Source organism: Mytilus californianus, unplaced genomic scaffold (assembly GCF_021869535.1).
Source record: "Mytilus californianus isolate M0D057914Y unplaced genomic scaffold, xbMytCali1.0.p SCAF_5, whole genome shotgun sequence".
Classification (NCBI taxonomy): Eukaryota; Metazoa; Mollusca; class Bivalvia; order Mytilida; family Mytilidae; genus Mytilus; species Mytilus californianus.
In genome coordinates, this window is record NW_026262701.1 from 16607052 (window position 1) to 16679140 (window position 72089).

Sequence of the window (72089 nt, forward strand, 5' to 3'; positions counted from 1 at the left end):
CATATTATGAAACATGCAGATCTCCACAACATTCTATATCCATTACAGCACGGATTTCGTAGCAAAAGATCATGCGAAACCCAGTTGATTGAATTTGTGGATGACATCACTAACAACATGAGCGCAGGAAAGCAAACAGATGTACTCATTATGGACTTTTCGAAAGCCTTTGATAAGGTCAGTCACAGTCTCCTGATACATAAACTAGAACACTATGGTATACAAGGAAATGTCAACAAGTGGATCGCTAGCTTTCTGTCTAATCGAACCCAAGCAGTAGTCGTGGATGGAGAAAGCTCATCTCATATTGATGTAGAGTCAGGAGTACCCCAAGGCTAACGACATGCCCGATGGAATTAAATCTACAGTCCGACTATTTGCAGATGATACAATAGCTTACCTTACGATATCATCAGACAAAGATTCGCATGACTTACAACTAGATCTGGACAAACTTGGAATATGGGAATCAAAATGGAAAATGTCATTCCACCCTGACAAATGCAATGTACTCACCATCAGCAGGAAAAACAACACAATTGCAACTTCATACAGCCTACATGGTCATATTCTTGAGTCAGTCAGCAGTGCAAAATACCTAGGCTGCACATTTACATCCGAACTCAGATGGAATGATCACGTAAATAACATATGTAATAAGGCAAATCGAACAATTGGTTTCCTTAAAAGAAATTTAAATATAGGATCAACTACAGTGAAGGAGAATGCCTACAAAACATTGGTACGTCCAATTGTAGAATATGCCAGTCCAGTATGGGATCCATACCTTAAGATAGAGACTGACAGACTTGAGATGGTACAAAGAAGAGGAGCTCGCTACGTATCTAACAAACATCATAACCACTCCAGCGTTAACATGATGCTACAACATCTCAAATGGACATCCCTGGAACAAAGAAGGAAAGAAGCGAGACTCACAATGCTCTACAAAATAGAAAACAACAAAGTGGCCATGTCAAAGGAAGGTCGTCTAATACCACCAAAAAGACTGACACGAAACATGCATGATAAATCCTTCCAAGTACCATCAGCATCCTGTGATTACCGCAAACACTCATTCTTCCCAAGAACCATCCGGGATTGGAACGCTCTTCCTCCTGGGGTCGTATCACAGAGTTCGCGAAAATGGTCGGTCCTGTCGGTCCTGACCGCCAAAATGAGGCTCGGACCTGTATTTTGTACACTAACGGCGGTCCCGATGACCGATGCAAAAACGGCCGTTGCAGTGCATCGGTTATCAGATGTATTCGCGGTTAATTTTCGAGTTCGTTTTTTTTCATCGGTCATCAGATGTATCGGGGCTAATATCCGGTACTGGTTCCCTAATTTTATTATAAACAAACCAGTTACACATGTGGCCTATCAAATTTGTTAAAGGAGCTGTCCCTGGCAAACGATCGGCGCCAGATACTTCTGATGAAACAAAACAAAATAAAAGAAAGCAGTATGAGGGGGAACGTAGACCAGACCGCTCATTTTCTGCTAGTTGGCTGGAGAAAAGGGAATGGCTAAACTACGACGCTGAAAAAAAAATCATGACCTGTTTGATATGCATTAAGTACCCACGCGCAGGCGGTTCCAAGTGTATTGAACACTTAAAAAACCGGAACTTATTCATCACAGGGTGTTCCAATTTTAGATTAAGTTCTATCTTAGACCATGAAAAGTCTAAAAGCCATCAAGACTCTATGGCAAAACAACGTGCATCATTACAACCTAAAAAGACCCCAGCATACAATTCCTTACTGTCTTTAAATCAACATAGAAGAAAGCAACTAGAATTGAAATTTAGAAACACATGCAATAGTGAAACACAACCGCCCTTTCTCAGATTATATATGGCTAAATGAATTGGACAAAAGTAAAGGCCTAGATACGGGTGACACTTATAACAATGATAAAGCTGCTGTAGTTTTCCTTCAATCCATAGCTAATGTGACAAGAGAGAAGCTAGTTAAAATAGTGCAAAATATTAAGTTTTTTTCATTGACTATGGACGGAAGTACTGATGATTCATCTGTAGAACAAGAATCAATCTTTCTACGCTATTGTAACAAAGGGAAAGTTGAGCATAAATTTGTAACCATGGGTGAACCTGAAAGCACTTCGTCTAATGACCTATACAGTTTTGTTATTGAACAGTTGCATTCAAAAAACATTTTTAGTGAAATGAATAAATGTGTGGGCTTTGGCTCTGATGGGGCGTCAAACATGACAGGGGTAAGAAATGGCCTGATAACTCAGCTAAAGAATGATTACCCGAACATTATAGGGATTCACTGCCTTGCTCATAGGCTAGAACTGTCATTTAAGGATGCAATAAAAAAAAACCATGCCACATATGACAAACTGGTTACCCTGCTCTTAGGACTTTATTACTTCTATAAGAGGAGCCCGCTTCAGAGGAAAGGATTAAAGAAAACTTTCAAGGTATGACAACATATTTTACAGTTTGTTACACAAAGCAAATTATATTTCAATGTTGCAATTTTTTTTGACATATGACTTTATGATATTAAGCTTTATAAATGTACACTAGCTTTTTCTAGTTAAAATTGCCAAAAAGGTAAAGTACATTGTATATACTATAGTCTATATTAATTATAAAATAAAATTATGACAAAGTAAAAACATTCAAAAAAAGAAATGACTTAATGTACCAAACTATTTAAAACTAAACAAATAATTATAAATAAAATTTACTGTATTTCAAATTCTTTCCAGTTGTTAATGGTACAAGGTTGCCTACCAAAGTGTGTAGGGGGCTCGAGATGGATGCCACACATGAAGACAGCATTAGGGTCACTTTTTAAAAGTTACTCTGGGTATATAACTCATCTGCAGAACCAATCCCACAATAATCCAAAAGCAGAGGGACTGGCGAAAATCTTAGCAAGCCTGAATGTTGTGGTGTTTGCCTTGATGTTATATGTAAGCAGAATTTAATTTACCATGGCATTGTAATTTGTTATTTCAAGCTTGTAACTATTACTAACATGTCATGTCTGTCTCTGATTTTTAATGAACAGCAAGTAAATTTGGCAATAATCAATTCTAAGTAATTATACTATAGTATACATGTATTTAAGACGGAGAACATTACTGTTTTGATCAATGACGTTTAAAATGAAACAACTAACTGCTTCAATCAACATGAACAAGTGTATTGCAGTGACTGATAGTCATGATAATACTGAAAAGAAATATTGTTTTTCATATTTATTTGACTTATTTAATTTTTAGGAAGTGCTTGATCCTCTTTGTCGCCTCTCTCTGACGCTACAGGCAGATGAATTCACCTTAGGGGAAGCTATTCTGATGGTCTTGTCAACAAAGGATGCCTTAGCTCAACTACAGGGCCAGTATGTAATTTATGATTGTTTTCCCTTTTCTATATTTATTTTTGTCCAATTTCAGTTCAAAGCAAGACATTTTATTTTTTATGAAATCAGTTGAGTTCAACATTGTATTTAAAAGCAGCATGTTCATGTTTGAAAACAATAATTGTGGCATGTATCCCATAGAAAGAGTAAATATAGTATAATATCAATTCATCTTTTTAAAGGAAATCTGATAAAATGGTAGAGGTGATCGAGAGTAAAAGATTCATGGGGTATACATTGACATCTAGGGGTTTTATTTCCGTTGATAACACCAAACTCATAGACAACATATTGACTGCAATAAATACCAGATTTAGTGATGTCCTGCAAGAAGATCTGGAGCCAACAGTGATAAGCGCATTGAGACTCTGGCCTGCGGAGCTTACAGCAGGTATGCACATTCATATATGAAAAGCTCTTATTTGAAACCTTTTTGGGAAAATAAATGTTGTTTATTGTTACATATTAACTTCCAAGGATTTATTTTTAGATGATTAAATTAATAACAAAGCAAAAGCATTATGAAATACATCTGTCATCACTGATCAGTAGTAGTAGTACAGGAACTTTAAAGAATTAACAATTATAATTTATTTATATTGTGTGTTTTTTTTTATTTACAGAATATGACAGAAGGTAATAATATCATATATTATAGGTGATGGCTATACTATTAGTAGACTAATAATTTCTCTGTATTCACATATGATATATTTATAAACATATAAATCAATCATCCCATGCATTCTATCTTGACTTCACTGCTGAGTGCTCCATTAATAATACTACTAATACTATGCTTGCCACTGCAGTGCAGTGCTTACTGCTACTACCTAGCTTTTGTCTTTTAGTACTCTTTTTCCAACTGATGTCATTCATATTTTGTCTAATTGTATTTGACATTTCAATTTAAACCAGTATGTGATTTAAATCATGATTAAACATGTTAAATAAATGCATCATTTCCAAAGCTATATTTTTGAGGCCTCTACAAGTAAATGAATTAATCAATTTATTAATAACTGTTTTCAGATTTTGGTGTAACACACATTGAAAAATTAGTCAAAAGGTTTGGAACTGTTCTGAGGTCAACTGGTGTTGATATTGAGGAATTACCAGGAGAATGGAGACACCTTCAACGACTTGTATACCGCAAGTATGTAGTATGTGTTAATGTATATATTGTTACATATATACTAGTAGTTGCTCTTGTTATCACATTTATTTTTCCATTGCATGACATGTGATTATGTCAGTACTAGATTTTTTGTTTGCATATATGTACATCTTAATTTGGTTATGTATAATATATTAATATTATACATTTGAGTATGAATCGGAAAGGTTTTTTCTAGTCAATCTCAAATGAAAAAAAGAATTCAAAGCTCAATTGACAATAATGAATATTGAATTTATTAATATTTTGTTTTTCAGGTTTACACACTGTGCTTTGAGTGAAGTATCTTTGGTACAGTTGAATGAGAGTTTTTCATCTATGGGTGTTAACAATGTTCTTCTGCTGTTGGACATGTTAAACAGTTTGCCCCCTACATCAGTTTACAATGAAACTGCATTTAATCAGATGAAGCTTCTAAAGACTGATAGAAGGCATAGATTGGGTGGATCTCGTCTCGATGACTGCATGATGACTAAACTTGAGGCCCCTAGTGTACAGGAGTTTGACCCAAGTGATGCTATTGACAAATGGATGGTAATTTACTATTACAAAATATTTTGAATATTAAATGGTTTGAAATAATATTCCAATAAATTGACAATCCCGCTCAAATTTCTTTCAGTCTGTAAAAATTTGATTCTTCTGAAATGAGATAAAAGGTCCTTGAAAATTAGTATTAAAACAAAATTGACTCAGTCTTAAGCTTTAGGTATTTAAAATTGTTATGAACAGTTTACAGTAGTAAATCCACTATTCCCTATTCCCTAATGTGTTTTGAGCTTGGCATGAAATTGTGTGTTGAATTTGATTTTCTAGGGTTTTGAATACTGCTTTTGTTCTTATTTTCTAACACTGATAAAAATGTTTTTATTTCAGTCATGTGGACAAGGTTCAAGGAGAACACAGTACCAGAGGAAACTAAAATCAGCTGTGAAAGAGAATGCTAATAATAATTTAATTGCTGTGGACAGTGACAATGAATCTATTCAGGATGATAATGAAAATATTGCTTTTAATGAAAATGACAATGTTGAAAATGTTGACATGGACCAAGAGCTTGCAGATAAGGAACCTGAACCTGAAAATGAGAATCAGGTCCAGGATGAACTAAATGAGGATGTTACTGTAGATCAGGAAACTCTGCTTCTTGAACCTGTTACTAATGAGAACATTATTACTGTTCAAACAACTACTGATGAGAAAGATGATTCAGATGATGATGATGAAATGGAAACAGAAGATAACTTTGAATTTGAACAATCTGAAGACCAGAACTGGTCATTCATTGTGAAATTTTCTTGTGAAGAATAAAATTGATAATTTTGATTAAAAATGTTATTTATTTTATTTCAGGAAAAATTGATAGATTTTGTAGGACCAGCAAAAATTTTGTAGGACTGACAAATAATCTTGCTTAGTCAGTCCCATGACTGACAGGTCAAAAAAAGTTTTCGCGAACTCTGGTATCAGCACCGTCAGTCGAGGCCTTTAAAGCCTCGATGACAAAGCTGAATTAAATTTTAAAATTTTGGGGGGAGGGGGGTGGTCTTATATGCGCACCAAACCATGGCAGTATAATCAGTTTGTTGATTGTGGCCATTATCTGGCAGAAGCAGAAATCTTGCAATACACGCTGTTCGACCGGATATTTACTAACAGGCGCGTATAAATTTATAGTGGCGAGTAAGCAACATCTCACGATACACGAGAAGTGTTGATATACCGCGAGATTCCAATCCTTCTCACTATATACAAATCCTTGGTCATGTTTATGTTCAATCTGAACAGACTAAAGCATATAAACATGCTGAAGTAAACATTGTCATTTTATGCGTTTTTCTTCAGTATTCCATCTGAATGACATATCAATGTGTTAACATTTGATGTCTATCTTGGTGCATTACATTTGCACACAAAAATCATTACGTTTGCGTGCAGCTTTTTATTACAGTTCGCGCATTCTTTTACAGGTAAACTCATCTAAATACAGGTAGAATATATTTTTTTTACTATAATATATTTTTCTAACTATTTACAAGTCCGTCCCTTGTTTACCAACGAGGTGAAGGAAAAGGGATTTCAAGCAGGATAAGTTCGTTTTTTTATGCACAAGCACCAAGTTCTGGAAATATATACCGATCATATTATCGTATAGTCAGTCAAAATTGCTCCATCAGATACTCAGTGTTTCTTTCTTTCTCACTTCTACGAACAACTGCTGGTGTCTCAGGCCGCTCAATTTGATGTATGTGGTAGTTTTGAACTTTTAAAATAATGTCAAGATACACAAAATACATGGACAATCACTTAAGATATATTTTTTAAGAATTAATCTGATAAATATTTAAGTTGAAATTATAAATATGTTCAAAATTAATAACTATTGATGTATTTATTATAAATTATCTTTATAGTTACCTGTGTTACCTGTAAAATAAATGCGCTCAAATGTAAACAAAACCTGCGACACTGCGTGCAAACGTAAAAAATTTTAATCCCCCAAATGCACGCAAATGTAATGCGTCCGTCTATCTAGTTGATTGGGCCTTAATTTTTGCAGGAATTTAATGATTAACTCTGTTCAGGACTCTGGAACAGCATGAACAGGTTGGGCACAAGTCAGGAAGTTAATAATTAATTGAAAAGAAAACTAATCAAAACAACAGTCATAGATTGTTGAGAAAACTTCAAACAATTAACTTATGTATTCTTTCTGCTCATGTCTGCTTGATTATTTTTATCGATGTACAAAAAAAAAGTAATGAATGATAAAATCCAAACCAAATTTTTTTCAAATAATTAAACATAGAAAGATCATTTATACATTTTTAAAATTATTTATATATATACAGTTTGAAACTTACTAGTATTACTGTATAAATGAAGTTTGGAATTTACTGTTCATTATTAGACATTTTGTAGATAATTAAGTGTCCATTAATCATATATATTCTTACCTCTACCCCCTTCAATTTGATAATGTGCTTTTATCTTGTAAACGGTTGAGATCCCTACTCCTAAACCATATATATTCTTGTATGGGACAATAAAACAAATCAAATGAAATATTGGGATAGTCCTCGGGTTCACAGCTACCCTCCTTTTTTTGAAAACTTGTAAATGTGCAAGCTCCCCACCCTGAAACCATATATATACTTGTATGTTACAAATCAAATGAAATAAAAGGTGAGTCCCCTGGGGTCACCCCCAGCGTGTCTGTTTGAGAACTTGTAAACGGTCGAGATCCCCACCCCTAATATATATATAATTTTGTATGGGACAATAAAAGAAATCAAATGAAATTTAACGGAAGCCCACCCCATTCTTTTTGAGAAATTGTAAACAGTTGAGATCCCCACCCCTACACCATATTTATTCTTGTATTTGACAATAAAACAAATCAAATGAAATAAAAGTCGAGTCCCCTGGGGTCACCCAACCTTTTTCCTGTTTAAGAACTTGTAAACGGATCCCTCACCCCTAAACCATATATATTCTTGTATGGGACAATAAAACAAATCAAATGTAATATAGGGGAAGTTCATTGGGGTAACCCCCACCCCCTTATTTTTGATAGCTTGTAAACGGTCAAGATTCCCACCCAGAAACCACAGTCAGGGGACTTATTGAAATAAGTGCACTTATTTAAGTAGCAAATTCGAAGTTTTGTCACAAATTGTGATTTTGTAGTTTTACCAAAATTTTAAACACATAGGTTTAGATAATATCTTTTCATTAGTAAAATTGAAAAAAAAACTTTTTGCTTCTTTTAAGCAGCAAGGTTTATGCCTTTGATGCAATCATTTAGCTGCAAATTCTATTTTAGTTGAAAAAATGCTATAAAAATGGCTTGACATAATGAACTGATACTTTCTTAACAGATTTTTCCCAGCAGTGGGAGTATTTTTCCTGTAAAATTCAAGGTTTCATCTTATAGATTATGCTATAAAATTCTACTGTTCGCCATCAAAATTTCACTGTTCGGGGGGTGTTGAAATTAGTGGGGGTTATTAAAATAATGATACTTAAAGAAGTGATTTTTTGGAAGGAAATTGAGGTATGATACTTAAACAAGTGATTTTTATGTCATTATCCTAGATTTAGTACAAGGTCATCACCTGACATGACCCGGTCATCCTATCAACACAGATGTTGGTTCTGATAATTTTAGCAACATAATTAGTCCCTGGATCATTAGTATTCTATATTTAAAGCTACAATAAAATTAAATCACTTAGTCTAGTGATTATTTGTACTACTTAAATAGGTGATTATTTAAGAAAGACAACTCTTACTTCCAACCTTTATGGACATAATGCTACTTGAATCAGTGATTTAGAAAATCACTCATTTAAGTAAGTCCCCTGACTGAACCATATATATTCTTGTATGGGACAATTTATCAAATCAAATGAAATATAGATGAAGTCCACAGGGGGGGTAAATCCCAACACTTTCTTTTTGAAAACTTGTAAACGGTTGAGATCCCCACCCTTAAACCATGTATACTCTTGTATGGGACAATATAACAAATCAAATGAAATTTAACGGAAGTCCACAGTGGTAAACCCCACCCCCTTCTTTTTGAAAACTTGTAAACGGTTGAGATCCCCACCCCTAAACCATATATATTCTTGTATGGGACAATAAAACAAATCAAATGAAATTTAACGGAAGTCCACAGTGGTAAACCCCACCCCCTTCTTTTTGAAAACTTGTAAACGGTTGAGATCCCCACCCCTAAACCATATATATTCTTGTATGGGACAATAAAACAAATCAATTGAAATTTAGGGGAAGTACCCTGGGGTAACCTCCACCCCTTTTTTTTGAAAACTTGTAAACAGTCAAGATTTCTTGATTTTTTTTTTCCTTTTTTTTTTCTTTTAAAATTTTCCATTTTAAGTATGTTATTTCTGATTTATATTTTAAAGCAAATAATAATGATATGGTAGGAGATACACACCAAACAGGATGTGTAAATTATTATATAATAAGTATTGTGCAATAGCAAGAAATTTTCAATTGCACAGTATTGCACAATAGCAAGAAATCTTCAATTGCACAGTATTGCGCAATAGCAAGAAATCTTCAATTGCACAGTATTGCGCAATAGCAAGAAATATCCAATAGCACAATATTGCGCAATAGCAAGTAATTGTCAATTCTACAGTATTGCGCAATAGCAAGAAATATTTAATTGCACAGTATTGTGCAAAAGAAGATACTTCATATAAATTGCTTATTTCTTGACCAATTTCAATGGGGTTTTATTCTTGAATTCTTGGGGTTCTTTAATATGCTGAATCTAACCGTGTATTTAGTTTTTGGATTTTGGGCCCCGTTTTTAAATTGGTCCACATTGAGGTCCAAAGGGTCCAAAATTAAACTTTGTTTGATTTCATCAAAAATTGAATTATTGGGGTTCTTTGATATACCGAATCTAACCGTGTATTTAGATTCTTAATTTTTGGTTCCGTTTTCAAATTGGTCTACATTAAGGTCCAAAGGGTCCAAAATTAAACTAAGTTTGATTTTAACAAAAATTGAATTCTTAGGGTTCTTTGATATGCTGAATCTAAACATGTATTTAGATTTTTGATTATGGGCCCAGTTTTCAAGTTGGTCCAAATCGGGGTCCAAAATTAAACTTTGTTTGATTTCAACAAAAATTGAATATATGGGGTTCTTTGATATGCTGAATCTAACCATGTATTTAGATTTTTGATTTTTGGGCCCTGTTATCAACTTTGTCCACATTGAGGTCAATAGGGTCCAAAATTAAACTTTGTTTGATTTCATCAAAAATTGAATTCTTGGGGTTCTTTGATATGCTGAATCTAACCATGTATTTAGATTTTGGATATTGGACCAAAATAGGTGAATGTCCAATTTAAAATTTTTAAGTTCTTAGACCACATTCATTCTGTGTCAGAAACCTATGCTGTGTCAAATATTTAATCACAATCCAAATGCAAAGCTGTATCAAGCTTGAATGTTGTGTCCATACTTGCCCCAACTGTTCAGGGTTCGACCTCTGCGGTCGTATCAAGCTGCGCCCTGCGGAGCATTTTATTATAAATTGGTCCACATTGAGGTCCAAAGGGTCCAAAATTAAACTTTGTTCGATTCCATCAAAAATTGAATTATTGGGGTTCTTTGATATGCCAAATCTAACCGTGTATTTAGATTCTTAATTTTTGGTTCCGTTTTCAAATTGGTCTTCATTTAAAGGTCCAAAGGGTCCAAAATTAAACTAAGTTTGATTTTAACAAAAATTGAATTCTTAGGGTTCTTTGATATGCTGAATCTAAACATGTATTTAGATTTTTGATTATGGGCCCAGTTTTCAAGTTGGTCCAAATCGGGGTCCAAAATTAAACTTTGTTTGATTTCAACAAAAATTGAATATATGGGGTTCTTTGATATGCTGAATCTAACCATGTATTTAGATTTTTGATTTTTGGGCCCCGTTATCAACTTTGTCCACATTGAGGTCAAAAGGGTCCAAAATTAAACTTTGTTTGATTTCATCAAAAATTGAATTCTTGGGGTTCTTTGATATGCTGAATGTAACCATGTATTTAGATTTTGGATATTGGACCATAATAGGTGAATGTCCAATTTAAAATTTTTAAGTTCTTAGACCACATTCATTCTGTGTCAGTAACCTATGCTGTGTCAAATATTTAATCACAATCCAAATTCAGAGCTGTATCAAGCTTGAATGTTGTGTCCATACTTGCCCCAACTGTTCAGGGTTCGACCTCTGCGGTCGTATCAAGCTGCGCCCTGCGGAGCATTTTATTATTTTATTGAAAACACTCTTACATTGTCTTATGAATTTTAAATATTTACATTTTTCTGATGAAAATACTAGACTCATCATGCTTATGAAAACATTCTAGTCAAGAAGCATATATATACATCATGTACATGATATATATCGGTGAATATATTTCTTTATAACAATTCTAGTCATTCCTTGTTTATAAGTGTTCCAGTTTTTAATATTACCATATTTTTATACGACCACAAAAAAATTTTGCGGTTCTATATTGGTATGACGTTGTCGTCGTCGTCCGAAGACAAATTGGTTTACGCACTCTAACTTTAGTTTAAGTGAATGGATCTCTATGAAATTTTACCATAAGGTTCAATGCCACAAAAGGAAGGTTGGGATTGATTTTGGGGGTTATGGTACCAACAGTTAAGGAATTAGGGGCCAGAAAGGGGTCAAAAATAAGCATTTTTGTAACTTCCAGACATAACTTGTGTGTTAGTGTATGGATCTCTCTGACATTGTACCACAAGGTTCCATATCACAAAGGGAATGCTGGGATTGATTTTGGGGGTAATTGCCTCAAAATTTTAGGAATTAGGGGCCAAAAAAGGATAAAAAAACAAGCATTTTTCTAGTTTCATGACAATAACTTGTGTGTAAGTGTATGGATCTTTCTGAAATTGTACTACAAGGTTCCATATCACAAAGGGAAAGCTGGAATTGAGTTTGGGGGTCATTGCCCAAAACGTTTAGGAATATAAGGGGCCAAAAATAAGCATTTTTCTAGTTTCCAGACAATAACTCATGTTCAAGTGTATGGATCTCTCTGAAATTGTACTGCAAGGTACCATACCACAAAGGGAAGGCTGGGATTGATTTTGGGGGTAATTGCCTCAAAATTTTAGGAATTAGGGGCAAAAAAGGGGCAAAAAACAAGCAGTTTTCTAGTTTCAGGACAATAACCAGTGATCTGGAAAGATTTTTATACGACCGCAAAAAAATTTTTGTGGTCGTATATTGGTATGACGTTGGCGTTGGTGTTGGCGTCGTCGTTGTCCGGCGTCGTCCTGCGTCGTCTGAAGACACATTGGTTTTCGCACTCTAACTTTAGTTTAAGTGAATGGATCTCTATGAAATTTTACCACAAGGTTCAATACCACAAAAGGAAGGTTGGGATTGATTTTGGGGGTTATGGTACCAACAGTAAAGGAATTAGGGGCCAAAAAGGGGCCAAAAATAAGCATTTTTGTAACTTCCAGACATAACTTGTGTTTAAGTGTATTGATCTCTCTGACATTGTACCACAAGGTTCCATATCACAATAGGAATGCTGGGATTGATTTTGGGGGTAATTGCCTCAAAATTTTAGGAATTAGGGGCCTAAAAAGGGGCAAAAAACAAGCATTTTTCTAGTTTCCAGACAATAACTTGTGTGTAAGTGTATGGATCTTTCTGAAATTGTACTACAAGGTTCCACATCACACAGGGAAGGCTGGGATTGATGATGGGGGTAACTGCCTCAACATTTTAGGAATTAGGGGCCAAAAAGGGGCAAAAAACAAGCATTTTTCTAGTTTCAGAACAATAACTTGTGTGTAAGTCTATGGATCTTTCTGAAATTGTTCTACAAGGTTCCATATCACAAAGGGAAAGCTGGGTTTGAGTTTGGGGGAAATTGCCCTAAATGTTTTGGAATTTGGGGCCAAAAAGGGGCCAAAAATAAGCATTTTTCTAGTTTCCAGACAATAACTTGTGTTCAAGTGTATGGATCTCTCTGAAATTGTACTGCAAGGTACCATACCACAAAGGGAAGGTTGGGATTGAGTTTGGGGGTGATGAATCATAAGTGGGTTCAAAAAATTTCGGGGGGGGTTCTTTTTTTTTTTTTTTTCCTTTTTTTTTTTTTTAAATTTTCCATTTTAAGTTGGTTATTTCTGATTTATATTTAAAAGCAAATAATAATGATATGGTAGGAGATACACACCAAACAGGATGTGTAAATTATTATATAATAAGTATTGTGCAATAGCAAGAAATTTTCAATTGCACAGTATTGCACAATAGCAAGAAATCTTCAATTGCACAGTATTGCGCAATAGCAAGAAATCTTCAATTGAACAGTATTGCGCAATAGCAAGAAATATCCAATAGCACGATATTGCGCAATAGCAAGAAATTGTCAATTGTACAGTATTGCGCAATAGCAAGAAATATTTAATTGCACAGTATTGTACTACAAGGTTCCATATCACAAAGGGAAAGCTGGGTTTGAGTTTGGGGGTAATTGCCCTAAACGTTTAGGAATTTGGGGCCAAAAAGGGGCCAAAAATAAGCATTTTTCTAGTTTCCAGACAATAACTTGTGTTCAAGGGTATGGATCTCTCTGAAATTGTACTCCAAAGTACCATACCACAAAGGGAAGGCTGGGATTGAGTTTGGGAGTGATGAATCATAAGGGGGATCAAAAAATTTGGGAGGGGGGTTTCCTTTTTTTTCTTTTTTTCCTTTTTTTTTCATTTAAAATTTTCCATTTTAAGTTGGTTATTTCTTATTTATATTTAAAAGCAAATAATAATGATATGGTAGGAGGTACACACCAAACAGGATGTGTAAATTATTATATAATAAGTACTAAGTGCAATAGCAAGATTTTTTCAATTGCACAGTATTGGGCAATAGCAAGAAATATCCAATAGCACAATATTGCGCAATAGCAAGAAATTGTCAATTGTACAGTATTGCGCAATAGCAAGAAATATAATTGCACAGTATTGTGCAAAAGAAGATACTTCGTATAAATTGCTTATTTCTTGACCAATTTCAATGGGGTTTTATTCTTGAATTCTTGGGGTTCTTTAATATGCTGAATCTAACCGTGTATTTAGTTTTTTGATTTTGGGCCCCGTTTTTAAATTGGTCCACATTGAGGTCCAAAGGGTCCAAAATTAAACTTTGTTTGATTTTTCATCAAAAATTGAATTATTGGGGTTCTTTATTATGCCGAATCTAACCGTGTATTTAGATTCTTAATTTTTGGTTCCGTTTTCAAATTGGTCTACATTAAGGTCCAAAGGGTCCAAAATTAAACTTAGTTTGATTTTAACAAAAATTGAATTCTTAGGGTTCTTTGATATGCTGAATCTAAACATGTATTTAGATTTTTGATTATGGGCCCAGTTTTCAAGTTGGTCCAAATCGGGGTCCAAAATTAAACTTTGTTTGATTTCAACAAAAATTGAATATATGGGGTTCTTTGATATGCTGAATCTAACCATGTATTTTGATTTTTGGGCCCTGTTATCAACTTTGTCCACATTGAGGTCAAAAGGGTCCAAAATTAAACTTTGTTTGATTTCATCAAAAATTGAATTCTTGGGGTTCTTTGATATGCTGAATGTAACCATGTATTTAGATTTTGGATATTGGACCATAATAGGTGAATGTCCAATTTAAAATTTTTAAGTTCTTAGACCACATTCATTCTGTGTCAGAAACCTATGCTGTGTCAAATAGTTAATCACAATCCAAATGCAAAGCTGTATCAAGCTTGAATGTTGTGTCCATACTTGCCCCAACTGTTCAGGGTTCGACCTCTGCGGTCGTATCAAGCTGCGCCCTGCGGAGCATTTTATTTCTCTATGGGCCCAGGGCCCCCAAAAATAAATTCAATGGGCCATTTTTAGAATTAATGGGCCATGCTGTCAAATGAGTGGGCCATTCGTTTACAATAAAAAAAAAGTGTATATTTCACTGTACTTACAAGTATGATTCTAATTAATATCATGGAAATTGTTCCTGTGATTTTGTAATTTCAATTTCAATGAATATACAATAACTTCTTCCAAACCGGGCAATATTTACGATAACCTTTATTTACAATGTTAAAACTGGTACTGTTCCCTTGTTCATGTTCATGTTTTTTTTTACATTAAATTTGGGTCTTCGTCAATACCATACTTATTCCAGACGTTCCGTATAAGAGGACGTTTCTGGCATTTCCTCTGCACTTGTATTATTATTACTTCATCACGATGACAAGAATAACAGTAGAGAGCAAAGTTGATTGATAAGACACAACAACAATTCGCTGAAGGCATGTTTAAATGTCAGAACGAGCCAAAGACCAAAAAAATTGACAAGGACAGTTAAGCCCCTTTTATGGAGACAAATACTATGCTATTCATAAAAAGGCTTTTGGATTTTTCAATCGAAAAAATAGCAAGCTTACTTAAAAGATTATAATTAGAGAAGAATTCTCGCCTGTACTAGCCAATTTTCACAAATTTAAAGTTGTTTATAAAAAAATATATCATGAATGATGGTTATTACGTTTTTTGGGTAATCAGTCATACCGCATGTTGCTATTATTACCATAGGAAAACACCCGAGACATCCCAAAAATATATAGGTGCTCCTATCATTGGAGTAAACACTACACAGTTGTGAACTCACACATGGCGGAACGAAATACGATCGGAAATCCATTTGACGATATCTCAACGTTTCAAAACGAAATGAAAAATATCATGCGCCCTGGGGGCGCTTACATTTGTCACTCTATGCGCCATTTCTGATCGATAAGCGCAATTGGCGCAAGGCGCACGTCCTTCCCGATCACTGAATAACTTGTGTGTAAGTGTATGGATCTTTATGAAATTGTACTACAAGGTTCCATATCACAAAGGGAAAGCTGGGTTTGAGTTTGGGGGTAATTGCCCTAAACATTTAGGAATTTGGGGCCAAAAAGGGGCCAAAAAACAAGCATTTTTCTAGTTTCCAGACAATAACTTGTGTTCAAGTGTATGGATCTCTCTGAAATTGTTCTGCAAGGTACCATACCACAAAGGGAAGGCTGGGATTGAGTTTGGGGGTGATGAATCATAAGGGGGTTCAAAAAATTTGGGGGGAGTGATTTTTTTCCCCTTTTTTTCCTTTTTTTCAGTAAAATTTTCCATTTAAAATTTGTTATTTCTGATTTATATATAAAAGCAAATAATAATGATATGGTTTGAATAGGTAAATTAAAAAAATTATAAGTTCTTAGACCACATTCATTCTGTGTCAGAAACCTATGCTGTGTCAAATATTTAATCACAATCCAAATTCAGTGTGTATCAAGCTTGAATGTTGTGTCAATACTTGCCCCAACTGTTCAGGGTTCGACCTCTGCGGTCGTATCAAGCTGCGCCCAGCGGAGCATTTTATTATGTCATGAATTGGATAATGACGCTATGCTATAGTTTCAGTTTTGGTTAAAAAGTTTTTTTGATCTAAAAATGTCTGTTCATTTCATGTTGGTTTTCAGTGTTTGTTGTTTTAAAATGTATTTTCTTCACAAGAAACTTGGTTTGTGAAACTGCTTGTTTAACTTTAAAACTTTTTTTTGGCCGACAAAAAATAAAATATTTTTCCTACCTACCGACCCTTCAGTCTGAAGGTACAGTCGAAAAACTGCAAACAAACAAATTTTTAAGGTTGGTGTGATTTATGCAGGTTCAAACTGACTATAATATACCACATTTTTTTTACATAATACTATATGTAGTAACAATAGTTTTACATTTCATTTGTATATTTCTTTTTTCCAGGTTTTTACTAGAACAACACTTGTAAGGGAATTCTGAATGCTGTAGAATTATATCAAAATGGTGTGGGAAATTCATGTTAATAGAGACAATATTTCTCCTGCTATGGTTCGGGAACTGCGAGAATACTATGGCAAAAGTTTTTTACAACCAAACTACAAACCAGCAGCATTACCTGTTTCTGATACAATTGGTCATGTTGATCCTGAACATGAGGAAATGTGGAACTTCAAATTAGGTGACTTTTTCATGGAAACAATAAATCTTTATATCATGTTGAATTCAATATATAAAAATTCAAAGACAACAATTTGAAAATAAATACCAGATCATTTGAGGGTGAATGAAATTCTTAATACTACATTTTGTAAATTGCAAGATAAAAAAACAAATATATTTATACTTTGCAGCAATTGATTTTGTGATGGTATAGGGAATTAAAATACATTTTGTAGAAACAGCCAGTATTATAAATGTAATGAATTTTCAAATCTGATGAGTTTGTAGTCATGAATGTGAAAAAAAGAGAATCTACAAGAGGTGTGGCCTGCACTTTACCTGTTTCAATGTTATATCAAGAATGTGTAGGCATGCACATTTCATAATCAAGAATTAATGGGAACACATACTGTATCATTACAACTCGTCCAATGAGACAGTAACTAAGAACTGATAGCACATACAAACAAAAACATCTGCTAATCTTTACAATTCCAAAACTTGCATTGCATTTCTAATGCCATTTTTTACAGGTGGTTCAACCCCATTGGAGAAGATTGTAGTCCCAGAAAAGACGGGCATTATTTGTGATAAAGTAGTGGAGAATTTATCAGGTAAGAATTTAAGATATTTAGTAAAATATATATGTCAATATTTCTGTTTCCTACCCAGAGGGAAAATTACTTCTACATATCTGCATATCAGTCACAATTTTTATTTTTGAAGGAAGTGAACAGAAAGCAAAAATTGTCCTAGTTAAGTCTCCCAAACGAAGTTTGGGAAGACTTATTGTTTTTGCTCAGTTCTTCTTCTTCTTCTTCTTCTTCTTCCTCTTCAGCCGCTTTTAAATTTGAACTTGTCCGCACCCGTTCTCCAAAACCACTTGTCAGATTAACTTAGGGTTTCACAATATGTTAGACTAACATGTCTAGTGGTGCAATCAGGGTTTTGTTTGTGCAATGGGGTTTATAAAGGGGTACTTTGAGGGGCAAAAAGAAAAGAGGGTTTTACTATAGAACCCTATGGGATTTTATTTTTTAAAATTTTCAAATAATTATAAATTGAAAACCGTTTGTGATAGACACAATCTGTTTAATTGAAAATGTTCTAAATGATGAAGCCCATTAAATGAAATACAGGGTTAGTCCCCAGGGGCCACCCCCAACCCCTGCCATTTAAGAAAGTTCTAATACCTTGTAAGTGGTCAAGATCCCCACCCCTAAACCATATATATTTTGGTTTGTTATGCTAAGATGGTTTGAATGATATACAGGGTTAGTCCCCAGGGGTCATCCCGACCCCCTGCCATTTGAGAAAGTTCTAATATCTTGTAAATGGTCGAGATCCCCACCCCTAAACCATATATATTCTGGTTTGTCATGATAAATCACATCAAATATAATACAGGGTTAGTCCCCAGGGGTCACCCCCACCCCCTGCCATTTAAGAACGTTCTAATATCTTGTAAGTGGTCAAGATCCCGTCCCCTAAACCATATATATTCTGGTTTGTCATGCTAAGATGGTTTAAATGATATACAGGGTTAGTCCCCAGGGGTCATCCCGACCCCCTGCCATTTGAGAAAGTTCTAATATCTTGTAAATGGTTGAGATCCCCACCCCTAAACCATATATATTCTGGTTTGTCGTGATAAAGCACATCAAATGAAATACAGGGTTAGTCCCCAGGGGTCACCCCCACCCCCTGCCATTTAAGAAAGTTCTAATATCTAAGTGGTCAAGATCCCCACCCCTAAACCATATATATTCTGGTTTGTCATGCGAAGATGGTTTGAATGATATACAGGGTTAGTCCCCAGGGGTCATCCCGACCCCCTGCCATTTGAGAAAGTTCTAATATCTTGTAAATGGTTGAGATCCCCACTCCTAAACCATATATATTCCTGTTCGTCATGTAATGAACATTTGAATGACGTATAGGGTCAGTCCCCAGGGGTTCCTCCCCACCCCCAATGTTCTTGTATCTTGTAAATGGTCGAGATCCCCACCCCTAAACCATATATATTCTGGTTTGTCATGCCAAGATGATTTGAATGATATACAAGGTTAGTCCCCAGGCATCACTAATGCATATTACTTTACTGGACCAAACCAATTTTCACTGGACGTTGCCCAATGTCAGGCGACCCTGGGAATTACGAATTATGGGAGCTTCGTTTGGGAGACTTCGTAACAGCATCCTGTTACAATCACTTCTTGTTTAAAATTGCCTGAAGAGAGATACAGCCTCAGATTTAGCATTATTGCATTGTTCTGAGCAATGGAAATCTACAAACAAAAATACAATTTAAATCAAGCTAATGAAGAAGCACTGTATGCCATTAGGTACCATAAGGGCTACAATATAACAGCTAAAATGAACTGAGGTCAACTTTGCATGAGGGCATTGCAGAAATACTGAAAAACTGACAATTATAAAGCCTCATTTAAAGATCTTGACATTAATATTGAAATTAAAACATGCTTTACCCAAAAAGTTATTTCTTATAATAAGAAATATGTTTATACTGTTGTCAGGTCATTAGGGATTGCATATTTATTTGGTATTAATATTGATTTACTCATAGGGTCTTTGCATCGGAAATAAACACATTTATTCTTAAACCAGTTGTTGGCATGATGCATGTTATGTTTTTATACGACCGCAAAAAAAATTTTGTGGTCGTATATTGGTATGACGTTGGCGTCGTCGTCGTCGTCGTCCGGCGTCGTCGTCGTCCTGCGTCGTCGTCCGAATACACATTGGTTTTCGCACTCTAAGTTTAGTTTAAGTGAATGGATCTTTTTGAAATTTTACCATAAGGTTAAATACCACAAAAGGAAGGTTGGGATTGATTTTGGGGGTTATGGTACCAACAGTTAAGGAATTAGGGGCCAAAAAGGGGCCAAAAATAAGCATTTTCTAGTTTCCAGACAATAACTGTGGAACAGTGTATGGATCTCTCTGAAATTATACTACAAGTTTCCATACCACAAAGGGATGGTTAGGATTTGCTTTGGAGGGTTATGGCTCAAACCGTTTAGGAATTAGGGGCAAAAAAGGGGGAAAAACAAGGTTGTCCTGGTTAATGGACAAATACTTTAGTACAAAACATAATTTAAAGCAGTGTAAGGGAGATAAATCAAATACATCATTGAAATTATCTCCCTTACACTGCTTTTAAATTATGTATAAAGTAATGGTTAATGAACAATAAAGATAATTTAAAACAGTGTAAGGGAGGTAATCCAAATACAACATTTTGGTTACTTCCCTTACACTGCTTTTAAATTATGTTTAAAGAAATGCATATTTATAAAGGAAGACCAGTAAAAATATCTGCAAATGTTGCATCATTTTATTTTACAAAAAAATCCATATGAAAGATTTGACACTATATTTTTAATTCTATTATAAAATAGATTAAGTTAGCACTATGGTAAAATTAAATGGGTAATTATGGTTGCCAACTCCATTGGAAATTTGAATTGAGATTATGACCATATCTTGAGGGAAAGAATTTTTTGGGGGAAAAAAGGGGGGGGGGGATAAAAAGAAATTGTGGGGGGTCAATTTTTTCTCATTTCAGATTTCAGAAATTAAAAAGAATTATTTTTCAAATATTATTTTTTTTTCAAATTTCAAATATTGAAAAATTTCAAGAAGTAATCTTTAATTGCACAGTATGGCGCATTAGATTTGTAAAATCTTTGATCACATTTATTTATTTGTTATGCCGAATCTAACAGTGTATTTAGATTTTTAATTTTGGGTCCAGTTTTCAAAATAGTCTACATTAAGGTCCAAATTGGGGTCCAAAATTAAACTTTGTTTGATTACAACAAAAATTGAATATATGGGGTTCTTTGATATGCTGGATCTAACCATGTGTTTAGATTTTTTATTTGTGGACCCCGTTATCAAATTGGTTCATATTAAGGTCAAAAGGGTCCAAAATTAAACTTTGTTTGATTTCATCTAAAATTGAATTATTGGGGCTCTTTGATATTCCAAATCTAACCGTGTATTTAGATTTTTAATTTTGGGTCCTGTTTTTTAAATTGGTCTACATTAAGGTCCAAAGGGTCCAAAATTAAACTTAGTTTGATTTTAACAAAAATTGAATTCTTGGGGTTCTTTGATATGCTGAATCTAAACATGTGTTTAGATTTTTAATTATGGGCCCAGTTTTCAAGTTGGTCCAAGATAGGGTCTAGTATTTAAACTTTGTTTGATTTCAACAAAAATTGAATATATGGGGTTCTTTGATATGCTGAGTCTAACCATGTATTTAGATTTTTTATTTGTAGGCCCCGCTATCAAATTGGTTCATATTGAGGTCAAAAGGGTCCAAAATTAAACTTTGTTTGATTTCATCAAAAATTGAATTATTGGGGTTCTTTGATATGCCAAATCTAACGGTGTTTTTAGATGTTTAATTTGGGTCCCGTTTTTTAAATTGGTCTTCATTGAGGTCCAAAGGGTCCAAAATTAAACTTAGTTTGATTTTAACAAAAATTGAATTCTTGGGGTTCTTTGATATGCTGAATCTAAACATTTGTTAAGATTTTTGATTATGGGCCCAGTTTTCAAGTTGGTCCAAGTTGGGGTCCAAAATTAAACTTTTTTTGATTTCAACAAAAATTGAATATATGGGGTTCTTTGATATGCTGAATCTAACCATGAATTTAGATTTTTTATTTGTGGGCCCCGCTTTCAAATTGGTTCATATTGAGGTCAAAAGGGTCCAAAATTAAACTTTGTTTGATTTCATCAAAAATTGAATTATTGGGGTTCTTTGATATTCCAAATCTAACCGTGTATTTAGATTTTTAATTTTAAGTCCCGTTTTTTAAATTGGTCTACATTAAGGTCCAAAGGGTCCAAAATTAAACTTAGTTTGATTTTAGCAAAAATTGATTTCTTGGGGTTCTTTGATATGCTGAATCTAAACATATGTTTAGATTTTTGATTATGGGCCCAGTTTTCAAGTTTGTCCAAGTTGGGGTCCAAAATTAAACTTTGTTTGATTTTAACAAAAATTGAATATATGGGGTTCTTTGATATGCTGAATCTAACCATGTTTTTTGATTTTGGACATTGGACCATAATAGGTAAATTAAAAAAATTCAAGTTCTTAGACCACATTCTTTCTGTGTCAGAAACCTATGCTGTGTCAAATATTTAATAACAATCCAAATTCAGAGCTGTATCAAGCTTGAATGTTGTGTCCATACTTGCCCCAACTGTTCAGGGTTCGACCTCTGCGGTCGTATCAAGCTGCGCCCCAGCGAAGCATTTTATTCTCATATATTTTATGATGGTATGATACTAAACCCCTAATGGGAGGGATTGTACTTGATTTTCATATGATGAAGACATAATCTTTCAATCAGTTTAATTGAGGTCTGGAGCTGGTATGTCAGTAACTGCTAGTAGTCCTTTGTTAATTTATGTATCATTATCATTTTGCCTAGTTTCTTTTGTTACCTATTCTAACATCGGACTAGGACTTCTTTTAAACTGAGTTTTACTGTGCATATTGCTATATGTTTCTTTATTCTACATTAGCTAGAGGTATAGGGGGAGGGTTGAGATCTCACAAAACATGATATACCCGCCGCATTTTTGCGCCTGTCCCAAGTCATGATCAGGAGCCTCTGGCCTTTGTTAGTCTTGTATGTTTTTTAATTTTAGTTCATTTATGTGTTTTGGAGTTTAGTGTGACGTCCATTTTCACTGAACTAGTACACACTTTTATTTAGGGGCCAGCTGAGGACCACCTCCGGGTGCAGGATTTTCTTGCTGCGTTGAAGACCCATTGGTGGCATTCGGCTGTTGTCTGCTCTTTGGTCGGGTTGTTGTCTCTTTGACATATTCCCCATTTCCATTCTCAATTTTATTATGATCATGAAATGATTTTTAAAGGTTAGACTGATCCTCAAATATTATTTTGCCAAACAGTTGTGTAATTATGACAATTTCAGACCATTTAGGCAATCACAATATGCTTATAACATCATACATCATGTGTACATACATCACAACTATAATATCCAGAATATATCATTCTATTCATTATTTATCAATTAAATTAACATAATTTTAAAAGGACTGAGGAATTTTACTATTTTTATGTCCTCGCTGTAGAGAAGGGAGCATTAATTTATACCCTTGTCTGTCTTTTATGTCTGTCAATATGTCGTCTGTATGTCCCAAAATTCGTTTCTGCTCTCTAACTTTAGTTTGCCTCATCCTTTGAAAGGAGGAAGTATGATCGATAAGGCCATCATTTGGCTCCTGAAATTGCAAGAAAAGTAAAATTATGCAAGACTTACAAAATTATGTTAATTTAATTGACAAATAAACAGGGTAATATAATCTGAAAGCCTAAGTGCAAAAGGGTAACCTATAATGTCATGATGGTGTGAAATTGACATATTTGCCTAAAATTGTCCATTTTACACATAGTTTTGAAACTAAATAGATATTAGCTTTTAATACCCAAAAATATATATTATACACACATAAAGAACTGTGTAAAATATATTTTAGCAAAATATCTTTTTGGATATTTTTTCCTCTTATGATTAATGAAAAGATTTCAAAATGAGACTATTTATGCTGTTTTTGCAGTTTTGCCTTAAATTCAAGAAGTTTGAAGCCTTAATGCAATTAATTAAGGCAAATTAAAATCTTTAAAATACTGATATATGTCAGACTAATGTTTTATGAACACCTGTTGGAGGTTATTTGGTAGATTTATAAATCTTTTTGATTTCCCAATTCATAGAGCCAAAACAGAGGTCTTATCATACCTTCTCTTTTGGTGTTAAAACATAAAAATACATGTCAATATACATGAAACAATGTTTGGATTGGTCAGGTTTTTACCTAGACTCAAAACATAGGCATTCTAGCTTTAAAGTTCTAAAAGGAATACCTTTAAGATGGAATTGATTAATAGTCATCGTAATTAAAAATACAAAAGGACTATTCAAACAACTTTAATTTCCTCCTTTACCCAGGGGTTCAAATAAGCGGTGGTCCGAGGTCCCTGACCTTTCATTTACTGGTTCTGACCTTCCCACTGGTAGTTAGTTACACCCGAAACTGACCCCAAGTTTGAAAACCAAATTGTTATCTGACACAAAGTTAGACCAGTGTGTTCTAAAGCGGCCATTGAAACCAAAACAATTTAAAAGGTACAAAGTGTTCTTTAACACTGAGTATAGTGTTGGGAATAAGGGGCAGCCTTTTTCTGACTGAATTTAATTATGAAATTCAGAAAATAATGAAGGTAATGTAGTAAGATATGATAAGTGCTTTGGAATGGTAGGCATTGTCGTTTTTTGTTTGTTTTTTTTTGGGGTAAATTGGACCTTCAAAGAATAAAGGAGGACCTTTAAGTAGTTTTGGTTGAAGATCCTTGACCTTCCATTGCCTCAAGTAAATTTGAACTCCTGTTTACCATTTATAGAGAAATGAATATCATAAGGCATACATTTTTTACAGCGAATGACCTTGAGAGGTAAAAAGTGAACATATACTTTGAATCTTTTTTTCAGATATAAGACCTCCACCTGTACCCAGGCCAAATACATCCTATGTGAAGATTGCACAAGTAAGTTATTTCTTTTATTGTCTTGTCAATGTCTTCTTCCAATTTCATTCTGTAAGTCCATGAAGTCACAGACTTGATGCTTAAGTCCAAATTGAACTTAAAATTGTATGCCATCAAATTTGATTTAGATCTTTAAATTACTGACTTTTTCAATACAGAACAGATTTTTCATTCGTGCAGTTTTTATTATCTTGAAAATGCTTTCGAAAGTATGCTACTCTTACAAGGAGAGCTCATTATACATCTGTTGAGTTTTATTGTATAAATTTAATTTATGTTCGTATAAGTCTGGTGAACTAGAACATAAATGAAAAAACATAGCTGATTGCACTAAAAGTAAAAAAAATGCATATCAAAATCACATATCTTTACCAGGTGACAATTCAGGCCCTTTTTTAAGGAGCTTCTTGTAAGTTTTAATTTTGTTCTAGTTTAAAGAAATATAACCCATGTTTTCATTAATTTGCTTTTCAAAAATGCTTTCAGCAGTTCTTATGAAACTTTGGTGAATTGTTTATATATCTATTGATGTAAGCTCCATTTATAATTTTATAAACTTTTCATTTATCATTTCTGAGTTATGGGGTTTTATTCATTAAAAAAGGGGGGGGGGGGGATTTTCCAGTTTTCGGACAATAACTCAAAAATGCTGTTGGCAATTCTCATGAAACTTTGGTGAATTATTTATATCTATTGATGTAAGCTCCCTTTACATTTTCATAAATTTCTAATATGACATTGAGAATTAATTGAACTTTATTTGTTTATAGTCTGACAACAGATTTACTAAGTATTGCGCAACGGCACAGTGTATTGCACAACAGCAAGAAATCTTTAATTGAATATAAATTCAATTCATATAACCAATTTCAAGTTCTTTGACTACATTTATTCAGAAACCTTTAATGTCAAATATTTAATTACAATCCAAATTCAGACCTGTATCAAGCTTGAATATTGTGTCCATTTTTGCCCCAACTGTTCAGGGTTGGACCTCTGCGGGCGTATCCAGCTGCGCTCAGCGAAGCAGTTTATTGCCTATTATCGTGAAAACTATGATAGATAGAGAGAAACATTTGATGACGATTTTTACCAATTGTTTGCATTTTTGCATTATTTATAAAAAATATAATAGATAGATAGATAGAAACTTAGATAAGCAAAAATGATCAGCAAGACAAGATCTACAATTAAGACAATTTGGAGGAAATTGTCCAACGACTCCTTATTGGAGTTATTACCATTTCTTTATGTTTTGTCTTATATAATAAAAATTGTAATAGATAAATAGACACCTTAAATCACAAAAACAATCAGCAAGGCAATATCTACTAAATAACAAGTCAAATTTAGTTGATATAGTTAGTAGACTGTCACTCTTTTTAGGAGTGATTGCCCTAAAATGAGGATTTTTTTTTTGTGTTTGAGCTAAAACTAACGGAGATTTAATATGCAGGTGAGGTTTACTATTTACCTGTACAATTAGAGCAAATGAAATATGGTTTGTGTTTAAATGAAAGAATTTTTGGCACAAATGAAATATTGTTTGTGGTGTAAAAAGAAGAATATTTGCCACTGATAAAAAGCCCATAGATAAATGAACTTATCGAAATTTATTTTTTTCAGGTTATTGGCCATTCACATTCAGTTGTATATAAAATTGAAATGTCATCTTTTCTACATAGTAAAATATAATGCTAAATGAATAACAATATGAAGCAAACAATTCATGTACATAGGTTTATGTTTTTCAGACCCTGTCTGTTCTGACAACTTCACTGTTGCTGGTTCATCAAAAACCAGTATTACAGTCATGTGGGATTCAGGTATAGACAGAGGGCATCACATGATCACTATTTTGCAGTATCGTGTGGATGAGTCATCTGATTGGATGTCAGCTTACAATACAACAGAACATTTCAACCAGAAAGTTAATGTTTCCATTCCTGATTTAAAGCTGGGAACATCTTATCATCTTAGATTATTGACTTTGGAAGGAAATGGAAGCAGGTTGATTTGTGAAAGTAATCTTCTGACTGAAAAAACCAAGCCTGACGAGCAAAGTAACTATCTGTCTGTTAAATCTTTTTGTTTTTCATATATGTACATTGTATTGGTTGGTTTCCCAGATACTATAAGCAAAAGGCTTAATTTAAATATTTTTTCGGTCATATATTGGTATGATGTTGGCGTCGTCTTCGTCGTCGTCGTCCAAAGACACATTGGTTTTCGCACAATAACTTTAGTTTAGGTGAATGGATCCCTATGAAATTTTACCTTAAGGTTCAATACCACAAAAGGAAGGTGGGGATAGATTTTTATACGACCGCAAAAAAATTTTTGTGGTCGTATATTGGAATGACGTTGGCGTCGTCGTCGTCCGAAGACACATTGGTTTTCACACTCTTACTTTAGTTTAAGTGAATGGATCTCTATGAAATTTTACCACAAGGTTCAATACCACAAAAGGAAGGTTGGGATTGATTTTGGGGGTTATGGTACCAACAGTAAAGGAATTAGGGGCCAAAAATAGGCCAAAAATAAGCATTTTTGTAACTTCCAGACATAACTTGTGTGTTAGTGTATGGATCTCTCTGACATTGTACCACAAGGTTCCATATCACAAAAGGAATGCTGGGATTGATTTTGGGGGTAATTGCCTCAAAATTTTAGGAATTAGGGGCCAAAAAAGGGGGAAAAAACAAGCATTTTTCTAGTTTCATGACAATAACTTGTGTGTTAGTGTATGGATCTTTCTGAAATTGTACTACAAGGTTCCATATCACAAAGGGAAAGCTGGAATTGAGTTTGGGGGTAATTGCCGAAACGTTTAGGAATTGGAAGACAAAAAGGGGCCAAAAATAAGCATTTTTATACGACCGCAAAAATTAAAAATTTTTTGGTCGTATATTGGTATGACGTTGGCGTCGTCGTCGTCGTCGTCGTCGTCCGAAGACACATTGGTTTTCGCACTCTAACTTTAGTTTAAGTGAATGGATCTCCATGAAATTTTACCATAAGGTTCAATACCACGAAAGGAAGGTTGGAATTGATTTTGGGGGTTATGGTACCAACAGTTAAGGCATTAGGGGCCAAAAATAAGCATTTTTGTAACTTCCAGACAATAACTTGTGTGTAAGTGTATGGATCTCTCTGACATTGTACCACAAGGTTCCATATCACAAAGGGAAGGCTGTAATTGATTTTGGGGGTAATTGCCTCAAAATTGTAGGAATTATGGGCCAAAAAAGGGGCAAAAAACAAGCATTTTTCTAGTTTCATGACAATAACTTGTGTGTAAGTGTTTGGATATTTCTGAAATTGTACTACAAGGTTCCATATCACAAAGGGAAAGCTGGAATTGAGTTTGGGGGTAATTGCCTGAAACGTTAAGGAATTGGGGGCCAAAAAGGGGCCAAAAATAAGCATTTTTCTAGTTTCCAGACAATAACTTGTGTTCAAGTGTATGGATCTCTCTGAAATTGTACTGCAAGGTACCATACCACAAAGGGAAGGCTGGGATTGAGTTTGGGGGTGATGAATCATAAGGGGGTTCAAAGAATTGGGGGGGGGGGGGGGGTTTTCTTTCTTTTTTTCCTTTTTTAGCTCACCTGACCTGAAAGGTCAAGTGAGCTTTTCTCATCACTTTGCGTCCGTCGTCCGTCGTCCTGCGTCCGTCGTCCGTAAACTTTTACAAAAATCTTCTCCTCTGAAACTACTGGGCCAAATTTGACCAAACTTGGCCACAATCATCATTAGAACATAGGGGTAAAATGTAGATTTTGGCTTATATCTCTGAAACCAAAGCATTTAGAGCAAATCTGACATGGGGTAAAATTGTTTATTAGGTCAAGATCTATCTGCCCTGAAATTTTCAGATGAATCGGACAACCTGTTGTTGGGTTGCTGCCCCTGAATTGGTAATTTTAAGGAAATTTTGCCGTTTTTGGTTATCATCTTGAATATTATTATAGATAGAGATAAACTGTAAACAGCAATAATGTTCAGCAAAGTAAGATCTACAAATAAGTCAACTTGACCAAAATGGTCAGTTGACCCCTTAAGGAGTTATTGCCCTTTATAGTCAATTTTTAACCATTTTTCGTAAATTTTTGTAATCTTTTACAAAAATCTTCTCCTCTGAAACTACTAAGACAAATTTAACCAAACTTGTCCACAATCATCATTAGGGTATCTTGTTTAAAAAATGTGTCCGATGACCCCGCCCGTGAACCAAGACGGCCGACATGGCTAACAAATAGTACATAGGGTAAAATGCAGTTTTTGGCTCATATCTCTGAAACCAAAGCATTCAGAGCAAATCTGATGGTATAAAATTGTTCATTAGGTCAAGATCTATCTGCCCTGAAATTTTCTTACCAATCAGGCAACCTGTTGTTGGGTTGCTGCCCCTGAATTGGTAATTTTAAGGAAATTTTGCCGTTTTTGGTTATTATCTTGAATATTATTATAGATTGAGATAAACTGTAAACAACAATAATGTTCAGCAAAGTAAGATCTACAAATAAGTAAACTTGACCAAAATGGTCAGTTGACCCCTTAAGGAGTTATTGCCCTTTATAGTCAATTTTTAACCATTTTTCGTAAATTTTTGTAATTTTTTACAAAAATCTTCTCCTCTGAAACTACTAAGACAAATTTAACCAAACTTGTCCACAATCATCATTAGGGTATCTAGTTTAAATAATGTGTCCGATGACCCCGCCCGTGAACCAAGATGGCCGACATGGCTAACAAATAGTACATAGGGTAAAATGCAGTTTTTGGCTCATATCTCTGAAACCAAAGCATTCAGAGCAAATCTGATGGTATAAAATTGTTCATTAGGTCAAGATCTATCTGCCCTGAAATTTTCTTACCAATCAGGCAACCTGTTGTTGGGTTGCTGCCCCTGAATTGGTAATTTTAAGGAAATTTTGCCGTTTTTGGTTATTATCTTGAATATTATTATAGATTGAGATAAACTGTAAACAACAATAATGTTCAGCAAAGTAAGATCTACAAATAAGTAAACTTGACCAAAATTGTCATTTGACCCCTTAAGGAGTTATTGCCCTTTATAGTCAATTTTTAACCATTTTTCGTAAATTTTTGTAATTTTTTACAAAAATCATCTCCTCTGAAACTACTAAGACAAATTTAACCAAACTTGTCCACAATCATCATTAGGGTATCTAGTTTAAATAATGTGTCCGATGACCCCGCCAGCGAACCAAGATGGCCGACATGGCTAAAAAATAGTACATAGGGTAAAATGCAGTTTTTGGCTCATATCTCTGAAACCAAAGCATTTAGAGCAAATCTGACTATGGGTAAAATTGTTCATTAGGTCAAGATCTATCTGCCCTGAAATTTTCAGACCAATCAGGCAACACATTGTTGGGTTGCTGCCCCTGAATTGGTAATTTTAAGAAAATTTTGCAGCTTTTGGTTATTATCTTGAATATTATTATAGATAGAGATAAACTGTAAACAGCAATAATGTACAGCAAAGTTAGATCTACAAATAAGGCAACATGACCAAAATTGTCAATTGACCCCTTAAGGAGTTATTGCCCTTTATAGTCAATTTTTTACAATTTTCATAAATTTTGTAAATTTTTGTAAATTTTAACAAAGTATTTTCCACTGTACATGTATCTACCGGGCCAAGTTCATTATAGATAGAGATAATAGTAAGGAGCAAGAATGTTCAGTAAAGTAAGATCTACAAACACATCACCATCACCAAAACACAATTTTGTCATGAATCCATCTGTGTCCTTTGTTTAATATGCACATAGACCAAGGTGAGCGACACAGGCTCTTTAGAGCCTCTAGTTTTTTCTTTTAAAATTTTCCATTTTAAGTTGGTTATTTCTGATTTATATTTAAAAGCAAATTATAATGATATGGTAGGAGATACACACCAAACAGGATGTGTAAATTATTATATAATAAGTATTGTGCAATAGCAAGAAATTTTCAATTGCACAGTATTGCACAATAGCAAGAAATCTTCAATTGCACAGTATTGCGCAATAGCAAGAAATCTTCAATTGCACAGTATTGCGCAATAGCAAGAAATATTCAATAGCACAATATTGCGCAATAGCAAGAAATTGTCAATTGTACAGTATTGCGCAATAGCAAGAAATATTCAATTGCACAGTATTGTGCAAAAGAAGATACTTCGTATAAATTGCTTATTTCTTGATCAATTTCAATGGGGTTTTATTCTTGAATTCTTGGGGTCTTTAATATGCTGAATCTAACCGTATATTAAGTTTTTTGATTTTAGGCCCCGTTTTTAAATTGGTCCACATTGAGGTCCAGAGGGTCCAAAATTTAACTTTGTTTGATTTCATCAAAAATTGAATTATTGGGGTTCTTTGATATGCGGAATCTAACCGTGTATTTAGATTCTTAATTTTTGGTTCCGTTTTCAAATTGGTCTACATTAAGGTCCAAAGGGTCCAAAATTAAACTTAGTTTGATTTTAACAAAAATTGAATTCTTAGGGTTCTTTGATATGCTGAATCTAAACATGTATTTAGATTTTTGATTATGGGCCCAGTTTTCAAGTTGGTCCAAGTTGGGGTCCAAAATTAAACTTTGTTTGATTTCAACAAAAATTGAATATATGGGGTTCTTTGATATGCTGAATCTAACCATGTATTTAGATTTTTGATTTTTGGGCCCCATTATCAACTTTGTCCACATTGAGGTCAAAAGGGTCCAAAATTAAACTTTGTTTGATTTCATCAAAAATTGAATTCTTGGGGTTCTTTGATATGCTGAATCTAACCATGTATTTAGATTTTGGATATTGGACCATAATAGTTGAATGTCCAATTTAAAATTTTTAAGTTCTTAGACCACATTCATTCTGTGTCAGAAACCTATGCTGTGTCAAATATTTAATCACAATCCAAATTCAGAGCTGTATCAAGCTTGAATGTTGTGTCCATACTTGCCCCAACTGTTCAGGGTTCGACCTCTGCGGTCGTATCAAGCTGCGCCCTGCGGAGCATTTTATTGGAGTTATAGTACCAACAGTTCAGGAATTAGGGGCCAAAAATAAGCATTTTTGTAACTTCAAGACAAAAACTTGTGTGTTAGTGTATGGATTTCTCTGACATTGTACCACTAGGTTCTACATTACAAAGGGAATGCTGGGATTTATTTTGGGGGTAATTGCCTCAAAATTTTAGGAATTAGGGGCAAAAAACAAGCATTTTTCTAGTTTCATGACTTGTGTGTAAATGTATGGATTTTTCTAAAATTATACTACACACAAAGGGAAAGCTGAAATTGAGTTTGGGGGTAATTGCCCAAAAAGTTTAGGAATAAGGGGTCAAAAAGGGGCCAAAAATAAGCATTTTTCTAGTTTCCAGACAATAACTTGTGTTCAAGTGTATGGATCTCTCTGAAATTGTACTGCAAGGTACCATACGACAAAGGGAAGGCTGGGATTGATTTTGCGAGTAATTGCCTCAAAGTTTTAGGAATTAGGGGCCAAAAAGGGGAAAAAAACAAGCATTTTTCTAGTTTCAGGACAATAACTTGTGTGTAAGTGTATGGATCTTTATGAAATTGTACTACAAGGTTCCATATCACAAAGGGAAAGCTGGAATTGAGTTTGGGGGTAATTTCCCAAAAAGTTTAGGAAAAAGGGGCCAAAAAGGGGAAAAAAATAAGCATTTTTCTAGTTTCCAGACAATAACTTGTGTTCAAGTGTATGGATCTCTCTGAAATTGTACTGCAAGATACCATACCACAAAGGGAAGGCTGGGATTAATTTTGGGGGTAATTCCCTCAAAATTTTAGTAATTAGGGGCTATAAAAGGGCAAAAAAACAAGCATTTTTCTAGTTTTATGACAATAACTTGTGTGTAAGTGTATGGATCTTTATGAAATTGTACTGCAAGGTTCCATATCACAAAGGGAAAGCAGGGTTAGAGTTTGGGGGTAATTGCCCTAAACGTTTAGGAATTAGGGGCCAAAAAGGGACCAAAAAACAAGCATTTTTCTAGTTTCCAGACAATAACTTGTGTTCAACTGAATGGATCTCTCTAAAATTGTACTGCAAGGTACCATACCACAAAGGGAAAGCTGGGATTGAGTGTGGGGGTGATGAATCATAAGGGGGTTCAAAAAATTTGGGGGGGATTTTTTTTTCCTTTTTTTTCTTTAAAATTTTCCATTTTAAATTAGTTATTTCTGATTAATATATAAAAGCAAATAATAATGATATGGTTTGAATAGCATACATGTGAACCTCCTGACAGGAGTACAATAATCCTGTTTTCAGGAGTCTCCTCCCGACCTCCCGTTGAAGAGGAAATATGCCCAACATATCATCTCAGGCATCTGGTGTAACTCACATTACCTGAAGTTATATTTTACCTGTAAATCAATTAACATGCATAATTATATGGCTTCACTTGTCAGCTTGGGTGTCAAACATACTGGTAATCAACGATTTTTTACCTCAGGCTAACTGCCGTTGTGTAACAAAAACTGTGTATTTATTGGGTTACTTCCCTTGATTTATCCTGTTTTAAGTTACTTTCCTTTTAATAATGAAAATTTTTAAAAGAATATAAATAAAATATAAATTGAACAAATAATCATAAAAGGATGGTAAATAAATGATTTTAAATGTCTTAGGACAAGTAAAAAAATAATAATTTGAAAATTATTTGAGGATTCTATACTTCCTTTCAAGGCTTAAATTGAAATTTATATAATAACTATGACCCCTGTTAAACAGTTAGAATGATTTTCTGAGTATGCAAACAAAAACTATTTGCAGATAGTTAAACAAATGTTCTGGTTGCAATGATTGTTTTATAGAATATGAAGTAAAAAATTCAAAGAACATACTGAAAAAAAAAAAGGTTAGATTGAACATGTAGAATATAAAGATGGAGAAACTTTATAAGTACTAGGGTACTATAAACATAATAAATTGGATGGAAAGTTGAAGAAAACACACTTTAAAAGACCATTTTTACAGCACACTGTTACATTTATGACAAAATTTATGTCGATTAAAAACCTCCTGATCTGAGTCCTAATCTCCTGACCAAAATTTCCCAATCTCCTGATCTGAGTTTCACAGTCCATCACATGTATGAATAGGTAAATTAAAAAATTATAAGTTCTTAGACCACTTTCATTCTGTGTCAGAAACCTATGCTGTGTCAAATATTTAATTACAATCCAAATTCAGTGCTGTATCAAGCTTGAATGTTGTGTCCATACTTGCCCCAACTGTTCAGGGTTCGACCTCTGCGGTCGTATCAAGCTGCGCCAAAGGCGGAGCATTTTATTGAAACCTGTGAGTCCGTGGGACGCGTCTTCGTTATATCCCCTGATAAAACACATCGTTTTGCCTAGAAGATTCATGATCGTCGACATTGTTTCACTGTTTTGACAGGAAACTAAACTGGAAGTCGATGTTGAAAAATGAAGTAATGCGTAGATAAATTTTTTTGTTGACTGATAACTATTTTTATAATTAAACGTATTTCATCCTAAAATATAATAATTCTGTTCAAACTGATTAATAAATATGTAATAGTTACCGATTTTTTAAAATTTTACAAGTATTTGAAAAGCTTGAATATTTCCACGTGTTGAACATCACGTACTTATCGATTGAAACAAAAGAAAGTAAAAAATTTTGATAACTTGAAATGAAATGATATAGTGTTCCCTAACTGTTGCTTCTATTCATAAAATAGATCGTAGAACAGTGTAGATTAAATACTTTACGGATAAGAATAATTTTACTGGTCTTCAAATGAACTCGTACTGTGCATGTTGAACATCGCGATCGTAAACAAAGGTGAAAAATGTTTTGAAATTGAAACAAATCCAATTAAAAAATGATTTACGGTTACGGTGTTCACTTTAGATTTGCTTATTTTTATCAAAGATTATAAAAATTATCATGATGCGAACATCAAGTGATTATTAACTCAATGATTAAATATAATTAAAATTGATTAATAATAATAATTAATATGAACTGTGACTGACAAGTCTGTGTTCATGCAATCCCAATTTCTTATAAATACTGGCTTGTCCAAAAAAATGATATCAGTATCACAATGTCAGAGTCAGTCAAAGTTAAAGTCCTTCAATAGGGAACCTGATGACATTGAATCATCTGAACCAAGTAAAAGACCAAGAGTCAATAACCCACTACACCAAGAATTTATAGACATAGAAAGATCTTCAGAACAACTTCAGTAAGAACACCAACTAAACCAAACAAAGAGAGGAAATGGCAGTCTATATAGGTTGTAATGAACAATAACTTAAGAGATCATAACTTTTATTGATATAATAAAAACTACCTATCCAACACGCGTCATTTTAGTTTTATTTCATCATATTAAGACACAAAAAATTACATGCATCCTGGACTCATCAAAATCTATTGAGACTCACCATTTCTAAAAGTAATAAGTAATAAAGTTCCAAAGAAAGTATTTAAAGACACATTAGTGTTAGATCCAAGACGAAATAGGACTGGATGACCCGCAAATTTGATATAATTTATATTTCCAATCTTCAGCAAAGGGAAGTAATTAGATCAAAAGGGCCAAAGTCACGTGTTACACATCATATGAATGAAGTATGTAGGATTGTAGCCATATGATACAGTACTGTTGTTAAGGAAGATGAGTTAGGATCTCTTTCAAAACACAAATGAACTCAATTGTTTTCCTTTTTTCTTTAAAGTATATGTGTCCTTGGAAGATTCAAACAGTATGAGAATTGATGTAAAACCAGACAAAAATGAAATGGGCACATCAAAATGGACAACCACAAATACAGATGGAAACATTGATATAGTTGCCTTCAATGGAAAAGTCAGATCAAAGTTTCGAAGAAACGTCTATCTTGAAAATGAGACTAGCATCCGTATATCAAATCTAAGTTTTGAGGAATGGAATAGTTATTGGACTTTTCAAAAGGGAACTGGTTTTCCTGTAGTAACCAAAAAACTTGCAGAATATGTTGGTGAGAATTTTTTTATAATTATTTAGTCAACAATATTTATCAGTACCTGCTAAATTACTGAAAGATTTTATGATAAAATTGTCTAGTGTTTCTGAACCTCCCATAGATGTCTATCCTATGTAATCATGCATGTAAAGAATTTTGAATTCAAACTTGCAACGTATTACTTGAAAAAAATGAAAACAACATGTTATAAATTCAATTTGTCTGAAGATGTGGTATGAGTACCATGAGACAACTCTCCATCCAAGTCACAATTTGTAAAAAGTAAACCTTTACAGGTCAAAGTATTATAGTCAACACAGAGCCTTGTAAAGGGCCCCAAAAATGTCTTATTTTAGAAACCGTTATAAATAGAGAAAATCTGACGGGCCAAAAATGTTAAAATGTTAAGCTCTACAAATTGTCCATATATTTCAAAACTGGTAGACAACTTCTTATAGGAGTTATTGCCCTGAAATGACAAATTTTACCATTTTTTTCTCATTTTTATACGTCCGTTTATGGGACGTATTATGGTATACCTCTGTCCGTCTGTCCGTCTATCTGTCCGTCTGTCCCTCCGTCGTCAACATGTCGGACATTAACTCAAAAACTATTTAACCAATTTGCATAGAACTTTGGTGAATTGTTTATATCTATTGACGTGAGCTCCCTTTCATTTTTTATAAATTTTAGATTTTACGTTTACGAGTTATGGGGTTTTATTCATTAAAAAAAGGGGGATTTTCCAGTTTTCGGACAATAACTCAAGAATGCTTTCACCAACTTGCAAGAAATTGTGGTGAATTGTTTATATCTATTGACATGAGCTCCCTGTAGATTTTTATAAATTTTAGATTTTATGTTTTCGAGTTGTGAGGTTTTATTCATTAAAAAAAGGGTGATTTTCCAGTTTTCGGACAATAACTCGAGAATGCTTTCCCCAACTTGCAAGAAATTGTGGTGAATTGTTTATATCTATTGACATGAGCTCCCTTTCGATTTTTATATATTTTAGATTTGACGTTTCCGAGTTACAGGGTTTTATTCATAAAAAAAAGGGTGATTTTCCAGTTTTCGGACAAAAAATCAAAAATGCTTTCAGCAGTTCTTATGAAACTTTGGTGAATTGTTTATATATCTATTGATGTAAGCTCCATTTATAATTTTATAAACTTTTCATTTATCATTTCTGAGTTATGGGGTTTTATTCATTAAAAAAGGGGGGGGGGATTTTCCAGTTTTCGGACAATAACTCAAAAATGCTGTCGGCAATTCTCATGAAACTTTGGTGAATTATTTATATCTATTGATGTAAGCTCCCTTTACATTTTCATAAATTTCTAATATGACATTGAGAATTAATTGAACTTTATTTGTTTATAGTCTGACAACAGATTTACTAAGTATTGCGCAACGGCACAGTGTATTGCACAACAGCAAGAAATCTTTAATTGAATATAAATTCAATTCATATAACCAATTTCAAGTTCTTTGACTACATTTATTCAGAAACCTTTAATGTCAAATATTTAATTACAATCCAAATTCAGACCTGTATCAAGCTTGAATATTGTGTCCATTTTTGCCCCAACTGTTCAGGGTTGGACCTCTGCGGGCGTATTCCAGCTGCGCTCAGCGAAGCAGTTTATTGCCTATTATCGTGAAAACTATGATAGATAGAGAGAAACATTTGATGACGATTTTTACCAATTGTTTGCATTTTTGCCTTATTTATAAAAAATATAATAGATAGATAGATAGAAACTTAGATAAGCAAAAATGATCAGCAAGACAAGATCTACAATTAAGACAATTTGGAGGAAATTGTCCAACGACTCCTTATTGGAGTTATTACCATTTCTTTATGTTTTGTCTTATATGATAAAAATTGTAATAGATAAATAGACACCTTAAATCACAAAAACAATCAGCAAGGCAATATCTACTAAATAACAAGTCAAATTTAGTTGATATAGTTAGTAGACTGTCACTCTTTTTAGGAGTGATTGCCCTAAAATGAGGATTTTTTTTTTGTGTTTGAGCTAAAACTAACGGAGATTTAATATGCAGGTGAGGTTTACTATTTACCTGTACAATTAGAGCAAATGAAATATGGTTTGTGTTTAAATGAAAGAATTTTTGGCACAAATGAAATATTGTTTGTGGTGTAAAAAGAAGAATATTTGCCACTGATAAAAAGCCCATAGATAAATGAACTTATCGAAATTTACTTTTTTCAGGTTATTGGCCATTCACATTCAGTTGTATATAAAATTGAAATGTCATCTTTTCTACATAGTAAAATATAATGCTAAATGAATAACAATATGAAGCAAACAATTCATGTACATAGGTTTATGTTTTTCAGACCCTGTCTGTTCTGACAACTTCACTGTTGCTGGTTCATCAAAAACCAGTATTACAGTCATGTGGGATTCAGGTATAGACAGAGGGCATCACATGATCACTATTTTGCAGTATCGTGTGGATGAGTCATCTGATTGGATGTCAGCTTACAATACAACAGAACATTTCAACCAGAAAGTTAATGTTTCCATTCCTGATTTAAAGCTGGGAACATCTTATCATCTTAGATTATTGACTTTGGAAGGAAATGGAAGCAGGTTGATTTGTGAAAGTAATCTTCTGACTGAAAAAACCAAGCCTGACGAGCAAAGTAACTATCTGTCTGTTAAATCTTTTTGTTTTTCATATATGTACATTGTATTGGTTGGTTTCTCAGATACTATAAGCAAAAGGCTTAATTTAAATATTTTTTCGGTCATATATTGGTATGATGTTGGCGTCGTCTTCGTCGTCGTCGTCCAAAGACACATTGGTTTTCGCACAATAACTTTAGTTTAAGTGAATCGATCCCTATGAAATTTTACCTTAAGGTTCAATACCACAAAAGGAAGGTGGGGATAGATTTTTATACGACCGCAAAAAAATTTTTGTGGTCGTATATTGGAATGACGTTGGCGTCGTCGTCGTCCGAAGACACATTGGTTTTCACACTCTTACTTTAGTTTAAGTGAATGGATCTCTATGAAATTTTACCACAAGGTTCAATACCACAAAAGGAAGGTTGGGATTGATTTTGGGGGTTATGGTACCAACAGTAAAGGAATTAGGGGCCAAAAAGGGGCCAAAAATAAGCATTTTTGTAACTTCCAGACATAACTTGTGTGTTAGTGTATGGATCTCTCTGACATTGTACCACAAGGTTCCATATCACAAAAGGAATGCTGGGATTGATTTTGGGGGTAATTGCCTCAAAATTTTAGGAATTAGGGGCCAAAAAAGGGGGAAAAAACAAGCATTTTTCTAGTTTCATGACAATAACTTGTGTGTTAGTGTATGGATCTTTCTGAAATTGTACTACAAGGTTCCATATCACAAAGGGAAAGCTGGAATTGAGTTTGGGGGTAATTGCCGAAACGTTTAGGAATTGGAAGACAAAAAGGGGCCAAAAATAAGCATTTTTATACGACCGCAAAAATTAAACATTTTTTGGTCGTATATTGGTATGACGTTGGCGTCGTCGTCGTCGTCGTCGTCCGAAGACACATTGGTTTTCGCACTCTAACTTTAGTTTAAGTGAATGGATCTCCATGAAATTTTACCATAAGGTTCAATACCACGAAAGGAAGGTTGGAATTGATTTTGGGGGTTATGGTACCAACAGTTAAGGAATTAGGGGCCAAAAATAAGCATTTTTGTAACTTCCAGACAATAACTTGTGTGTAAGTGTATGGATCTCTCTGACATTGTACCACAAGGTTCCATATCACAAAGGGAAGGCTGTAATTGATTTTGGGGGTAATTACCTCAAAATTGTAGGAATTATGGGCCAAAAAAGGGGCAAAAAACAAGCATTTTTCTAGTTTCATGACAATAACTTGTGTGTAAGTGTTTGGATATTTCTGAAATTGTACTACAAGGTTCCATATCACAAAGGGAAAGCTGGAATTGAGTTTGGGGGTAATTGCCTGAAACGTTAAGGAATTGGGGGCCAAAAAGGGGCCAAAAATAAGCATTTTTCTAGTTTCCAGACAATAACTTGTGTTCAAGTGTATGGATCTCTCTGAAATTGTACTGCAAGGTACCATACCACAAAGGGAAGGCTGGGATTGAGTTTGGGGGTGATGAATCATAAGGGGGTTCAAAGAATTGGGGGGGGGGGGGGGGGGGTTTTCTTTCTTTTTTTCCTTTTTTAGCTCACCTGACCTGAAAGGTCAAGTGAGCTTTTCTCATCACTTTGCGTCCGTCGTCCGTCGTCCTGCGTCCGTCGTCCGTAAACTTTTACAAAAATCTTCTCCTCTGAAACTACTGGGCCAAATTTGACCAAACTTGGCCACAATCATCATTAGAACATAGGGGTAAAATGTAGATTTTGGCTTATATCTCTGAAACCAAAGCATTTAGAGCAAATCTGACATGGGGTAAAATTGTTTATTAGGTCAAGATCTATCTGCCCTGAAATTTTCAGATGAATCGGACAACCTGTTGTTGGGTTGCTGCCCCTGAATTGGTAATTTTAAGGAAATTTTGCCGTTTTTGGTTATCATCTTGAATATTATTATAGATAGAGATAAACTGTAAACAGCAATAATGTTCAGCAAAGTAAGATCTACAAATAAGTCAACTTGACCAAAATGGTCAGTTGACCCCTTAAGGAGTTATTGCCCTTTATAGTCAATTTTTAACCATTTTTCGTAAATTTTTGTAATCTTTTACAAAAATCTTCTCCTCTGAAACTACTAAGACAAATTTAACCAAACTTGTCCACAATCATCATTAGGGTATCTTGTTTAAAAAATGTGTCCGATGACCCCGCCCGTGAACCAAGTAGCCGACATGGCTAACAAATAGTACATAGGGTAAAATGCAGTTTTTGGCTCATATCTCTGAAACCAAAGCATTCAGAGCAAATCTGATGGTATAAAATTGTTCATTAGGTCAAGATCTATCTGCCCTGAAATTTTCTTACCAATCAGGCAACCTGTTGTTGGGTTGCTGCCCCTGAATTGGTAATTTTAAGGAAATTTTGCCGTTTTTGGTTATTATCTTGAATATTATTATAGATTGAGATAAACTGTAAACAACAATAATGTTCAGCAAAGTAAGATCTACAAATAAGTAAACTTGACCAAAATTGTCAGTTGACCCCTTAAGGAGTTATTGCCCTTTATAGTCAATTTTTAACCATTTTTCGTAAATTTTTGTAATTTTTTACAAAAATCTTCTCCTCTGAAACTACTAAGACAAATTTAACCAAACTTGTCCAAAATCATCATTAGGGTATCTAGTTTAAATAATGTGTCCGATGACCCCGCCAGCGAACCAAGATGGCCGACATGGCTAAAAAATAGTACATAGGGTAAAATGCAGTTTTTGGCTCATATCTCTGAAACCAAAGCATTTAGAGCAAATCTGACATGAGGGTAAAATTGTTCATTAGGTCAAGATCTATCTGCCCTGAAATTTTCAGACCAATCAGGCAACAAATTGTTGGGTTGCTGCCCCTGAATTGGTAATTTTAAGAAAATTTTGCAGCTTTTGGTTATTATCTTGAATATTATTATAGATAGAGATAAACTGTAAACAGCAATAATGTACAGCAAAGTTAGATCTACAAATAAGGCAACATGACCAAAATTGTCAATTGACCCCTTAAGGAGTTATTGCCCTTTATAGTCAATTTTTTACAATTTTCATAAATTTTGTAAATTTTTGTAAATTTTAACAAAGTATTTTCCACTGTACATGTATCTACCGGGCCAAGTTCATTATAGATAGAGATAATAGTAAGGAGCAAGAATGTTCAGTAAAGTAAGATCTACAAACACATCACCATCACCAAAACACAATTTTGTCATGAATCCATCTGTGTCCTTTGTTTAATATGCACATAGACCAAGGTGAGCGACACAGGCTCTTTAGAGCCTCTAGTTTTTTCTTTTAAAATTTTCCATTTTAAGTTGGTTATTTCTGATTTATATTTAAAAGCAAATTATAATGATATGGTAGGAGATACACACCAAACAGGATGTGTAAATTATTATATAATAAGTATTGTGCAATAGCAAGAAATTTTCAATTGCACAGTATTGCACAATAGCAAGAAATCTTCAATTGCACAGTATTGCGCAATAGCAAGAAATCTTCAATTGCACAGTATTGCGCAATAGCAAGAAATATTCAATAGCACAATATTGCGCAATAGCAAGAAATTGTCAATTGTACAGTATTGCGCAATAGCAAGAAATATTCAATTGCACAGTATTGTGCAAAAGAAGATACTTCGTATAAATTGCTTATTTCTTGATCAATTTCAATGGGGTTTTATTCTTGAATTCTTGGGGTCTTTAATATGCTGAATCTAACCGTATATTAAGTTTTTTGATTTTAGGCCCCGTTTTTAAATTGGTCCACATTGAGGTCCAAAGGGTCCAAAATTTAACTTTGTTTGATTTCATCAAAAATTGAATTATTGGGGTTCTTTGATATGCGGAATCTAACCGTGTATTTAGATTCTTAATTTTTGGTTCCGTTTTCAAATTGGTCTACATTAAGGTCCAAAGGGTCCAAAATTAAACTTAGTTTGATTTTAACAAAAATTGAATTCTTAGGGTTCTTTGATATGCTGAATCAACATGTATTTAGATTTTTGATTATGGGCCCAGTTTTCAAGTTGGTCCAAGTTGGGGTCCAAAATTAAACTTTGTTTGATTTCAACAAAAATTGAATATATGGGGTTCTTTGATATGCTGAATCTAACCATGTATTTAGATTTTTGATTTTTGGGCCCCATTATCAACTTTGTCCACATTGAGGTCAAAAGGGTCCAAAATTAAACTTTGTTTGATTTCATCAAAAATTGAATTCTTGGGGTTCTTTGATATGCTGAATCTAACCATGTATTTAGATTTTGGATATTGGACCATAATAGTTGAATGTCCAATTTAAAATTTTTAAGTTCTTAGACCACATTCATTCTGTGTCAGAAACCTATGCTGTGTCAAATATTTAATCACAATCCAAATTCAGAGCTGTATCAAGCTTGAATGTTGTGTCCATACTTGCCCCAACTGTTCAGGGTTCGACCTCTGCGGTCGTATCAAGCTGCGCCCTGCGGAGCATTTTATTGGGGTTATAGTACCAACAGTTAAGGAATTAGGGGCCAAAAATAAGCATTTTTGTAACTTCAAGACAAAAACTTGTGTGTTAGTGTATGGATTTCTCTGACATTGTACCACTAGGTTCTACATTACAAAGGGAATGCTGGGATTTATTTTGGGGGTAATTGCCTCAAAATTTTAGGAATTAGGGGCAAAAAACAAGCATTTTTCTAGTTTCATGACTTGTGTGTAAATGTATGGATTTTTCTAAAATTATACTACACACAAAGGGAAAGCTGAAATTGAGTTTGGGGGTAATTGCCCAAAAAGTTTAGGAATAAGGGGTCAAAAAGGGGCCAAAATAAGCATTTTTCTAGTTTCCAGACAATAACTTGTGTTCAAGTGTATGGATCTCTCTGAAATTGTACTGCAAGGTACCATACGACAAAGGGAAGGCTGGGATTGATTTTGCGAGTAATTGTCTCAAAGTTTTAGGAATTAGGGGCCAAAAAGGGGAAAAAAACAAGCATTTTTCTAGTTTCAGGACAATAACTTGTGTGTAAGAGTATGGATCTTTATGAAATTGTACTGCAAGGTTCCATATCACAAAGGGAAAGCTGGAATTGAGTTTGGGGGTAATTTCCCAAAAAGTTTAGGAAAAAGGGGCCAAAAAGGGGAAAAAAATAAGCATTTTTCTAGTTTCCAGACAATAACTTGTGTTCAAGTGTATGGATCTCTCTGAAATTGTACTGCAAGATACCATACCACAAAGGGAAGGCTGGGATTAATTTTGGGGGTAATTCCCTCAAAATTTTAGTAATTAGGGGCTATAAAAGGGCAAAAAAACAAGCATTTTTCTAGTTTCATGACAATAACTTGTGTGTAAGTGTATGGATCTTTATGAAATTGTACTGCAAGGTTCCATATCACAAAGGGAAAGCAGGGTTAGAGTTTGGGGGTAATTGCCCTAAACGTTTAGGAATTAGGGGCCAAAAAGGGACCAAAAAACAATCATTTTTCTAGTTTCCAGACAATAACTTGTGTTCAAGTGAATGGATCTCTCTAAAATTGTACTGCAAGGTACCATACCACAAAGGGAAAGCTGGGATTGAGTGTGGGGGTGATGAATCATAAGGGGGTTCAAAGAATTTGGGGGGGATTTTTTTTTCCTTTTTTTTCTTTAAAATTTTCCATTTTAAATTGGTTATTTCTGATTAATATATAAAAGCAAATAATAATGATATGGTTTGAATAGCATACATGTGAACCTCCTGACAGGAGTACAATAATCCTGTTTTCAGGAGTCTCCTCCCGACCTCCCGTTGAAGAGGAAATATGCCCAACATATCATCTCAGGCATCTGGTGTAACTCACATTACCTGAAGTTATATTTTACCTGTAAATCAATTAACATGCATAATTATATGGCTTCACTTGTCAGCTTGGGTGTCAAACATACTGGTAATCAACGATTTTTTACCTCAGGCTAACTGCCGTTGTGTAACAAAAACTGTGTATTTATTGGGTTACTTCCCTTGATTTATCCTGTTTTAAGTTACTTTCCTTTTAATAATGAAAATTTTTAAAATATAAATTGAACAAATAATCATAAAAGGATGGTAAATAAATGATTTTAAATGTCTTAGGACAAATAAAAAAATAATAATTTGAAAATTATTTGAGGATTCTATACTTCCTTTCAAGGCTTAAATTGAAATTTATATAATAACTATGACCCCTGTTAAACAGTTAGAATGATTTTCTGAGTATGCAAACAAAAGCTATTTGCAGATAGTTAAACAAATGTTCTGGTTGCAATGATTGTTTTATAGAATATGAAGTAAAAAATTCAAAGAACATACTGAAAAAAAAAGGTTAGATTGAACATGTAGAATATAAAGATGGAGAAACTTTATAAGTACAAGGGTACTATAAACATAATAAATTGGATGGAAAGTTGAAGAAAACACACTTTAAAAGACCATTTTTACAGCACACTGTTACATTTACGACAAAATTTATGTCGATTAAAAACCTCCTGATCTGAGTCCTAATCTCCTGACCAAAATTTCCCAATCTCCTGATCTGAGTTTCACAGTCCATCACATGTATGAATAGGTAAATTAAAAAATTATAAGTTCTTAGACCACTTTCATTCTGTGTCAGAAACCTATGCTGTGTCAAATATTTAATTACAATCCAAATTCAGTGCTGTATCAAGCTTGAATGTTGTGTCCATACTTGCCCCAACTGTTCAGGGTTCGACCTCTGCGGTCGTATCAAGCTGCGCCAAAGGCGGAGCATTTTATTGAAACCTGTGAGTCCGTGGGACGCGTCCTCGTTATATCCCCTGATAAAACACATCGTTTTGCCTAGAAGATTCATGATCGTCGACAATGTTTCACTGTTTTGACAGGAAACTAAACTGGAAGTCGATGTTGAAAAATGAAGTAATGCGTAGATAAATTTTTTTGTTGACTGATAACTATTTTTATAATTAAACGTATTTCATCCTAAAATATAATAATTCTGTTCAAACTGATTAATAAATATGTAATAGTTACCGATTTTTTAAAATTTTACAAGTATTTGAAAAGCTTGAATATTTCCACGTGTTGAACATCACGTACTTATCGATTGAAACAAAAGAAAGTAAAAAATTTTGATAACTTGAAATTAAATGATATAGTGTTCCCTAACTGTTGCTTCTATTCATAAAATAGATCGTAGAACAGTGTAGATTAAATACTTTACGGATAAGAATAATTTTACTGGTCTTCAAATGAACTCGTACTGTGCATGTTGAACATCGCGATCGTAAACAAAGGTGAAAAATGTTTTGAAATTGAAACAAATCCAATTAAAAAATGATTTACGGTTACGGTGTTCACTTTAGATTTGCTTATTTTTATCAAAGATTATAAAAATTATCATGATGCGAACATCAAGTGATTATTAACTCAATGATTAAATATAATTAAAATTGATTAATAATAATAATTAATATGAACTGTGACTGACAAGTCTGTGTTCATGCAATCCCAATTTCTTATAAATACTGGCTTGTCCAAAAAAATGATATCAGTATCACAATGTCAGAGTCAGTCAAAGTTAAAGTCCTTCAAAAGGGAACCTGATGACATTGAATCATCTGAACCAAGTAAAAGACCAAGAGTCAATAACCCACTACACCAAGAATTTATAGACATAGAAAGATCTTCAGAACAACTTCAGTAAGAACACCAACTAAACCAAACAAAGAGAGGAAATGGCAGTCTATATAGGTTGTAATGAACAATAACTTAAGAGATCATAACTTTTATTGATATAATAAAAACTACCTATCCAACACGCGTCATTTTAGTTTTATTTCATCATATTAAGACACAAAAAATTACATGCATCCTGGACTCATCAAAATCTATTGAGACTCACCATTTCTAAAAGTAATAAGTAATAAAGTTCCAAAGAAAGTATTTAAAGACACATTAGTGTGAGATCCAAGACGAAATAGGACTGGATGACCCGCAAATTTGATATAATTTATATTTCCAATCTTCAGCAAAGGGAAGTAATTAGATCAAAAGGGCCAAAGTCACGTGTTACACATCATATGAATGAAGTATGTAGGATTGTAGCCATATGATACAGTACTGTTGTTAAGGAAGATGAGTTAGGATCTCTTTAAAAACACAAATGAACTCAATTGTTTTCCTTTTTTCTTTAAAGTATAGGTGTCCTTGGAAGATTCAAACAGTATGAGAATTGATGTAAAACCAGACAAAAATGAAATGGGCACATCAAAATGGACAACCACAAATACAGATGGAAACATTGATATAGTTGCCTTCAATGGAAAAGTCAGATCAAAGTTTCGAAGAAACGTCTATCTTGAAAATGAGACTAGCATCCGTATATCAAATCTAAGTTTTGAGGAATGGAATAGTTATTGGACTTTTCAAAAGGGAACTGGTTTTCCTGTAGTAACAAAAAAACTTGCAGAATATGTTGGTGAGAATTTTTTTATAATTATTTAGTCAACAATATTTATCAGTACCTGCTAAATTACTGAAAGATTTTATGATAAAATTGTCTAGTGTTTCTGAACCTCCCATAGATGTCTATCCTATGTAATCATGCATGTAAAGAATTTTGAATTCAAATTTGCAACGTATTACTTGAAAAAAATGAAAACAACATGTTATAAATTCAATTTGTCTGAAGATGTTTTATGAGTACCATGAGACAACTCTCCATCCAAGTCACAATTTGTAAAAAGTAAACCTTTACAGGTCAAAGTATTATAGTCAACACAGAGCCTTGTAAAGGGCCCCAAAAATGTCTTATTTTAGAAACCGTTATAAATAGAGAAAATCTGACGGGCCAAAAATGTTAAAATGTTAAGCTCTACAAATTGTCCATATATTTCAAAACTGGTAGACAACTTCTTATAGGAGTTATTGCCCTGAAATGACAAATTTTACCATTTTTTTCTCATTTTTATACGTCCGTTTACGGGACGTATTATGGTATACCGTTGTCCGTCTGTCCGTCTATCTGTCCGTCTGTCCCTCCGTCGTCAACATGTCGGACATTAACTCAAAAACTATTTAACCAATTTGCATAGAACTTTGGTGAATTGTTTATATCTATTGACGTGAGCTCCCTTTCATTTTTTATAAATTTTAGATTTTACGTTTACGAGTTATGGGGTTTTATTCATTAAAAAAAGGGGGATTTTCCAGTTTTCGGACAATAACTCAAGAATGCTTTCACCAACTTGCAAGAAATTGTGGTGAATTGTTTATATCTATTGACATGAGCTCCCTGTAGATTTTTATAAATTTTAGATTTTATGTTTTCGAGTTGTGAGGTTTTATTCATTAAAAAAAGGGTGATTTTCCAGTTTTCGGACAATAACTCGAGAATGCTTTCCCCAACTTGCAAGAAATTGTGGTGAATTGTTTATATCTATTGACATGAGCTCCCTTTCGATTTTTATATATTTTAGATTTGACATTTCCGAGTTACAGGGTTTTATTCATAAAAAAAAGGGTGATTTTCCAGTTTTCGGACAAAAAATCAAAAATGCTTTCAGCAGTTCTTATGAAACTTTGGTGAATTGTTTATATATCTATTGATGTAAGCTCCATTTATAATTTATAAACTTTTCATTTATCATTTCTGAGTTATGGGGTTTTATTCATTAAAAAAGGGGGGGGGGGGGGATTTTCCAGTTTTCGGACAATAACTCAAAAATGCTGTCGGCAATTCTCATGAAACTTTGGTGAATTATTTATATCTATTGATGTAAGCTCCCTTTACATTTTCATAAATTTCTAATATGACATTGAGAATTAATTGAACTTTATTTGTTTATAGTCTGACAACAGATTTACTAAGTATTGCGCAACGGCACAGTGTATTGCACAACAGCAAGAAATCTTTAATTGAATATAAATTCAATTCATATAACCAATTTCAAGTTCTTTGACTACATTTATTCAGAAACCTTTAATGTCAAATATTTAATTACAATCCAAATTCAGACCTGTATCAAGCTTGAATATTGTGTCCATTTTTGCCCCAACTGTTCAGGGTTGGACCTCTGCGGGCGTATCCAGCTGCGCTCAGCGAAGCAGTTTATTGCCTATTATCGTGAAAACTATGATAGATAGAGAGAAACATTTGATGACGATTTTTACCAATTGTTTGCATTTTTGCATTATTTATAAAAAATATAATAGATAGATAGATAGAAACTTAGATAAGCAAAAATGATCAGCAAGACAAGATCTACAATTAAGACAATTTGGAGGAAATTGTCCAACGACTCCTTATTGGAGTTATTACCATTTCTTTATGTTTTGTCTTATATAATAAAAATTGTAATAGATAAATAGACACCTTAAATCACAAAAACAATCAGCAAGGCAATATCTACTAAATAACAAGTCAAATTTAGTTGATATAGTTAGTAGACTGTCACTCTTTTTAGGAGTGATTGCCCTAAAATGAGGATTTTTTTTTTGTGTTTGAGCTAAAACTAACGGAGATTTAATATGCAGGTGAGGTTTACTATTTACCTGTACAATTAGAGCAAATGAAATATGGTTTGTGTTTAAATGAAAGAATTTTTGGCACAAATGAAATATTGTTTGTGGTGTAAAAAGAAGAATATTTGCCACTGATAAAAAGCCCATAGATAAATGAACTTATCGAAATTTATTTTTTTCAGGTTATTGGCCATTCACATTCAGTTGTATATAAAATTGAAATGTCATCTTTTCTACATAGTAAAATATAATGCTAAATGAATAACAATATGAAGCAAACAATTCATGTACATAGGTTTATGTTTTTCAGACCCTGTCTGTTCTGACAACTTCACTGTTGCTGGTTCATCAAAAACCAGTATTACAGTCATGTGGGATTCAGGTATAGACAGAGGGCATCACATGATCACTATTTTGCAGTATCGTGTGGATGAGTCATCTGATTGGATGTCAGCTTACAATACAACAGAACATTTCAACCAGAAAGTTAATGTTTCCATTCCTGATTTAAAGCTGGGAACATCTTATCATCTTAGATTATTGACTTTGGAAGGAAATGGAAGCAGGTTGATTTGTGAAAGTAATCTTCTGACTGAAAAAACCAAGCCTGACGAGCAAAGTAACTATCTGTCTGTTAAATCTTTTTGTTTTTCATATATGTACATTGTATTGGTTGGTTTCTCAGATACTATAAGCAAAAGGCTTAATTTAAATATTTTTTCGGTCATATATTGGTATGATGTTGGCGTCGTCTTCGTCGTCGTCGTCCAAAGACACATTGGTTTTCGCACAATAACTTTAGTTTAAGTGAATGGATCCCTATGAAATTTTACCTTAAGGTTCAATACCACAAAAGTAAGGTGGGGATAGATTTTTGGGGTTATAGTACCAACAGTTAAGGAATTAGGGGCCAAAAATAAGCATTTTTGTAACTTCAAGACAATAACTTGTGTGTTAGTGTATGGATTTCTCTGACATTGTACCACAAGGTTCTACATTACAAAGGGAATGCTGGGATTTATTTTGGGGGTAATTGCCTCAAAATTTTAGGAATTAGGGGCCAAAAAAAGAGGCAAAAAACAAGCATTTTTCTAGTTTCATGACTTGTGTGTAAATGTATGGATTTTTCTAAAATTGTACTACACACAAAGGGAAAGCTGACATTGAGTTTGGGGGTAATTGCCCAAAAAGTTTAGGAATAAGGGGTCAAAAAGGGGCCAAAAATAAGCATTTTTCTAGTTTCCAGACAATTACTTGTGTTCAAGTGTATGGATCTCTCTGAAATTGTACTGCAAGGTACCATACGACAAAGGGAAGGCTGGGATTGATTTTGGGAGTAATTGCCTCAAAGTTTTAGGAATTAGGGGCCAAAAAGGGGCAAAAAACAAGCATTTTTCTAGTTTCAGGACAATAACTTGTGTGTAAGTGTATGGATCCTTATGAAATTGTACTACAAGGTTCCATATCACAAAGGGAAAGCTGGAATTGAGTTTGGGGGTAATTGCCCTAAACGTTTAGATATTTGGGGCCAAAAAGGGGCAAAAAAATAAGCATTTTTCTAGTTTTCAGACAATAACTTGTGTTCAAGTGTATGGATCTCTCTGAAATTGTACTGCAAGGTACCATACCACAAAGGAAAGGCTGGGATTGGGGGTGATGAATCAGAAGGGGGTTCAAAAAATTGGGGGGTGGGATTTTTTTTACTGTTTTAAGTTTTTTATGATGTATTTAAATAGGTAATTATGGTTGCAAACTCCATTGGAAATTTGAATTGAGATTATGACCATATCTTGAGGGAAAGAATTATTTTTGGAAAAGGGGGGGGGGAGGTGAAAAAAAATTTAGGGGGGAAGGGGGGAAGGGGGTAAAAAAGAAGTTGTGGGGGCAATTTTTTTCATTTTTGTAACTTCCAGACGTAACTTGTGTGTTAGTGTATGGATCTCTCTGACATTGTACCACAAGGTTCCATATCACACAGGGAATGCTGGGATTAATTTTGGGGGTAATTGCCTCAAAATATTAGGAATTAGGGGCCAAAAAAGGGGCAAAAAACAAGCATTTTTTTAGTTTCATGACAATAACTTGTGTGTAAGTGTATGGATCTATCTGAAATTGTACTACAAGGTTCCATATCACAAAGGGAAAGCTGGAATTGAGTTTGGGGGTAATTGCCCTAAACGTTTAGGAATAAGGGGCCAAAAAGGGGCCAAAAATAAGCATTTTTCTAGTTTCCAGACAATAACTTGTGTTCAAGTGTATGGATCTCTCTGAAATTGTACCACAAGGTTCCATATCACACAGGGAATGCTGGGATTGATTTTGGGGGTAATTGCCCAAAATGTTTAGGAATAAGGGGCCAAAAATAAGCATTTTTCTAGTTTCCAGACAATAACTTGTGTTCAAGTGTATGGATCTCTCTGAAATTGTACTGCAAGGTACCATACCACAAAGGGAAGGCTGGGATTGAGTTTGGGGGTGATGATTCATAAGGGGGTTCAAAAAATTTGGGGGGGGGGGGGATTTTTTTTTTTGTCCTTTTTTTTTTCTTTTAAAATTTTCCATTTTAAGTTGGTTATTTCTGTTTTATATTTAAAAGCAAATAATAACGATATGGTAGGAGATACACACCAAACAGGATGTGTAAATTATTATAAAATAAGTATTGTGCAATAGCAAGAAATTTTCAATTGCACAGTATTGCACAATAGCAAGAAATCTTCAATTGCACAGTATTGCGCAATAGCAAGAAATCTTCAATTGCACAGTATTGTGCAATAGCAAGAAATATCCAATAGCACAATATTGCGCAATAGCAAGAAATTGTCAATTGTACAGTATTGCGCAATAGCAAGGAATATTCAATTGCACAGTATTGTACAAAAGAAGATACTTCGTATAAATTGCTTATTTCTTGACCAATTTCAATGGGGTTTTATTCTTGAATTCTTGGGGTTCTTTATTATGCTGATTCTAACCGTGTATTAAGTTTTTGGATTTTGGGCCCCGTTTTTAAATTGGTCCACATTGAAGTCCAAAGGGTCCAAAATTAAACTTTGTTTGATTTCATCAAAAATTGAATTATTGGGGTTCTTTGATATGCGGAATCTAACCGTGTATTTATATTCTTAATTTTTGTTCTGTTTTCAAATTGGTCTACATTAAGGTCCAAAGGGTCCAAAATTAAACTTTGTTTGTTTTTAACAAAAATTGAATTCTTAGGATTCTTTGATATGCTGAATCTAAACATGTATTTAGATTTTTGATTATGGGCCCAGTTTTCAAGTTGGTCCAAGTTGGGGTCCAAAATTAAACTTTGTTTGATTTCAACAAAAAATGAATATATGGGGTTCTTTGATATGCTGAATCTAACCATGTATTTAGATTTTTGATTTTTGGGCCCCATTATCAACTTTGTCCACATTGAGGTCAAAAGGGTCCAAAATTAAACTTTGTTTGATTTCATCAAAAATTGAATTCTTGGGGTTCTTTGATATGCTGAATCTAACCATGTATTTAGATTTTGGATATTGGACCATAATAGTTGAATGTCCAATTTAAAATTTTTAAGTTCTTAGACCACATTCATTCTGTGTCAGAAACCTATGCTGTGTCAAATATTTAATCACAATCCAAATTCAGAGCTGTATCAAGCTTGAATGTTGTGTCCATACTTGCCCCAACTGTTCAGGGTTCGACCTCTGCGGTCGTATCAAGCTGCGCCCTGCGGAGCATTTTATTACTGGTTCATTGAACAATGTCAAGTTTTTCAATAGGGCCACTATATTTGGTAATGGAATGACGTGTGTGGTGAACATGTCTGTCTTGCAGGCCTGGTTCATCTGATCTTAACCTCTTTTTCATGGTTCATTTGACAAGGTTAAGTTTCATGATAAACTCTAGATCTGTTTCTTAGATAGTGCAAGCTAGCAATCATTCATCTATATTTGGTGTATGGAATGATAACATGGTGTACATGTTGTCTGGCAGTGTTTATCTGACCTTGACCTTATTTTTATGCTTAATTGTTGTTTTCCCTTAACGGAGTTAAAAAGCAAGACATAGGTTTGCTGTTTTCGGCGTCAGCCACATCAGCAGGTACGGTGTTAACAATGTATTAGTTTGTGATAAGGTCAGTTTATGGGGAACCACTAGTGATAGGTCAATGATATTTGGTATGCAGTTGTCTTAGCATTGTCACATCTCATTTGCATGAAGATTATTTGCCCCCGCCCTCTCAGTCATGGTCTATTGACTTTGAAACTTTTGCTTAGTTTACATGTATTAGTTTGTGATTAGGTCAGTTTATTGGAAGCCTCTAGTGGTAGGTCAATGATATTTGGTATGCATATGTATTAGCATTGGCACGTCTCATTTCCATGGAGATTGTTTGGCCCTGTACCTTGGAATTCAGTCTTCACTCATTGACTGAATATTTTGCATAACTTACAGGTAAAAGTACTGCTATTTTTATTTCAACATTTGCATTTTACTTTTAAAATAACAAAAAAAAGGCAAGACATATCTCTATGTCAACAATTTATTCAGTGTTTAGTTTTTGGAATTAGGCTTGTATTCTTAGATGCTATATGCAAAAGGCTAAATACATTTGTGTATTGTATTTATATGATTGTATGGTGTAAATGTCTGTCTTATGGGGTTCTCCTGGCTTTGACCTCATTTACATGGTGATTGAAGTAGTTAAGTTTATGTGATTCTAATATAGATTAAAACAATCAGATGTCAGAAATTCAACATAAATTTCATCATGAAAAGTAAACCAGGTGAGACATTTCAGTGTGTGCATGTTCCGTGTTGAGAAGAACAAACGTACTTAATGACATTTATTTACCAAAACAATTTTTCATCAAACAATTTACCATAATTATACCTGTAGAAGAATGCGATGTTTAGAGCTGTGAAATTCACTTTTCTGCAGGTGATATCATGAATATGCCGATTTGTTCAAAATCAAAGTCATATAAAAAACTATGAAAATAAAATCAAAATGGAATAAACTCTGTTGTAACTTGTTGTTAATCATACGTTTTTAAACACACTTTCACCTCTTATGTGCCGTCAGAGATCTCCATGTAGTTAGTCCTTAGGGGAGATTTTGAAAAGAAACTGGTTCTTCCTTAATCTAATTAATAATAAAATTGAGAATGGAAATGGGGAAAATGGAAACTGTTTGTTTATTAAATCTATGCTGTTTTTCAGCAACTTTGTTTAGTAATAGTTCATGTATATAATGGTAATTTGTAATTCCTAATCAATTTTTAGAAAATCTTCACAACTTTTAAGATTCCTGAATATTTAGAGTAAGTGCATGTATGTGGAGAATGTGAATTCTTGAGTTCTGCTTTGCTTACAGTTTATAGGCTGGATTTGGAGTAATGCATGCAAAAATGTTCACATAGATATATACCTTTAAATTAATGAATGTATGGTGTTGAGTTTTGCATTAGGTCAATAACTAGACTATTATAGATGAATTATGTTATTGAAGTAAATATGTCTTAGATACATGTAGTAAGGAATGTGCATGCATAACATACCCCTTTTATATCTGTGTTTTTATGCAACATTCACTAACACTGATTGAAGCAACTAAGACTTGAAGAAGAATGACATTTTATTTATGAAAACATCTTGCAATTGGAATAGTTATTTTTAAAAGTGGTTCATACAGAAATGATTTAATCTTCAAAAAATTATTCCAATCATATGTCTTAAAATTTCTTATTGTTTTTATATTTAATTATATAATCAAATCTGAAATTAGTGTAAAACTAGTGAGGAGATTAATGTAGATTGAGACTGCGTCATTTCTGAACTTTTATTTTTATGCTTCATTGTACTTTCAGCAAGGAAGAAGTCTTACGATATAAAGTTGATAGTAGTAGCTGTGGTTGGTTCCCTTATTCTTTTCTTTGGAATGCTGATCTTTTGTGGATATCAAAGACTTCACAGTAAGTAAAAGTTACTAATTAGAACAGGCTCCTCATTTGATAAATTATGCTTTTATGCCTGGCAATCTATTGCAAGTTTAGAATTTTTACCTCTGTCCTTGAAAGGACCATTTCTGTTTAAAAAGTTTGTCAAAAGTCCAATCAAGATCCTGTAATTTTGGTTAGAAGATCAAAAATTAAAAAACAAAATTATTTGATCACACAAAGTTTCATGTTGAAGTGCGTGTAAACGTGTGATCGCAATTAAATTCAAAATACATGCCTGAGGCTTAACATGAAAAATAAAAATTTGTAACCAGTATTAAACTTTAATATATATTTAATAGGTCAACGATATTGGTATGCAGTTATATTAGTATTGGCACATCTCATTCTCATGTAATGGAGATTATTTGGCCTCGACCACTCAGTCATGGTCTTTTGATTTTTGCTTACTTAAAATGTATTAGTTTGTGATTAGGTCGTCGTCATCATCAGCGTCGTCCGAAGACAGATGGTTTCCATATGATAACTTAAGTATAAGTAAATAGAAATCAATAAAATTTTACCATAAGGTTTATAACCACTAAAGGAAGGTTGGGATTGATTTTGGGGGTTATGGTCCCAACTGTTTAGGAATTAGGGGCAAAAAAAGGGGCCCAAATAAGCATTTTTGTAGTTTCCAGAAAATAACTTGTTAAAGTGTATGAATCTCTCTGAAATTATAAGTTTCCATACAACAAAGGGATGGTTAGGATTGACTATGGGGGGTTAGGGCTCAAACCATTTAGGAATTAGAGGCAAAAAAAGGGGGGAAAACAAGTTTTTTTCTGGTTAAAGGACAATTAAGACAATTTAAAGCAGTCTAAGGGAGGTAATCCAATCCCAATTTAAAACAACAATGTTCAATACCTCCCTTACACTGCTTGTAAATTATGTATTAAGAAATGATGATTGTCTTGAGGTGATTAGCTGTCAATTTTTTTTTAAAAGTTACTATTTATTAATATTAATTTAATCCATGACTATGTATGTCATTTTATATTCTAAGACTTGTATGATGTATTTCAAAGGGTAATTATGGTTGCAAATTTTATTAAAATTTGAATTGAGATTATGACTATATCTTGATGGAATGATATTTTTTTGGAATAAGGGAAAGGGGGAGGTGAAACTAAATTGTGGGGGGGGGGGGGGTGTAGGTAAATAAGAATTTGTGGGGGGACTATTTTTTCTCATATCAGATTTCAGAAATTAAAAAGAAAATTTCTTCAAATAAATTTTTTTGGGGGGTTAATATTCAACAGGATAGTGTATTGCACAAAAGCCAAAAAATGGGGTCAATTTTATTTAGGGGGGGAGGGGGTCAATTGGCAACAGCATAGTGTATTGCACAAAAGCAAAAAATTTACTATAAATTCAAACTTTCCAGGGTTGGACATCTGCGGTCATATCCAGCTGCGCTCAGCGAATCAATTTATTTTAGCTTAATTTGACAAAATTGAACCATGCAAGCTGCTCAAAGTGAATTAGTATTTCACTATTTCACTTTCATTAATGATTGAACAAAAAAAAACATATTTTAAATTTTTTTATATATCTCGTAGCTAGTGCCCCTTTAAATACTATTTAACAGTTTAACTTTTATTTGGACAGCAGGGTCAACAGTTTAAATAAGTTAAAATTATATATACCTGTCAGGATCTGTCGGGCAAACTCCAATATATTTATATATATATATATGTGAAGCAATATAACATGTGAATTTTTGTTTCTACTAAATCTATCTCATAATGTTAACAGAACATGTATTATTTTTTAGAACTTGCTCAGATAAAAAAAGAACAGATTGTCTATTAAGATAGAAGTATTAAAGATCTAGAGATATCAAAGTTCAATTTAAGTTAATTGATATAAGTGAAATTGTATCATACATAGATAGAATTTGCATGTACAGTTGAAAACAATGTTTGTGTAATTCTAAAGGATCAGAAATATCAGCAATGTATATGTTTTTAAGTTATTGATATTTATGCTTGGACAACCTAAGTGCTTTGAAATTAATTTTGTTTTATTTTTTTATTTTCAGAGAAGGATGGTAAAAAGAAGACAGTATCGCAAAAAGATAACATTGAATTAAAAGATGTGCAAAAGCAGAATGAACCAATAACAAAAGTTTGATATTGAGATCCTTTAATGACTTAACTCTATTACTGTATTTAGTAACTTATTTTTATGGATGTTTGTTGACATATGATTCAATAATGTGCTTACATCACATATATACAAGTGTTATGGATCAGGAATCATAACAGATATCAGCATAACGCTGAAATAAGATTATAAAACACATTTTTAACAGGAAGAGTTAGTCTTTTATTTGCTCACCTGGCCTAAAAGACCATGTGAGCTATTGACATCATTGACTTTTGTCATCATAACTTTTTCAAAGATCTTATCTGAAACTATACTGAACCAAATTCAACCAAACTTGGAATGAATGATCTTTATGGTATCTTGTATGAACTTTTTATTTAACCGCAAATTTTTTGTGGTCGTATAATGTTATGACTTTGTCAGTGTTGATGGCGTTGTGGTCATCTTCTGAAGACATTTGGTTTCCAGACAATAGCTTTAGTATGAGTCTATGGATCTCTATGAAATTGTATTTGACCATAATAAGTAAATGTTTAATTTCCTAAGTTTTAGTTCTAAGAGCACATTTATTTTGTGTTAGAAACCTATGCTGTGTCAAATATTCAATGACAATCCAAATTCAGAGCTTTATCAAGTTTGAATGTTGTGTCAATACATGCCCCAACTGTTCAGGGTTTGACCTCTGAGGTCATATCAAACTGAACCCTGCAGATTATTTTATTGCTAATATTGGTTTATATCTCAATAACTAAAGCACTTTAATATAGCATAATGACATGGGTTAGATATAATCAGCCGGTGAAGATCCATGCATATTAAAGTAGAAAATTTTCTGACTTCATTAAGGGAGACATAGGGATAGTGATCCTGCAGCATTGGCGGCAGTTACTAATTACTTAAAAGCTTAATATTTCAGAAGGGAGAAGTACTTGATGCTTCATACCTTCTATATAGATGCCTTCTGTTATGAAGTTTCTATGTGTCATATGTCCATTGTCCTTGACCTAAATGTTTGTATCAGTGACTACTTGAAATGAATTTCATGATCAAGTCCATACTTCAGATACTGTAAGCAATAAGTCTACTATATTTGATGTCTAATGATTAATAGGTCCAACTGGCAGTTGTCATCTGACCTTGCCCTCATTTTCAAGGTTTAGTTTTTCTAGTTTAGTCTATTTCTCAGATATTGTAAGCAAAAGGTCAATTCTATTTGGTGTATGGAATGATTATAGGGTACTGTTCATGTCTGTATGGCAGGGTTCATATGACCTTGATCTCATTTTTAAGGTTCATTGGTCAATGTTAAGATTTTGTTGTTTGATCTGTTTCTCTCTATTAGCGATAGAACTTCTGTATTTGGTGTATGGAATGGTTGTCAGGTGCACATGTCTGTCTGGCACAGTTTATTTGACCTCAGTTTCATAGAACATTGATAAGATTAATTTTATGTGATACTTGTAGTAAACCTTCACCATGTTCACATTACAGGATTTCAACATGAAATTAATGATAAGTAAAAAAGGTGAGACATTTCAACATGTGCATTTTTTTGAACAATTTAATATTTTGAAAGATTATTTTTTATTTGATTTTTTATTGATTCTTTTAAAGTACAGTATATCGTTGCATAAAAACTAATAACATATTTGTTTATACATAAGATGTACTGTTTGATTGTTGTTAAAAACCAGGTTTAGAAAGAAAAAAACAATATACATAAATGCTGTATTTATTGCCTTATTTATTTTCACTGATGGTTTTGGGAAGCAAATCATCAGTATGCAGTATTTAATACATACTTTCTTAATTCTGTCATCATTTTAACTATATTATGTCAAATGTACAATCTCACTGATTTATAGACAGGCAAATCATGCTTTCCTGGCAATGCTGTTTATTTGTCTTCATACAGTTTTACATTTTAGATTATACTTTATATTAAATGGTTAAATACTGTGTAAACGAAGTCAAATACACTATAAAGAAATAGAAAATAACTTGGATGCTAACCTTCACCATTTTTCATCATAAAAATAAAGCAAGTATTTTTTTTAAAGTCATGGCTCTTCTTTGCTGTAATTTCTTTCAATTTTGTACAAGTACATAAATTCATTGTGTTAGAAATATATTTTATGGTTGTTTCGTTATTTTTGCTTTTTTTACTGTGGGCTTTCAAGCAAGTGATAAATTAATTTGCTTTTGATATTTGAATTTATAATTTGGAAAGATTTATTTACATTTTGCTGTAAGTTTTATTCCTGTATATTGTAAATAGCTATTGACCATTATTATTAGATTTTTCATCCATCAGCTTTTTGTATCTCATGCAATTAAAAAAAAATGACAAAAAAAAATGATTTCTCTAAATTTCAGTAGTCTTGTTTTTGTTTGGGGAAAAGATGGAGTTCTAGCCATCTTATGACCTATACTAGCAATCCAATCTCAAGGGATGGGGGATATATCTTAATGTATAAAGGTAAACACAGACTACCCCTGGTACATGGGTAGCAAGCCATTTCGTACCTTAACCATTTCGTAACTCTGCCATTTTGTACCCAAAATTTCCATTTCGTACCCAACATATACCTTTTCGTAAACGTACCCACGATAAAAACCATTTCGTTCCCTATTGGTCAAATTCATCTATCAATTCGTACCTCATGGACTATATACATGTTAACCATTTTGTATCATATATTTATAGAAGTTCTAATTACTTTCAAGATTTCAAACATTTTTAGATGATTTTTTTTAATATAACATAAATGAATTGCATCCAGCCGTAGAAATTTTAGAAAAGCCATGAATAAAAATGTTTGCGTAAGAATTTCCACCTAATGTAACCAATCAAAGAACTTGCTACTGCTTTTTCAATTCGAGAAATTAAAAAAATATGATAGATACATTTAGGTTCAACTACACCCTATGATAATCAATTGAATATATCCCAATATTTAGGCACACGTCGCAATTTCAAATGACACGTGTATTCAATAAACATTTTATATCTAATTAGGTAGAATTCTACCTTTTTAAAACAATATGACTCAATCTCGAGACGCCAGTATGAGGCGTGTCTTTAGTTACAAGTTTACAAAGTAACAAAATCAATGGTATCGGCAGAAATGTGAACTGTAACTAAAGCGCTAGCTAATTTTATTTTTTTTTTTTTTTTCAGTAGTCAGGCTTTTACAATCCCTATACATCACCACCTGACTATGGTGTTAAGGGGTTTGATATAGGAAACAAAAAAATAATTAATAATTGACTACATTTTTTTTCTACTGTGAATATATATTATATGAATATCAACATTATAATAAACAGGGAAAAAGAAAACAATCACACACACACACATACACCCACTCTTGCACTTGCGTTAACATAACATATATCAACTTGTGTATTGCAAAGAAAAATGTTATCTTTGTAAAGATCTGCTCTTTATAAACTGTAAGTTTCATTTTTTACTTTATATGATTTGAATCAAAAGTAATTGTTACTAATCAGTAAAAATGTAATCTACTGGGGCCCAGAATTTTTGAAAAAAAGGTGTGGTACCATTTTTCTTTGCTATATAATGTTCATTTTCCTGATATTTTCTTATTTTTGCTAAAAGCCCTATAATACTTGGCTTCTTTTCATACAATTTACATTTGTATATATAGTTCTTTGCAATGATAATCATCAAATTCAACAGTAAACTCTCATTTTGAAGGCCAAGAAAAATGTGTTTCTTAGATAATGTAAAGTTCACAAAATATTGTTTCAATTTTTGTGAAAAAGATTGCCATATAAAATGTGTTATTGGACATTCATAGAATAAATGCTCCATGGTTTCATCAGAAACCTTACAAAAAGTACAAAGCTTTGAATCTTTAAGTTTAACTTTATACAAGAAAGTATTAGTTGCAATTATTCTATGTAAAAATTTGTACTGAAAAGTTCTTAAATAAGTGTCTTTACATGATTTTCTTAAAATAATATAATATTCTGACCAATCTGCAATTTCAATACCTAGTAATTTCTCCCATTGTAAGAACTTTTCTGTTGGCAGTTGCACATTTCTGTCAACAAGATCTTTGTATACAAACTTGGCCTTTTTGTTGCACAATAATCTTTCCAAAAAATTATCAATACAGTTAAAAGTTTCAAAATTTACATGAGCAATGTTTTCTTTAATATGTTCTCTCATATACTTTGGAATGTTTGCAATGAGACCATAATACTTTAAGAAATTATTTGTTTGAAGTCTTGGTCCTATCTGATCAAAATTACAAAAATTCTTAGTCTCTACGTTAACAAGGTCAAACAAAGACTGCACTCCCCTTCTCTGCCACTGAATAAAGTACGGAAAATCTACTAGAGATGCGAAATTTAAAATATCTAATGACAAAATATCTCGAACAGAAATATTGGTAGTAGGCCTTGCTACATGAAAGCTTAAAAATGTATCCTTCCAAAAAAGATTACTAAGACTATCGGAGATTTCTCTGAGTTTCTCCTTTTTAAAATGCAATACTCTTTCTCCACCATACTGTTCAAGGCTTTTCAATAACAATGATTGCCAACTACCAGATAAATTGGATGAAAACCTCTTTATCCAACCAATCTTAAGGTATATATTAAAATAATGTATATAAATCATATTTTAACCTCCTTGTGGAATATCTTCGATTAAAGTACTTCGTTTAATTCGATAAGGTTTTCCACTCCATATGAATTGAAAGAATAAAGTATTCAATTCATTTAATTTTGACTCTGGCAAGTTGGGTAGTGCAGTCAACAGGTGAATTAATTTTGCTTTTTTTACTGTGGGCTTTCAAGCAAGTGATAAATAAATTTGCTTTCGATATTTGAATTTATAATTTGGAAAGATTTATTTACATTTTGCTGTAAGTTTTATTCCTGTATATTGTAAATAGCTATTGACCATTATTATTAGATTTTTCATCCATCAGCTTTTTGTATCTCATGCAATTAAAAAAAAATGATTTCTCTAAATTTCAGTAGTCTTGTTTTTGTTTGGGGAAAAGATGGAGTTCTAGCCATCTTATGACCTATACTAGCAATCCAATCTCAAGGGATGGGGGATATATCTTAATGTATAAAGGTATACACAGACTACCCCTGGTACATGGGTAGCAAGCCATTTCGTACCTTAACCATTTCGTAACTCTGCCATTTTGTACCCAAAATTACCATTTCTTACCCAACATATACCTTTTCGTAGACGTACCCACGATAAAAACCATTTCGTTCCCTATGGGTCAAATTCATCTATCAATTCGTACCTCATGGACTATATACATGTTAACCATTTTGTATCATATATTTATAGAAGTTCTAATTATTTTCAAGATTTGAAACATTTTGAGATGATTTTTTTTAATATAACATAAATGAATTGCATCCAGCCGTAGAAATTTTAGAAAAGCCATGAATAAAAATGTTTGCATAAGAATTTCAACCTTATGTTACCAATCAAAGAACTTGCTACAGCTTATCCAATTCGAGAAATTAAAAAAATATGATATATACATCTAGGTTCAACTACACTCTATGATAATCAATTGAATATATCCCAATATTTAGGCAAACGTCGCAATTTCAAATGACACGTGTATTCAAAAACATTTTATATCCAATTAGGTAGAATTCTACCTTTTTAAAACAATATGACTCAATCTCGAGACGCCAGTACGAGGCGTGTCTTTAGTTACAAGTTTACAAAGTAACAAAATCAATGGTATCGGCAGAAATGTGAACTGTTACTAAAGCGCTAGCTAATTTTTATACGACCGCAAACAAATTTTTGTGGTCGTATATTGGTATGACGTTGGCATCGTCGTCGTCGTCGTCCGGCGTCGTCGTCTTCGTCCGAAGACACATTGGTTTTCGCACTCTAACTTTAGTTTAAGTGAATGGATCTCTATGAAATTTTACCATAAGGTTCAATACCACAAAAAGGAAGGTTGGGATTGATTTTGGGGGTTATGGTACCAACAGTTAAGGAATAAGGGGCCCAAAAGGGTCCAAAAATAAGCATTTTTGTAACTTCCAGACATAACTTGTTCGTTAGTGTATGGATCTCTCTGACATTGTACCATAAGGTTCCATATCACAAAGGGAATGCTGGGATTGATTTTCGGGGTAATTGCCTCAAAATTTTAGGAATTGGGGCCAAAAAAGGGGAAAAAAACAAGCATTTTTCTAGTTTCATGACAATAACTTGTGTGTAAGTGTATGGATCTTTCTGAAATTGTACCACAAGGTTCCATATCACAAAGGGAAAGCTGGAATTGAGTTTGGGGGTAATTGCCCGAAACGTTTAGGAATTAGGGGCAAAAAAAAATAAGCATTTTTCTAGTTTCCAGACAATAACTTGTGTTCAAGTGTATGGATCTCTCTGAAATTGTACTGCAAGGTACCATATCACAAAGGGAAGGCTGGGATTGATTTTGGGGGTAATTGCCTCAAAATTTTAGGAATAAGGGGCCAAAAAGGGGCAAAAAACCAGCATTTTTCTAATTTCAGGACAATTACTTGTGTGTAAGTGTATGGATCTTTATGAAATTGTACTACAAGGTTCCATATCACAAAGGGAAAGCTTGGTTTGAGTTTGGAGGTAATTGCCCGAAACGTTTAGGAATTTGGGGCCAAAAGGGGCCTAAAAACAAGCATTTTTCTAGTTTCCAGACAATAACTTGTGTTCAAGTGTATGGATCTCTCTGAAATTGTACTGCAAGGTACCATACCACAAAGGGAATGCTGGGATTGAGTTTGGGGGTGATGAATCATAAGGGGGTTCAAAAATTTGGGGGAGGGATTTTTTTTCCTTTTTATACGACCGCAAAAAAATTTTGTGGTCGTATATTGGTATGACGTTGGCGTCGTCGTCGTCGTCGTCGTCTGGCGTCGTCTGGCGTCGTCTGGCGTCGTCCGGCGTCGTCCGGCGTCGTCCGAAGACACATTGGTTTTCGCACTCTAACTTTAGTTTAAGTGAATGGATCTCTATGAAATTTTACCACAAGGTTCAATACCATTTGGGGATTATGGTACCAACAGTAAAGGAATTAGGGGCCAAAAAGGGGCCAAAAAATAAGCATTTTTGTAACTTCCAGACATAACTTCTGTGTTAGTGTATGGATCTCTCTGATATTGTACCACAAGGTTCCATATCACAAAAGGAATGCTGGGATTGATTTTGGGGGTAACTGCCTCAAAATTTTAGGAATAAGGGGCCAAAAAAGGGGCAAAAAACAAGCATTTTTCTAGTTTCATGACAATAACTTGTGTGTAAGTGTATGCATCTTTCTGAAATTGTACTACAAGGTTCCATATCACAAAGAGAAAGCTGGAATTGAGTTTGGGGGTAATTGCCGAAACGTTTAGGAATTGGGGGCCAAAAAGGGGCCAAAAAACACATTTTTCTAGTTTCCAGACAATAACTTGTGTTCAAGTGTATGGATCTCTCTGAAATTGTACTGCAAGGAACCATACCACAAAGGGAAGGCTGGGATTGTTGATGGGGGTAACTGCCTCAAAATTTTAGGAATTAGGGGCCAAAAAGGGGCAAAAAACAAGCATTTTTCTAGTTTCAGGACAATAACTTGTGTGTAAGTGTATGGATCTTTCTGAAATTGTACTACAAGGTTCCATATCACAAAGGGAAAGCTGGGTTTGAGTTTGGGGGTAATTGCCCTAAACGTTTAGGAATTTGGGGCCAAAAAGGGGCCAAAAAACACATTTTTCTAGTTTCCAGACAATAACTTGTGTTCAAGTGTATGGATCTCTCTGAAATTGTACTGCAAGGTACCATACCACAAAGGGAAGGCTGGGATTGAGTTTGGGGGTGATGAATCATAAGGGGGTTCAAAAAATTTGGGGGGGGGATTTTTTTTTTTCCTTTTTTTTCTTTTTTTCCTTTTTTTCCTTTTTTTTCTTTTTTTCCTTTTTTTTTTTTTAAATTTTCCATTTTAATTTGTTTATTTCTGATTTATATTTAAAAGCAAATAATAATGATATGGTAGGAGATACACACCAAACAGGATGTGTAAATTATTATATAATAAGTATTGTGCAATAGCAAGAAATTTTCAATTGCACAGTATTGCACAATAGCAAGAAATCTTCAATTGCACAGTATTGCGCAATAGCAAGAAATCTTCAATTGCACAGTATTGCGCAATAGCAAGAAATATGCAATAGCACAATATTGCACAATATCAAGAAATTGTCAATTGTACAGTATTGCGCAATAGCAAGAAATATTTAATTGCACAGTATTGTGCAAAAGAAGATACTTCGTATAAATTGCTTATTTCTTGACCAATTTCAATGGGGTTTTATTCTTGAATTCTTGGGGTTCTTTAATATGCTGAATCTAACCGTGTATTTAGTTTTTGGATTTTGGGCCCCGTTTTTAAATTGGTCCACATTGATGTCCAAAGGGTCCAAAATTAAACTTTGTTTGATTTCATCAAAAATTGAATTATTGGGGTTCTTTGATATGCCGAATCTAACCGTGTATTTAGATTCTTAATTTTTGGTTCCGTTTTCAAATTGGTCTACATTAAGGTCCAAAGGGTCCAAAATTAAACTTAGTTTGATTTTAACAAAAATTGAATTCTTAGGGTTCTTTTATATGCTGAATCTAAACATGTATTTATATTTTTGATTATGGGCCCAGTTTTCAAGTTGGTCCAAATCGGGGTCCAAAATTAAACTTTGTTTGATTTCAACAAAAATTGAATATATGGGGTTCTTTGATATGCTGAATCTAACCATGTATTTAGATTTTTGTTTTTGTGGCCCTGTTATCAACTTTGTCCACATTGAGGTCAAAAGGGTCCAAAATTAAACTTTGTTTGATTTCATCAAAAATTGAATTCTTGGGGTTCTTTGATATGCTGAATCTATCCATGTATTTAGATTTTGGATATTGGACCATAATAGGTGAATGTACAATTTAAAATTTTTAAGTTCTTAGACCACATTCATTCTGTGTCAGAAACCTATGCTGTGTCAAATATTTAATCACAATCCAAATGCATAGCTGTATCAAGCTTGAATGTTGTGTCCATACTTGCCCCAACTGTTCAGGGTTCGACCTCTGCGGTCGTATCAAGCTGCGCCCTGCGGAACATTTTATTTTCCTTTTTTTTTCGTTAAAATTTTCCATTTTAAATTGGTTATTTCCGATTTATATATAAAAGCAAATAATAATGATATGGTTTGAATAGGTAAATTAAACAATTTTAAGTCCTTCGACCACATTCATTCTGTGTCAGAAACCTATGCTGTGTCAAATATTTAATCACAATCCAAATTCAGTGCTGTATCAAGCTTGAATGTTGTGTCCATACTTGCCCCAACTGTTCAGAGTTCGACCTTTGCGGTCGTATCAAGCTGCGCCCAGTGGAGCATTTTTTTTTTTTATTTGTTTTTCAGTAGTCAGGCTTTTTACAATCCCTGTACATCACCACCTGAATATGGTGTTAAGGGGTTTGATATAGGAAACAAAAAAATTAATAATTGACTACATTTTTTTTCTACTGTGAATATATATTATATGAATATCAACATTATAATAAAAAGGGGAAAAGAAAACAATCACACACACATACACCCACTCTTGCACTTGCGTTAATATAACATATATCAACTTGTGTATTGCAAAGAAAAATGTTATCTTTGTAAAGATCTGCTCTTTATAAACTGTAAGTTTCATTTTTTACTTTATATGATTTGAATCAAAAGTAATTGTTACTAATCAGTAAAAATGTAATCTACTGGGACCCAGAATTTTTGAAAAAAAGTTGTGGTACTATTTTCTTTGCTATATAATTTCATTTTCCTGATATTTTCTTATTTTTGCTAAAAGCCCTTTAATACTTGGCTTCTTTTCATACAATTTACATTTGTATATATAGTTTTTTGCAATGATAATCATCAAATTTAACAGTAAACTCTCATTTTGAAGGCCAAGAAAAATGTGTTTCTTAGATAATGTAAAGTTCACAAAATAGTGTTTCAATTTTTGTGAAAAAGATTGCCATATAAAATGTGTTATTGGACATTCATAGAATAAATGCTCCATGGTTTCATCAGAAACCTTACAAAAAGTACAAAGCTTTGAATCTTTAAGTTTAACTTTATACAAGAAATTATTAGTTGCAATTATTCTATGTAAAATTTGTACTGAAAACTTCTTAAATAAGTGTCTACATGATTTTCTTAAAATAAAACAATATTCTGACCAATCTGCAATTTCAATACCTAGTAATTTCTCTCATTGTAAGAACTTTTCTGTTGGCAGTTGCACATTTCTGTCATCAAGATCTTTGTATACAAACTTGGCCTTTTTCTTGCACAATAATCTTTCCAAAAAATTATCAATACAGTTAAAAGTTTCAAAATTTACATGAGCAATGTTTTCTTTAATATGTTCTCTCATATACTTTGGAATGTTTGCAATGAGACCATAATACTTTAAGAAATTATTTGTTTGAAGTCTTGGTCCTATCTGATCAAAATTACAAAAATTCTTAGTCTCTACGTTAACAAAGTCAAACAAAGACTGCACTCCCCTTCTCTGCCACTGAATAAAGTACGGAAAATCTACTAGAGATGCGAAATTTAAAATATCTAATGACAAAATATCTTGAACAGAAATATTGGTAGTAGGCCTTGCTACATGAAAGCTAAAAATGTATCCTTCCAAAAAGGATTGTTAAGACTATCAGAGATTTCTCTGAGTTTCTCCTTTTCAAAATGCAATACTGTTTCTCCACCATACTGTTCAAGGCTTTTCAATAACAATGATTGCCAACTACCAGATAAATTGGATGAAAACCTCTTTATCCAACCAATCTTAAGGTATATATTAAAATAATGTATATTAATCATATTTAAACCTCCTTGTGGAATATCTCCGATTAAAGTACTTCGTTTAATTCGATCAGGTTTTCCACTCCATATGAATTGAAAGAATAAAGTATTCAATTCATTTAATTTTGACTCTGGCAAGTTGGGTAGTGCAGTCAACAGGTGAATTAATTTTGGAAGTGCCAAAGTCTTGATAACAGTAATGTTTCCCATAAGGGTTCATTTTCTATGATGCCAACTCTTAAGAATGCCTGACACCTCCTTTATCTTTTTGGAGAAGTTAATTTCTGACATACTGTCAAGATCTAAAGAGAATTCAAGTCCCAAAAGTTTAAAATTTGAATAGCACCACTGAAGTTTTAAATCAGGGCAGAGAATCAGATCTGAATTTTTTTTGTTCCCAACCCACACAGCTTTAGTTTTAGAAGAATTAATTTTTAACCCAGATAATGTTTGGAAAGAGTCAAAACAATTCAAAGTCTCCCTCAATGATGTTTCAGTTCCATCTAAAACAAGGAAAGTGTCATCAGCATATTGGCTCAAAAGGGATTCATTTTCATGAACAAAAAGTTCCCTTTATTTTGGGGTTTGACCTTATTTTCATAGAAAGTAACTAAACACCTATAATAAAAAGGTTAGGGGAGAGGGGTATCCTTGTCTATAACTTCTCTCCAAATTAAAGAAGCTTGAAAGATGACCATAATTTATAACACAACTTGATGCTTTCAAATAAAATACTTCAAACCATCTGCATATAGATGGTCCAAAATTGAAACTCTTCAATGCTTTTTTCAATAAAAAGACCATTCGATAGAGTCAAAAGCCTTTTCAAAATCTACTAGTAGTAAAAGACCAGTTTTGTTATGTTTTTCTAAATAGTGCATCAAATCATACAATAGACGCGTATTCTCACCCATAAATCTGTCCTTTATAAAGCCTTTCTGACAGTCACTGATAATATGGTAAAACAGGTTTTATTCTATTAGCAATGACAGCAGAAGCAATCTTCGTGTCAGTATTCATAAGGCTAATTGGGCGCCAATTAGCTAAATGACGTCTATCTTTATCTTCCTTTGGAATGCATGTAATGACACTTTGATACTGAAATTTTGAAAATTCCCCCTTTTCATAGCCAAAATATAATGATCTAAAAAGAAAAGGTCCAATATCTCTCCAAAAGACTTTGTATACAAACTTGGACTTTTTGTTGCACAATTATAATCTTTCCAAAAAATTATCAATACAGTTAAAAGTTTCAAAATTTACATGAGCAATGTTTTCTTTAATATGTTCTCTCATATACTTTGGAATGTTTGCAATGAGACCATAGTACTTTAAGAAATTATTTGTTTGAAGTCTTGGTCCTATCTGATCAAAATTACAAAAATTCTTAGTCTCTACGTTAACAAGGTCAAACAAAGACTGCACTCCCCTTCTCTGCCACTGAATAAAGTACGGAAAATCTACTAGAGATGCGAAATTTAAAATATCTAATGACAAAATATCTCGAACAGAAATATTGGTAGTAGGCCTTGCTACATGAAAGCTAAATATATATCCTTCCAAAAAGGATTACTAAGACTATCAGAGATTTCTCTGAGTTTCTCCTTTTTAAAATGCAATACTCTTTCTCCACCATACTGTTCAAGGCTTTTCAATAACAATGATTGCCAACTACCAGATAAATTGAATGAAAACCTCTTTATCCAACCAATCTTAAGGTATATATTAAAATAATGTATATTAATCATATTTAAACCTCCTTGTGGAATATCTCCGATTAAAGTACTTCGTTTAATTCGATAAGGTTTTCCACTCCATATGAATTGAAAGAATAAAGTATTCAATTCATTTAATTTTGACTCTGGCAAGTTGGGTAGTGCAGTCAACAGGTGAATTATTTTTGCTTTTTTTACTGTGGGCTTTCAAGCAAGTGATAAATTAATTTGCTTTCGATATTTGAATTTATAATTTGGAAAGATTTATTTACATTTTGCTGTAAGTTTTATTCCTGTATATTATAAATAGCTATTGACCATTATTATTAGATTTTTCATCCATCAGCTTTTTGTATCTCAAGCAATTAAAAAAAATCGATTTCTCTAAATTTCATTGTCTTGTTTTGGTTTGGGGAAAAGATGGAGTTCTAGCCATCTTATGACCTATACTAGCAATCCAATCTCAAGGGATGGGGGATATATCTTAATGTATAAAGGTATACACAGACTACCCCTGGTACATGGGTAGCAAGCCATTTCGTACCTTAACCATTTCGTAACTCTGCCATTTTGTACCCAAAATTACCATTTCGTACCCAACATTTACCTTTTTGTAGACGAACCCACGATAAAAACCATTTCTTTCCCTATGGGTCAAATTCATCTATCATTTCGTACCTCATGGACTATATACATGTTAACCATTTTTAAAACATTTTGAGATGATTTTTTTTAATATAACATAAATGAACTGCATCCAGCCGTAGAAATTTTAGAAAAGCCATGAATAAAAATGTTTGCATAAGAATTTCCACCTTATGTTACCAATTTAAGAACTTGCTACGGCTTTTTCAATTCGAAAATTAAAAAAATATGATATATACATTTAGGTTCAACTACACCCTATGATAATCAATTGAATATATCCCAATATTTAGGCACACGTCGCAATTTCAAATGACACGTGTATTCAATAAACATTTTATATCTAATTAGGTAGAATTCTTCCTTTTTAAAACAATATGACTCAATCTCGAGAAGCCAGTACGAGGCGTGTCTTTAGTTACAAGTTTACAAAGTAACAAAATCAATGGTATCGGCAGAAATGTGAACTGTTACTAAAGCGCTAGCTAACTTTTTTTTTTATTTGTTTTTCAGTGGTCAGGCTTTTACAATCCCTGTACATCACCACCTGAGTATGGTGTTAAGGGGTTTGATATAGGAAACAAAAAAATTAATAATTGACTACATTTTTGTTTCTACTGTGAATATATATTATATGAATATCAACATTATAATAAAAAGGGGAAAAGAAAACAATCACACACACATACACCCACTCTTGCACTTGCGTTAACATAACATATATCAACTTGTGTATTGCAAAGAAAAATGTTATCTTTGTAAAGATCTGCTCTTTATAAACTGTAAGTTTCATTTTTTACTTTATATGATTTGAATCAAAAGTAATTGTTACTAATCAGTAAAAATGTAATCTACTGGGGCCCAGAATTTTTGAAAAAAAAAGGTGTGGTACCATTTTTCTTTGCTATATAATGTTCATTTTCCTGATATTTTCTAATATTTGCTAAAAGTCCTATAATACTTGGCTTCTTTTCATACAATTTACATTTGTATATATAGTTCTTTGCAATGATAATCATCAAATTTAACAGTAAACTCTCATTTTGGAGGCCAAGAAAAATGTGTTTCTTAGATAATGTAAAGTTCACAAAATAGTGTTTCAATTTTTGTGAAAAAGATTGCCATATAAAATGTGTTATTGGACATTCATAGAATAAATGCTCCATGGTTTCATCAGAAACCTTACAAAAAGTACAAAGCTTCGAATCTTTAAGTTTAAATTTATACAAGAAAGTATTAGTTGCAATTATTCTATGTAAAAATTTGTACTGAAAAGTTCTTAAATAAGTGTCTACATGATTTTCTTAAAATAAAACAATATTCTGACCAATCTGCAATTTCAATACCTAGTAATTTCTCTCATTGTAAGAACTTTTCTGTTGGCAGTTGCACATTTCTGTCAACAAGATCTTTGTATACAAACTTGGACTTTTTGTTGCACAATTATAATCTTTCCAAAAAATTATCAATACAGTTAAAAGTTTCAAAATTTACATGAGCAATGTTTTCTTTAATATGTTCTCTCATATACTTTGGAATGTTTGCAATGAGACCATAATACTTTAAGAAATTATTTGTTTGAAGTCTTGGTCCTATCTGATCAAAATTACAAAAATTCTTAGTCTCTACGTTAACAAGGTCAAACAAAGACTGCACTCCCCTTCTCTGCCACTGAATAAAGTACGGAAAATCTACTAGAGATGCGAAATTTAAAATATCTAATGACAAAA

General features: G+C 33.3%; 3 protein-coding genes and 1 long non-coding RNA gene across 6 annotated transcripts; all 4 read left to right on the forward strand.

Annotated features, from left to right (window-relative positions):
- The first annotated feature begins 1146 nt into the window (after positions 1-1146).
- On the forward strand, positions 1147-4044 carry LOC127701869 (E3 SUMO-protein ligase KIAA1586-like). Its single transcript, XM_052205842.1, has 5 exons — positions 1147-2451; positions 2746-2952; positions 3265-3383; positions 3587-3795; positions 4028-4044. Exons 1-5 carry the CDS (start codon positions 2014-2016, stop codon positions 4042-4044), a joined length of 990 nt encoding a protein of 329 aa, XP_052061802.1. The 5' UTR covers positions 1147-2013.
- Positions 4045-4393: 349 nt separating this feature from the next.
- LOC127701092 (uncharacterized protein DDB_G0283697-like) lies at positions 4394-6028 on the forward strand. The gene is made up of 3 exons (XM_052204901.1): positions 4394-4560; positions 4839-5115; positions 5458-6028. The coding sequence occupies exons 2-3, from the start codon at positions 4900-4902 to the stop codon at positions 5890-5892; spliced, it is 651 nt and encodes a 216-aa protein (XP_052060861.1). The 5' UTR covers positions 4394-4560; positions 4839-4899; the 3' UTR covers positions 5893-6028.
- Positions 6029-26537: 20509 nt separating this feature from the next.
- On the forward strand, positions 26538-59473 carry LOC127701079 (uncharacterized). 3 transcript variants are annotated; one of them, XM_052204877.1, is made up of 5 exons: positions 26538-26856; positions 35552-35833; positions 38187-38495; positions 54863-54967; positions 57036-59473. In XM_052204877.1, the coding sequence occupies exons 1-5, from the start codon at positions 26607-26609 to the stop codon at positions 57125-57127; spliced, it is 1038 nt and encodes a 345-aa protein (XP_052060837.1). In that variant the 5' UTR covers positions 26538-26606; the 3' UTR covers positions 57128-59473. The 3 variants fall into 3 exon arrangements, with proteins under 3 accessions (XP_052060837.1, XP_052060836.1, XP_052060838.1); XM_052204876.1 differs by lacking the exon at positions 38187-38495 and adding an exon at positions 49309-49617; XM_052204878.1 differs by lacking the exons at positions 26538-26856; positions 35552-35833; positions 38187-38495 and adding exons at positions 46691-46953; positions 49309-49617.
- An 8456-nt stretch (positions 59474-67929) lies between these two features.
- Positions 67930-70072, forward strand: LOC127701124 (uncharacterized). The gene is made up of 2 exons (XR_007981831.1): positions 67930-68073; positions 69804-70072. It is a non-coding gene; the product is annotated as an uncharacterized LOC127701124 (long non-coding RNA).
- The last annotated feature ends 2017 nt before the right edge of the window (positions 70073-72089 follow it).

Coding starts and splice junctions, on each gene's coding strand:
- LOC127701079 (XM_052204877.1), top strand. CDS start 26,607: ATGTGGGATTCAGGTATAGACAGAGGGCATCACATGATCACTATTTTG. Junction 26,857..35,551: donor AACCAAGCCTGACGAGCAAA/GTAACTATCTGT, acceptor TTTTCTTTAAAG/TATATGTGTCCTTGGAAGAT. Junction 38,496..54,862: donor AACCAAGCCTGACGAGCAAA/GTAACTATCTGT, acceptor TTGTACTTTCAG/CAAGGAAGAAGTCTTACGAT.
- LOC127701092 (XM_052204901.1), top strand. CDS start 4,900: ATGGGTGTTAACAATGTTCTTCTGCTGTTGGACATGTTAAACAGTTTG. Junction 5,116..5,457: donor ATGCTATTGACAAATGGATG/GTAATTTACTAT, acceptor TTTTTATTTCAG/TCATGTGGACAAGGTTCAAG.
- LOC127701869 (XM_052205842.1), top strand. CDS start 2,014: ATGGACGGAAGTACTGATGATTCATCTGTAGAACAAGAATCAATCTTT. Junction 2,953..3,264: donor TGTTTGCCTTGATGTTATAT/GTAAGCAGAATT, acceptor TTTAATTTTTAG/GAAGTGCTTGATCCTCTTTG. Junction 3,384..3,586: donor TTAGCTCAACTACAGGGCCA/GTATGTAATTTA, acceptor ATCTTTTTAAAG/GAAATCTGATAAAATGGTAG.